The sequence below is a fragment of the Lepidochelys kempii genome, chromosome 10, assembly GCF_965140285.1.
Source record: "Lepidochelys kempii isolate rLepKem1 chromosome 10, rLepKem1.hap1, whole genome shotgun sequence".
Lineage (NCBI taxonomy): Eukaryota > Metazoa > Chordata > Testudines > Cheloniidae > Lepidochelys > Lepidochelys kempii.
In genome coordinates this window covers 14,958,531-15,030,619 of record NC_136389.1, presented here as the reverse complement: position 1 = coordinate 15,030,619, position 72,089 = coordinate 14,958,531, and positions in this window count along the sequence as shown.

Sequence of the window (72,089 nt, the reverse complement as noted above, 5' to 3'; positions counted from 1 at the left end):
ATTGACCAAAGGAAGTGGGCAGCAGGATATACGCAGTTGTTTTCCCCCTCTGCCTATCCAGACATGTTTTGACTTGCATGTGTGTTTTTAGATAATTAAGTTACAGAGTGTTCAGTTCTCTGTACACCTACTTTTGCAGCTGCTGCATGCATTCTGCTTCTTTATTCCGCCCCCCTCCTCCAGTTCCTGTGGCCTATGTACTGCTAACAAAAGCGTTGCCTGAGATTTCTTTTTAAGCTTAAAGGTGGGCTGCCCCATGGAGACTGATTTTCCTGTTTCTCTTTATAAAGCTTCTCTGAAAGTGTTAGTCTGTTCCTGTGCCACAGAGCAGATAGGTACCTCAGAGTGTACATCACACTTGGACTCTTTGAGGGCCAGATTCTGCCTGAGCTGCTCACACTGGGTAGTGCCCAACTTTTCAAGTAGGTTCTACTCAGTGTAAGTGTGGCAGAATAATGCTGGAGATTAAGAGTTATGTATTTCAACAATACTGTGTATGGTTATAAGTCTCCCACTTTATCTTTTGGGTAGGGCCATTCCAGTTCCTTAGAAATCACATACATCTCCAGTTACACAAGCCAGCTTCTGTTCAGATGACCCCTTCCTCAGGCACAGAGAGAGAAATAAATCCATTGGGGGAAATTGTTAGTGTAGATCTGGTAGAGCAAATCACATATGATGAGCACTAAGAATTTAATAATATGAGAAAGTTGGATTAAAGGATCAAGTCAGAGCTTTCTGAAAACCCCAGTGTTTGCGAGTTCAGTCCTGATAGTGGATATTCTAACGTGACTCATTACACAGGAGTAAATTAGAGCAAATTGTTGTTGATAAAAGTCAGACACCAGATTACTAAATTTTATTAATTTCCAGAAAAATAAATAAACCCAGTAAATGTGTTATGCAGAACATGACTGACACAGAGGCAATCTCAGATCATTTTGATTTTTCTTTCAGTGCATATGCTCTCAGTTAAACCATGCCATTTCATTACTAATATGCTATAATATGATGATTTTATCTGCACCTTTCAGTGATGATGAGCTACAGCACTAAGGTTTCGAAAGGTGGAGTTGAGGGCTTTCTCATCTTTTCTGTTTGTTAGAAAAGTTGATGGATGAGTGAGCCCCTCGCACAAGACAAACACCAGCAAGGAAGGTAGTTTGCAAATTCAGATTGACTGGTTCTTTAGATTCAGTTTGCTGCCTCATCTTAGGTTCAGAAAGACATGTGCACCCACAAGGTAAGTATATTCTTAGTGGACTTTTGGTCCCTTGGGGATGTTTTGGTTACTGTGTAGATCTCCAAGTTGGAAGAGCAGCTCACACAAGGGTCCTGCAGACAACAGTTTGTCTTGCAACATTTACAGTTTCCGTTCCATTAGATAGAGCTATTGAGTGAGCACAGAGCCCCATCTCAGACAGATCAGGGCCCCCTGGAAACATTACAAAATGTACATGTGAAAAAAGCAATGGCTTAGAAAAGTATATATTCTTATGTTGTTTATCCGAGGAACAGTAAATTAGAGCTGATTGGCAACAGGAATCTGTTCCGTGGGAGTTTCTGACATTTTGGAAAAATATTTAATTCTGAATCAGAACAAAAGTCAAAATTTCCTGCAAAATAAAAACATTCTGAAAAATGTTGATCCAGGAGTATTGCAACATTTCATTTCAATAATGTTCAATCATTTCATTTTGATGTCAAAACATTTCATTTCGATAAGGTAGAAACTTCATGTTCGACTTTATCATGTCAATTAATCTCATTTGGACTTTCATTGTATATTAAAATATTAATACAATGTACATACATATATAACATGAATAGCATCACTAATAATATAAAACTTGTGATATTATTGAAATGAAACAACAAAGTTGAAATAAACAGTCTGCAATTTACATTCAACTCACTGCTTTTATCCCAAGGAGAACTAATTCGACAAAGCTCCCTATCTACACAGAGAACATGAGCAGTGTGGAAAGCTGATATGTACCTCAATCTTGATCTGGATTGAACCATTTCAACACATGAGGCAGCTCATTCTCCAGATACATTTACTAACCAGAGTCAATAAAACACTTCAGCACATGCATAAGTACCACTAAAGTCAATGGGACTTAAATATGCTGAAAGTTAGGCATGTGCATTTACTTTGCTGAATAGGGAGGTTTTGCTGAATTGGGGCCTTAATCCTTGTCCTACCCTGAGATTACATAGATACCAATTGCGTGATGCTGGTTCTCTCTTGTCCACCATTGGCTCCCTCTGTGGTACCCCAAATATTGTAACTCAGGTGGGAGGCTTTTCAGAAAGCTATGGGCATACTTTAAGCTATGAAGGCTTATTACATCCATGGAACCTACATTTCCCTCAAGTCATTATGCCCCTAAATGAAACATTTGACATTCTAGTGAAAATTGTCCTTCCTTTTCCTCATCTTGGTAGTTTTATCTGTTTTTTCTAGTTGATTGTTCCACCAATTTCTCTTTAGCTTTCAAGGAATTGCCTTTAAGCTTTCTTTCCCCAATAATAAATCTCCCCGTGGTTTTGAAGACTGGGAATGAGGTAGCATCCAAGACAGCCAGGACCTCTAGAGTGATCCCCTGTCGGATTTTATCACAGGTAATTTCTCTCTGGCATAAGCCTCCCTCTGTTGGCTATTCCTTTGTTGTTCCAAGTGGAAAAACACATAAACAAGTTAGAGAGAGGCGGTAGATAGCGCAAAGGTTTGGGGTTACTAACCTTTCATCCACTGTAGGTTCAAATTCCGGCTAAGTGGGACACACAAAACTAGCTTTGATGGTTTCACCCTGGTGGGTAATAGAAGTAATGTAGCGGTAATTAGGCCCTGAATGTTTTGTTTTTCAGTTTACTGCTATTTCTTCAATACACTTGATAAAACTCCAACTTGATGTCATCTGCAAAGTCAACACCATATTATCTAAATGCCAAGATTTTATAAACAGCTGCCATAGATTAATCAGAAACCAACAGGACAGGAAATCATGGAATGAAAATGGAGATGACTGATACACATGGAGGAAAGAAATGAACAACATAACAAGACAGGCATTGGACTGGATCCCCAGGGCATCAGGCGATGGGGTAGACCAAAAACAACTTGGAAACGCACAACAGAAGTGGAAAATGACATGAGAAGAAGCTAAGACTGCAGCAAGAGACTGCCAAAGATGGAAGGGTAGTGGTAAAGGCCCTCTATTATGCATGAAATAAAGAGGCATAAGTCAAGTCCTACTCTCACACATCTCCCCATCTCTACCATACCATACCATACCATACCATACCTGAGGCTCATATAACTGAAATCAGCCACGACTAGCCTCCTTTTCAACACCTATTGTTTCAGAATTTTTGAAGACTAGATCTTCCACCAGGGAACTGGTTACTTTCCTGGGTTTTGACAAGTTGCACTTACATATTCAAGACACTTCAGTATTGAGTTTTTAACAAAATTTCATCATCCATTTCTGAGGACAAACTGATGGAGTGAAATTGTGCTCTGTTAAGCCACTCAATTCTATGGGATTTCAGCAGAATTTGGTCCTTGATTGCTATCTCTCCTTAGTCTTTGCTTTATTATCAGAGTCACAATTTGATGGTTCTTCACCAGGCTGCTTCTAATGTCAATGGTAGTTTTGTATTTAGTTCACCTGTTTTGTTACATTGCTCTCTTGAAGAGTTGTAACTTTCTACCTGCCATGCTACAACCACAATGGAAAGTAACAGAGCAGAGGTCACCTCTATCACCCAATTTCTACCAGAACTCATTTATTTAATGGCATTGCCGACTGTTCTTTATGACACATAATCCACTGGATAATAGCAGGCTGCAAAATAGATAGGGGCTGGTATTGTTCTGTGTGGTGGCAGATTGTATTCCAACTGAAAAAGCATATCCTTCTAATCTGATTTTTATTAGCGCTCTGAGCAGGATACCTGCAATACATCTTGTGTCCAGTGAAACTGTTCATCGAAGGCTGTGATCATAAATCAGTAATTATCAGCAGGATCTCTGGAGTTTTCGGTCTTGGGGAAGGTGTACGATGTTTTAAGGCTGATGAAAGCAATCCTCCACATACTTGTCGGAAGACAAAGGGGCTTCTCTCAGACTGTGGTTGTTGCCAGACCAAAATCTATCAGCTGTTATGTTTATAAATTGTTTAATCCTGTTATCTGCATTGTTTACTCTGTGCAGTTTAGAACAAAATCCTGACATTTTTCATGATGGAAAAATGTTTTTGATAAATGCGGTCGTTCAAGGGATGTGGCATCTGGCATGTTTATGAAGACAAGGGAAAATCACATTTACTTGGCTGTTGGCCTGTGTAAAACATATGTACATCCTGGGCCTGGGTTACCAGTTACATTTATGTTCTTGGCGGAGGAGAAAGCAGTAACTTCCCAGCTGTGTAAGAGCTTGCTTGGGCCACTTGCAATATAACCCTAATATGAAGCAGCTGCCTATCCACACTTGGGAGAGGAGGAATTCAATCTTACAAACAACCCACTTGGTGACTAAGTTCTAGTTTAGTAAAGGTGAACCAGAAAGTTTCCCTCCATGGTTTTCTCCATCTCCTTGTTCTTGTTTTTTAGTCTGAGGAACCTCTGAGTCACCCTCTTGCTTATACATATTGTTTCCAGCTAAAATGGAGCTGATATTTCCTGAAATAAGTATCAAGGAATTACTCCATCCAGAAAACTGTCTGAAGATAGCAATGGTACTATTGTACTCTTTATAAGGTAGGGCAGTATTTCATAATAACAGTCCAAAACACTACAGTAGTAACCTTAGTGCAAGGATAGTGAGTCGTGGCCAGGATTTTAAAAGACTGAGTACCTAAAGTTAGGCATCTAGGTCAGTGGCTTGACTTTCAAAAGCCATGAGCACCCAGCAGCTCCCATTGCCTTTAATTTCCTTACTTCAGCTTTCCCATATGTCACATGAGTATGGTACTTCCTTAGCACAGTGGGATGCGGTGTAGACTGATTTTTAAATATTTTTTTAACAAAGGAAGGATGGTCTCTTGGTTCAAGCACTGGACTGGAACTTGGGACATCTGGATTTAGTTCTTGGTTCTGCCATGGACTTCCTATGTGACCTTAGGCAAGTCAATTGATCTTCCTGATCCTTAGTTCCCCATCCGTAAAATAAGGCTAATAATACTTTCTTTCTCGTACTCTTTTTTTCTGTCTGCCTCTATTCAGTTTGTAAGCGCTCCAGGGCACGAACTGTCTTTTACTATGTGTATGTACAACACTTAGTATGACGGGTTCCTGACCTCACTTGGAGCCTGTTGTGTTAATTATTTAAGACAAAAGGCCTCTAGGTGCTACTGTAATACAAATAATAAATAATTATATTAGTTTTAAAGCACTTTGAGCTAGATCCACCACTCACTTAAATCAATGGTAATTTTTACAGTGAAGTTGGATCAGGTACTATGGGTGCCATGATGGAAGGCACCAGAGAAGTGAAAACTATGAGCAATGTGCTCACTGCAATTTACACATGAAATCCCCTCTCTGGCATCCCAAATTGACTAGTATTAGGTCTCCCTGGCCTCTCCTGAACTAGTTTCTGTTGCTGTACTAAAGCTCTTCTACTTTTTTTTTAGTTATTATTTCTGACTGCTAGGCTTTTCTCGAGTTCAGAATGTTCCGTTTAATTGAATTAGGCTCACATGCCTGCTGATGACCATGACAAGTGTGTTGAGTTGAAAAGACCAGCTTGTTTGCCAGGCAATGGCTGCATGACTTATTCCAAACTCAATTTTCATATTTTCCACGGCTATATTTTATTTACAGATGGCACATAAATAAGTTGCTTTGCTTTGACATTTTCCAGCTATCTAGAATAAAGCCTCTCCTTGATATTAGTTCAGTGGGCACCTTTGGCTTCCCATACTTGCTCTTCCTGCTTGTATGGTTTATGCTGATACTTTGGGTATTCAGAATGTTTTTTCCAAGTTAAGAGAGAGAATCACTTATTGACCTGACTTTTATTGCTGCTATGAGCCAAACATCTCCAATAAATGTAACATCCTCTAACTTTTATCTGAATGAAATGCTGTAAATTTTATTAAACATTTTTTGTCTCTCTCTTTTCTGCAAGAATATTAAAGTGCCATCTGACGTCAAAAGAACGGTTCCATCCTTTTATTAAATACTCTGGCCCAGTTCTTCATATCAAGCCATATTTTAAGTGAGTTTAGTTGAATAAAATAGATAGTTATGGCAGCTGGCCTTGCACAGTGGTTTAATGCACTAGCCTTCGGCCTCTGGAGACCTGGGGGCCTTCCGCTCAGACATTAAGTCGCATAAAAGTACCCTTCGGCCAAACTTTGCTGTGGGCCATTGGCAGAATCATAGCACAGGGATACTACAGAGGCTCCGATGACACCCTTTTCCCAATTCCTGAATATGAGTATGACTGGTGTCCTGACACCTTGGAGACACCCAGCTGGGTCTGGTGTGATGCCCAGAAGCTTCAGAATCAAGAAGGCAAATGGCTTAATTTTATCTTTGGACAGGCCTCCCAAGTTGTGCCAGAGGCACAAAGGTGGTCTGACCTCAAAATCTGAACCTTGAATTCAAATCCTGCTTCAGATATCAAGCAATATATGGTTAGAGTCACCTTACCGCGTAATGGACGTTGCCCACATCACAAAAACACTGCCCAATGAGACATACTTAGGCATAACTGACAGTCTCAGCCCAGGACTGTAATATAGGGGAGTGATGGAAGTGTGAAGTGCACCGGGGGGGTTATTTGGAGAAGCAGGTAATGCCACCAGCTTCTTTCTTAGCTTTGCTCCACTCAGTATTAATCCCTCACTTTCATGAGCATCAAATTCATATAAAGGTCTAGATTTTCGAACAAATGTTTGGTCTGATCCAGCTCCAATTGAATGTATTGGGAATCTTTCCCTTGGCTTTAATGGGTGCTGGATCACACTGCAAGTTTGTATGTACAATGAATATGCAGTTGTGGGCACATTCACATGCATGTTGGGTAAGTGCATGCATCAGTATGTCCATTTGCATGCAACAAATCAAGGGGCTGCAAGGACAGTTGAACTAATCAACCTTGCTTGATAATCTGGCCTTACAAATATGTTGTTTATAATAAAGTACAACTGTTTCCTAAATGAGATATAATGAGGGAATCATTTGGATAAGATGGGGTAGAGGGAGTGGAAAATCTGATGCAGAACTATACTTGTGAAAGTATTAGTTTGCCAAGAAAAATAATCCTACACTGTAATTGTCGGGGATGAGTAAAATGATTGATAATGTTGGATTCCACTGTACTGCGATAAGTGAATCTGGATTCCACAGGGGAAGGGAAGGCTGGCGATACTGCATCAGAGAAATGCTTTGACATTCATACATTTGGCTGCTGCTATGGCGATCCTAGTATATCTAACATTTTTAGAAACCTTGTCAAAATGTGGCAGCTTATGAACCAAGTTTCCTGGGCCTAGCCTTTATTGTAAAAAGACTTTCAATATTTTCCTTGCTTTCCAAAACCAAGGGGAAAAATGACTTGCCCAGGGTGAGCAGAATTTTGTAAGGCTGGCATAAAGGGGTGGGAAATAAAGTAACAACATTTCTGCCGTGCTGGTACCGCAGCATGTCACTGTGCTGTCAAAGATTTGAGGAACCCCAGATCTGAAGACCTCCAAACTTTAGAAGAGTTCAGATCTGGCTCTGGTCTTCAGCCCCAGTCCTTCTACTTGTTGCATGTGGTTAGATCCCAGTGCATGTGTGGAGCCCTATAGATTTCAACAGAGTTGTTTGTAGGCACAGGGATCTGCTCATGCAACGTCACTTACAGGCTCAGGGCCTGTGTGGTCAATCTCTGACTTGAATTAAAAAAAAATCCTTCCAATTATAGAATAGTCTTGAAGAACCTCCCAGTTGTCATCAGAGTAACCTCTATCACATTATGTTTGAAATTTCATTATGCTTTTGTTGAGCACTATTTCAACTAGACAGCAATAAGAGTATTAAGATTTACTTCTCAAGCAGTTTTAGTAATAAAATGTTTCCTGTCTTTGTCTGGAGAGCTTTATAGAATTAAAGGGGGGGGGCAAATGGAGATGATGAGGGCTTCATGATGCGATGAACGTTGCATGATTTTTGCACATCGTCTGTTTTGCAATTTGTATCAGATTTCGTAGATAGAAGGCTAATTTTGTTACTTTTTTGGATTGATTTGTTTTGTCTGCTCCGTGCAACTAGGTGATTTAAATGGCCCGCAAGTGAGCAATACCTTGGGGACAAAACTTAGTTTTATGCTGCAAATTATTCAGACTGTAAAGCTCAAAGTAATTGAATCTCTGTTCCTAGCAACGAAGATTGAGTATTTTGATTTTAAATTTAAGTGTCTATATAAACATGATGCCTCAGGGCTTTGCTGATTTATAATATATATGATTTGCAGGGTCCCTTAGTGGCTTCAGCTGAACCCTTTTCATTATGTTATTCTTTGGGAAAAAGTATGCAGCCAATAATTCTTCCCTTTCCTATAGTTTAATATTGCTAATGCTCTTTTCTGTCACAATCCGGTATAATGCTATTAGCTAAGCAGCTGTTCTATACCTCAAACACATTACAAAACACCTCAGAATATCGGCACTTCTGGGTTCTAACAATAATTCTCTGTACAACTCTTTCTTTTGTGTTCTTCTCTCTCCTCCCCCAGACCCCCACCCCTCCTCTCTGTTAGGGTTCTTCAGCCCAATGCCCATAATGATAGAGGAGACGCTGGTTCTAAAGCTCCGTCACGCCAGGCTGCTGTTCTGCCGATGTCCGCATCATATTATTGTAAACAGTAAGATGGCTATCTCTAGATCTGAACAGGTTGTTTTGAAGGTATGCATGTGGGCAAAGTCTTAGGCATATGCACAGTCCCATTGACTTCAGTGGGGCTCCTCCCGGGCCTAAGGTTCTGCATGGATGCTTTTGCAGGATCGGAGCCCTTTCTCTGTAGGTACCGCTCAGCTCTGAAATGAGCTGCCTTTTGCCAGAGCTCAAGTGTCCTGATTTTAGGCAAAGCAAGATGAAAGTGTTCACGCACTCTCTCTCTCTCTCCCCCCCTCCCCCGCTTGCTGTAGTCCTGTAGCCATGGATACTTAGTCTGTCACCCATGGGTAGAGATGGCAGTGTCAGGGGTGGGTTTGCTCTTTGCCTGTTGCTGGAAGATATTAGGATTAATCTGTGTCCTATGTTTCCAGACGCTATGAGTACCATATACCTTCTTTTTAAATTAAAAAACCCTGACAGTGCCTGAGAGAGGTGCAATTGTGGAGATGCCCTGCTAGGGACCAAACGCCTTTTAAAAAATAATCTAGCCCATCTATTTATTTTAGATGAAAAGGTTGAAGGCTGTGCAATTCTCTGATGATATTTAGCAGTTATAATGCAAGTGCAAGTTAAGATTGTTTACATTATTAGGATTCTATGGTCTAAATAATCTTTACTGGATATTGATGTGTGGCATGTGTGTTTCTTAACTAGAGATCTTCCCCAAAGCGGCATAAGTCTGATTCCTGCATGTTAACCATGAAAATAAAACACCTTAAATATGTGACTGCATCTTGACATTTGGGTAGGGGTTGACCTACCAGATATTTACATAGTAATTTGAACTATGGACAAATATATTTAGACACCTAAAGACACAGATAGGTTAGATGCCTAACTCATTTAGGCACAAAAGTAAATCCTACTAGGCGTCAATCAGGATCTTTAGATGCTTTGTAAGTTTGGCCTAGGATACTTTTTTTAAAAAAAAATCTTGATGTTCATTTTCAGAAATGCAGCGTTGTATGGTATCCATCAACCAGAGAGAAGCATAGGTTGGTTTCATGGTGTTGGAAACTAACTTGATACGCTCTCACCATATTGCTCTCTCCGGATGCTGAGGCTTCTCATGCATCTGCCTTTCCTCCTTCTGTCGTTGGTCCTTTGGTGCACCCATGGATGATAGCGAGAGAAACTTAATTCATTAAGCCTGCAGAGCTCAAGTGCCTTCTGTGCTGAGTTCTAACACAATCAATTGCTATAGCACCGGAGTCTTGAAGGAGAAGTCTACAGCAAATTTCTGTACTTATATTTAACAACCCAGGAACAAATGTGAACTCTGGATCACTTTAACTGTCTTACCAAGGAGTCATAGACAGACTAGCAAGCCCAAGGGGACTATCTTGCCATCCAGGCAAGCTAGACTTAGAGATAAATAGTCACTTACACCAAAAATCACAAAATATTCAGATTGCTCCAAGTCCCAACAGACCAGTCACTTATTCCTCATCAATTTATACCTTGGATCTCACAGCAAAGACACTGCCTGTAGCCAGGCCTGTAATAAAATAGTTCAAGTTTAATTAACTAGGAAAAAGAAATAAGTTATTTACAGGTTAAAGCAGGCAACATATATGAGTTTAAAATGAGTTTCAAAAATGAGTTTGTCTGTGATTTGAAAGGTGCCAGAGATGTAGTAATCAGTCAGCATTGAATGTCTTAAAAAAAAGAACAGAAATACTTGTGGCACCTTAGAGACTAACAAATTTATTTGAGCATAAGCTTTCATGAGCTACAGCCCACTTCATTAGATGCATAGAATGGAACATATAGTAAGAAAATATATATACATACAGAGAACATGAAAAGGTGGAAGTTTCCATACCAACTCTAAGAGGCTAATTAATTAAGATGAATGATTATCAGCAGGAGAAAAAAAAAACTTTTGTAGTGATAATCAACAACAGACTGGACTTCTACAAAGATTGCTTTCTTCGACGAGCACAGGCTGAAATTGTGGAAAAGCAGCATCATTTGCCCCATAACCTCAGCAGTGCTGAACACAACGCCATCAACAGCCTCAGGAACAACTCTGACATCATAATCAAAGAGGCTGACAAAGGAGGTGCTGTCGTCACCATGAATATGTTGGAATATGAACAAGAGGCTGCTAGGCAGCTCTCTAACTCCACATTTTACAGGCCATTATCCTCTGATCCCACTGAGGATTACCAAAAGAAACTACACCATCTGCTCAAGAAACTCCCTGAAAAAGCACAGGAACAGATCTGTGTACACACACTCCTAGAGCCCCGACCAAGGGTATTCTATTTGCTACGCAAGATCCATAAACCTGGAAATCCTGGATGCCCCATCATCTCAGGCATTGGCTCCCTAACAGCAGGATTGTCTGGCTATGTGGACTCTCTCCTCAGGCCCTACGCTACCAGCACTCCCAACTATCTTTGAGACACCACTGACTTCCTGAGGAAACTAAAGTCCATCGTGATCTTCCAGAAAACACCATCCTGGCCACTATGGATGTAGAAGCCCTCTACACCAATATTCCACACAAAGATGGACTCCAAGCTGTCAGGAACAGTATCCCCGATAATGTCACGGCAAACCTGGTGGCTAAACTTTGTGACTTTGTCCTCACCCGCAACTATTTCACATTTGGGGACAATACATACCTTCAAGTCAGCGGCACTGCTATGGGTACCTGCATGGCCCCACAGTATGCCAATATTTTTATGGCTGACTTAGATCAACGCTTCCTCAGCTCGCGCCCCCTAATGCCCCTACTCTACTTGCGCTACATTGATGACATCTTCATCATCTGGACCCGTGGAAAAGAAGCCCTTGAAGAATTCCACCATGATTTCAACAATTTCCATCCCACCATCAACCTCAGCCTGGACCAATCCACACAAGCGATCCATTTCCTGGACACTACTGTGCTCATAAGCGATGGTCACATAAACACCTCCATATACTGGAAACCTACTGACTGCTATACTTACCTACATGTCTCAAGCTTCCATCCAGGACACACCACACAATCCATTCTCTACAGCCAAGCTCTACGATACAACCACATTTGCTCCAACCCCTCAGACAGAGACAAACACCTACAAGATCTCTATCAAGCATTCTTACAACTACAATACCCACCTGCTGAAGTGAAAAAACAGATTGACAGAGTCAGAAGAGTACCCAGAAGTCACCTACTACAGGACAGGCCCAACAAAGAAAATAACAGAACGCCACTAGCCGTCACCTTCAGCCCCCAACTAAAGCCTCTCCAGCGCATCATCAAAGATCTACAACGTATCCTGAAAGATGATCCCTCACTCTGACAGATCTTGGGAGACAGACCAGTCCTCGCTTACAGACAGCCCCCCCAACCTGAAGCAAATACTCACCAGCATCGACACACCACATAACAAAAACACTAACCCAGGAACCTAATCTTGCAACAAAGCCCGATGCCAACTCTGTCCACGTATCTATTCAAGTGACACCATCATAGGACCTAATCACATCAGCCATGCTATCAGGGGCTCGTTTACCTGCACATGTACCAATGCGATATATGCCATCATATGCCAGCAATGCCCCTCTGCCATGTACATTGGCCAAACTGGACAATCTCTATGCAAAAGAATAAATGGACACAAATCTGACATCAGGAATCATAACATTCAAAACCAGTAGGAGAACACTTCAGCATCTCTGGTCACTCAGTAACAGACTTAAAGGTGGCAATTTTGCAACAGAAAAGCTTCAAAAACAGACACCAATGAGAAACTGCTCAATTGGAATTAATTTGCAAACTAGATACTGTTAATTTGGGCTTGAATAGAGACTGGGAGTGGCTGGGTCATTACACAATTTGCATCTATTTCCCTATGTTAAGTATCCTCACTCCTTCTTGTCAACTGTCTGAAATGGGCCATCTTGATTATCACTACATAAGTTTTTTTTCTCCTGCAGATAATAGCTCCTCCTAATTAATTAGCCTCTTAGAGTTGGTATGGCAACTTCCACCTTTTCATGTTCACTGTATGTATATATACCTTCTTACCTTATGTTCCATTCTATGCATCTGATGAAGTGGGCTGTAGCCCATGAAAGCTTATACTCAAATAAATTTGTTAGTCTCTAAGGTGCCACAAGTACTCCTGTTCTTTTTGCGGATACAGACTAACACGGCTGCTACTCTGAAAATTGAATGTCTTGTTAGGGCTTAATCCAGGTCAACCCTGGGGATCTCTGCTTTTTGTGTCTGAGATCCAGCCCTTGTGAGATTCCAAACAGAAAATAGAAGAAAAATCTTTGTTAGCTATTTTTATATCCCTCTTCTAGCATTCAAACCAATGTGACGAGGCCTCCTGCAGGTACTTCTTCATGGGCGGATGGGAGAATTAACAAAGCTTTTGTCCTGTGGTGGCCCACTTAATTTTGATAGTCCACTCTTCCCCTCTGAGTTCACAAGTTCAGAGAAGGCATTTTTGCAATTATAAAACAAACTTATATTTTACCTTGCAGTATGGAATGCAGACATTGCAGTTAAGATTAATCCCTGCAGCGGCTTACGTGCATTTTAAAGAGTCTAACCACATCCTTAAAAGTCTAACACCTATCTTTTGAACAACATTAACACATAGATGAGCCGGTCTGGTTTCCAGTTAGGAATTTGTCAGTGCTCAACTGATGCCTACAGACTTGGCAAGATCTGGCACCTGGTTTACCAGCATCACACCCTACTTGGGGTTAAGGTGAGAGACATAAAGGGGAGCTCAAACATAAAAGGAATATGGGCTGTTATTTGTACCTGGCCCCAGTGGATAGGTTTGCACAGTAAAATATAGATGATGCTAGAAGACATGTACATTGCACAGTAATCTCATGATCAGACCATGGCATTGCTCATAGAACTGTATTGTCTTTCATGCAGATCAGCAGTAAATTTGCTACAGGGTCAGTTCACCTTTTTGGTGACATATACCACATGCCTCATGTTGATGTAAAGTGGGTTTGGGACTTAGACATGGGATAACATGGCCAAGAAGTCACTTTCTGATTGGAGGTTATTTTTGTCATGCTAGCAAGGTCAGTGCTTTCATTCATCATCTGCCACGTTGGGTAAAGCACCTTCCTCCTTCTCTTTTTCACATCGATTGCAGCAACGTGCTAGGCATGAGTTAATATTTCGTCTTGGCTGGATTCTTCCCCTTTTGTAACCTGTTCCTGGCCACGGAGATATGAACACACTCCCCTCAGTGCTTAGACTGCGAGTGGCACAGCAGGAATTCCATGCTTTTTAAAAAAACAATATACTCCCTTTGTATGAGCTATGTAGGTGAACATTCATTCTGTATAGAACTGACATGAAAATTGGTCTTAAATTGCTCATATTATTTGAGAATAGGGTCTTCATTGTTGGTACTTGATATCACAGTAATTGGTACCTTAGAAAAAAGAAAAGGAGTACTTGTGGCACCTTAGAGACTAACCAATTTATTTGAGCTTAGAAAATCTCAAGATAGAGAGACTTAGCTGTAGATAGGATAGTATTAATGCTTCCACTGTCACTCTTTGATGCACATTCTAAATCCCCTATGTTCAAAGGAGCAGCAATTTTGCATATTTTCAGATAAACTTTTAGCTAGGCCTTGTCCCAGGCTCCCAGTGGTGCACATGTGATGATAGGCCTGGGTATGTGCTTGTGCCTTCTCTTTGCTGGTGGAAACACCTATGTATGTGCTTTAAGTAATTGTGTGTTTATGCACACTGGTTTTAGGATTTGCATGTGTGGAACTTGTTGGGGCATCAGTTTTTCAGGTGTAAAGTCTAATACCAGACTACGCCCAGTACATGCACAAGTGCTAGAGCCTGTAGGTGTTTGCACCTTCAAAGTGCAGGAGCAAATGTATTTATAAGCAATTTTTCAGGTGCACAGAAAGGCTGGCATTTGAAAGTTGAGGCCTTTAAAACTGCATTTCTCATTCTCCAGTTTCCCACTCAGACTATTTCTATCCCTGGGCTTTACTCATCTTTTTACCTTTCCATGATGACATACTCTCCCTAAATACCCTCTGTCAAACTGCCTGGAGTGGCTCAGGAGCATGAGTTCCAATCTCAAGTCTGACTGTTACAAACCAGGGCACAAACCCCACCTTGGTTGTGAGTTCTATGCTTAGATTTCACCAAGCAAGTATCAAGTGTGAACTCCTCAAGCACTATTACAGCTTTGACATGGAGTCACAGACAGTCCCCTTGGGTACTTTGGTTTATCTTACCATGCAGGCAAGCTTGCCTTTGTGGTAGATGGTGTCTTACACGAACAATCACAACGATATTCGGGTTACTCCAGTCCCAAAGGACCAATCACTTACCCCAGGTCAATTGCACCTTAGATCCTCTACCAAAGACAACGCTTGTAGCCAATCCTATAATATATTAACTAAAGATTTATTAACTAAGAAGAACAAATGTTAGTTACAAGGTTAAAGTAGGAAAACGCGCACACACAAATGAGTTACAGTGTAATGGTTCAAAGGTGATAGACGCTGCTGTAATATGCAACTCTGTATGTCCTCTAGGGTTAACCCAGGCTAAGCAGCTGGGGATCTCTTGCTTATGTTTAGAAATCTTGCCCTCTCAAAGTCCAACCAGCATAGAGAAATACAGTTTCTTCCTGTCAGAGATTTTTATTCCCTTCCCCCAAAGTTCAAGCTGATGGGATGAATCCACCTGGATGTCTTCTCTTCATGGTGTGGGGGAAGCAATCAACTAAGTCTGTTATCCTCTGCTGTTTTATAATGGCTTGCCTGGTGTCTATAGGCCTTCTTTGGTTGGGCAAGAGATGACACCTCTTGTGGGAGACTAGTATTTCACACTTGGTAATGTGTCTTTCCTAACTATGGGGGTTTACGGTTTCAGAGAAAACACTTAAATGCTACCTTATAACATGCGATACAGATATTGTAAGGGAGATTTTTGCATGGGGCAACTCACAACATTTCATAAAGTCTAAACACTAAGCACGTTTTTATAAATCTAATACCAAGTTTAACAATACTAACACCTGGGTGAGCCAGACTGCTTTCCAGCTCTGCATTTGTCAGCGTCCAGTGAGACCTAGGGGCCTTGGCATGAGCTGGCACCTGATCTGCCAGTGTCACACAGTGCCTTCATCCCTCTCTTTTCATTCCTATTTGATTTCATTGTATTATTTCCCTTCTCATTGTTTTACTTTTCATATTTCCTTAGGAACCATAGAGAGACCGTTAAAGCACAGTTCATACTTGCAATAGTTTATTCAGTTTATCAATTGCATCCTTTCTTCTAGAAACCAAACATTTTACGTACTGTTTCCAGGAGCAAAATCTTTTCCACTATGAACAAATGCAATATCTCATAACAGAAACATTTCCCTTGTGCCCCACTAAGCAAAACTGATTAAAATACAGCAGCAGTAGTTTGTAGTGCTCCTGGCAGCTATTTGGGCAGCCAGTTAGCTCTGCTATTCCCTATTATGCCAAGTCTCTGCGTGGAAGGAAAGAAAGGAACCAGTATAAATCAAGGAAATAACTGTGATGCTTGGAACATTGCAGGGCCACAAGATGAGGCAAGAAATTTAAGCACCAACATTTTGCAATTACTGTATTCAAAAAGAAAAAGAATCAGTTCAGGTTCCAGCTGAAGTCTTGTAAACTGAAAGGCTAATTCAGAAGGAAAGAAACACCAGGCCTTTTCACTGATTTTGCTTATGACAGGAGAGTAAAATAAGTTAATACAATCAGTAAGCAAAATCCAAATCTCTTCATCTTGGAAGTTCAGCGCTATAATCCTTAGGTTAGGAGCCCCTCCTTACAGGGTGTACTCCCCAGCTGTGGTCTATTCTAGTCTATTCAGGTTCTTACCTTACCCTTATCACTGTGGTACATGAGCGCCTTCTGGCAGTGCATTAAGGGATGTGACTATCATCTGCCATGTGAGGTTTGTTCTTTCTCTTGCTCTCTTCCGAGGGGGAGAACTGTGCATTCACTGTGAGTCCTACTTGGATATTGGGCTTTGGCTCCACCCTACTGAGGCTCCCCCAGCCTTACTCTTTCTTTTCCTGTCAGCTGTACAGAGGTTTGGAAGAGAGTGTGGTATGTGCATCTGGGCCCACCTGTTGAACCCCAAACATGGGAGAACTTTTGTTTCAGACTTTGGTTACACACTGAAGAAGGAAGGATCTTGTTTTGGGTAGTTTACATCTAGGGACACTTCCTTAAGACCGCCTTTCCCCTCTGTCCTGCAAGCAGCCATTCTTATGGCTCGTTCCTATTCTTCTTTGTATTCCAGCTGACATTGGGGGCCAGTTGTGCTAGGGACTGTGCATACACATAATAAGAAACAGTCCCCATCCCAAACAGGTTACAATCTGTATATACGAGATGGAAGTAAGTAAGTAGTAGTATCCACTTTAACAGAGTGAGAACTGAGTCCAAGAAAGGTTTAAGTGACTTGCCCAAGGTCTCTCACAAAATCTGTGCGGCAGAACTGGGACCAGAACCCAGGTGTCCAATCCAAGCCCATTGACTCAACAACTCACACCCTGGGTATCTGTACAAGAAGAGGGGGAAGTTGAGTTGAGTTTAATCCCTTGTTCTCTGAGTCCAAGTAGCACCCCCTGCAGACTGTCATAATCATTGAGCAAGATATCTGAGCAACTCTCTTGCCTTGAGGCAGTTATTCTTGGGGCGATTGTTTCTGCTCTCCATCCTGTGACCAGGTTCTAACTGGATGGGGCTTGATCTCAGTTTGGGGAATTACCTCCTTCCCATGTCATCTGTACTCAAGGCTTGACATGTTGGGCTCTATCAATGTATTTCTATCCCATGCTTGTGTTTATATGGCCCCCATATGAGTGCCTCATGTCGTTAATGTATTTATTCTCACAACACATCTGAGAGGTAGGGCAGTGCTATGATCTCCATTGTACAGATGGGGAACGGAGGCCCAGAAAGACTAGGTGACTTGTCCAAGGTGTCACAAAAAGTCTGTGGCAGAGCAGAGAATTTAACTTGGATCTCCTGAGCTTTAGGGTGGCACCCTAACCACTTCCTTCAACCATTCTGCCTCCCTTTTTATCAGCTCTTCCTTCTGGTTTGTTATCCTTTTTCTTTCTTTCTTGGCTTACTTTGTTTGGCAGATTGGCAGCATTCAAGATACCCTGTGACAGGCATCTGAGGAATGAATAAAAATAAATTAATACAGTGGAAAAAGCAGTCATTTTTAAAGATTGCAATAATAAAAGATGCCAAACTGGAAAAAAAAATGACACCCCAAGCCTCTTTTATAATAAAAACATCAGTATGATTGAGTTTTGACTCAACTTGGCTTTTTTACATTTGTTTTTAATGATCTCTTTGAGGAAGCAAGAAAATTGGATCAGAACTGAAATTTCAAATGGCAAGTGTTTCGTGGTTTATTGGGTCCAGCTAGGAAATGTGAATATACCTCTTTAGGGCCAGCTCCTGAGCTGATGTAAATGGGCACTGCTCTGTTGACTTCACTGAAGCTGCCCCCATTTACACCAGCTGGGTATCTGGCCCTTTATTCACACAAGATGTTGAGACAACAGCACTTGCTGCATCTGTTTACAAAAGCTAGTGAAGAAGGTAAACATGCTACTTTCTCATTAGTTTAGGGGCCAATTAGATGTCCTCTGTCACAGGGCGGTTCCCAGCGCTGACATGCTTTCCTGGTATAAGATGATGCCAAGATGAAAATAGAGCTGCTGGAAAGTACCAACGTTCATCCCACATCTGGCCAAACTGTAGAAAACAAGGTAATTACAGAGATGTGGGGGTTGCTGAACTTTCTGAACTTGGCCATTTGCTCTGTAAACACGCAGCCACCAAGAGACGCCCAAGCTCGTGGCTGAAAGTAAACACTGAGAACTCAGTGCAGAGGGGCATGTCTGTGGCTTATTCTTAACATGTTGCGAAGGAGGCAATAGCTCACAATAGGGTGTGTGTTCCTCAGCTAAAGCAAGCACACTTTGGCCATGCTGAGGTGCGGGGTTAAAGTGAGGGCGTCAGCTCCACCAGAGGCGTGCCTGCGTTGGCTGGTGAACGAACACCATGATATATGTTGTACTTAGAAATGTGCTCGTGTGTGGTTGCATGTGTGTGTAGGAAAAACAGTGTGTACACATTTCAACTGAATACATTTTATTACCTCAGTTGGCACTAGAGTTGCCAACTTTCTAATCACACAAAACCAAACACCCTAGCCCCGCCCCTTTCCTTAGGCCCCACCCCCACTCACTACATTCTCCCTTCCTCAGTGGCTCACTCTCCCCCACCCTCACTCACTTTCACTGGGCTGGGGCATGGGGTTGGGCTGCAGGAGGGGGTGAGGGCTCTGGCTGTGGGTGCAGGCTCTGGGGTACAGGAGGGGGCTCTAGTCTGCGGGGTGGGGCCAAGGGATTTGGAATGTGGAAGGGGGCTGTGGGTTGAGGCAGGGGATTGGGGCATGGGAGGGGGTATGGGCTCTGGGCTGGGGGTGCGGGCTTTGGCGTGGGGCTGGGTCTGAGGGATTCGGAGTGTGGGCTGGGGTAGGGGGTTGGGATGCAGGAGAGGGTGAGAGTGAGGGCTCTGGCTTGGGGTGCGGGCTTTGATGTGGGGGCTGGGGCTGAGAGGTTTGGAGTTGAGGAGGGGGCTCTGGAATGGGGCAGGGGGTTGGGGTTCAGGGGGGTGAGGGCTCTGGTCTGGGGGGTGCGGGTTCTGGGGTGGGGTTGGGGATGAGGGATTTGGGATGCAGGAGGGGGCTCCCAGTTTGGGGGGGGGCTCAGGGCAGGGGTTGGGGCTCAAGGGCGGGCTCACCTTAGGCGGCTCCCAGTCAGCGGTGCAGAGGGACTAAGGCAGGCTGCCTGCCTGTCCTGGCACTGCACTGCACTCTGGAAGCAGCCAGTGGGTCTGGCCCCTAGGTGGAGGGGACAGATGGCTCCACGCATTGCTCTCGCCTGCAGGCACCACCCCCCACCCCCAGCTCCCATGGTCAGATTGTGGTGGGGGCAGAATCTGGAGCCTGGTAGCCCCCCCACCTAGGAGCCAGACCTGCTGGCTGCTTCTGGAGCACAGCACGGTGCCAGGACAGGTAGGGACTAGCCTGCTTTAGTCCTGCAGCACTGCTGAACGGACTGTTAATGGCCTGGTTGGCGGTGCTGACTGGAACTGCCAGGGTCCCTTTTGACCAGGTTTTCTGCTTGAAAACTGGATACCTGGTCTCCCTAGACTTGGCACCAACTGCAACCCTCACTGAGAGGGCAGAGAAAGAATGGCTTTTGAACATGAACTACTTCTCTCCTCTCCAAGAGCTGGTCTGTCCACCTCAGGTTAGGGCAAAGAAGAGGGTAAGGATTGGGAAGATTGCATTGCTGTTCCCCTTGCTGAACCTGTTCTGTGGATAAAAGAAGGATGCCAGCTCCCGGGGCTGTCACTTTGACACCTTTCCCTAATCGTAACGTCACTAGTTGAAGTATACAGCAAATACCAAGGAAAACAGTTCAGTTGTAGCTAGGGCTAGAGTTGGGCAAAATATTTCACCTTTTAATTGGAAAATACATTCAATGACCCCAAAATATTTCATAAATATGTGTCAGTTTTGCCGAATTGAATGCACAAAACAGCGACAACAATAAAAAACCCAAACCCACATAGACACCAATTTAGAAAAAGCCCAAATGTTTCATTTTTGACATTTTCAAAACTAAATGTTTGGTTTTTCTTAATTCCAAACAACTTTTGGTTTTGAAATTTCTTGATTTTATTTATTTATTTATTTTTAAAGGTTCAAAATCACAATGAAACATTTGATTTTGGCCTGAACTAAACATTGCATTTGATCCAATCCATTTTTTTTCAATTTTCTGAAAAAATCATATTTGGATCAACGCAAAAAAACAAATAATAAAAATTGGGGGTATTGATGAGGGGAAAAAGCATGTGGCTTTATTCGCTCAATTTCACATATTGCCTAGGTTGATCCCTTTATCTACCTCTCATGTGAATGGCAGGATGCTGGCAGGGCCTGAACCTCTTTTGAATATTTCCCTCTTTTACACACATTCATAGATTCATTCATACATTGTAAGGTCAGGAGGGATGATCCTGATATTCTAATTTGACCTCCAGCATAACACAGGCCAAACAACCTTACCTAATCATTTCTGCATCCAGACCATAGATTCTTTTGAGTGATAGAGTATATTTTAGAAAGATATCCAGTCTTGACTTAGCGGTTACAAGTAATGGAGATTTAGTCATGTCCTTATATACCTTGTTCTCATAGTCAGTACCCTCACTGTTTAAAAAATTGTTCCCTATTTCTAGTCTGAATTTGTCTAGCTTCAACTTTCAAGTACTGGATCTTGTTATGCCTTTCCCTGCTAGATGAAAGACCTCTCTACTATCAGCAATCTGTTCCCCATGTAGATACTCGTAGACTTCATCCAATCACTGTAATCTTGTATTCGATAAAGTAAATCATTTGAGCTTCTTCAGTGTCTCATTAAAGGCATGATTTGCAGGCCTTGAATCATTTTTCTAGCTCTTTTTTGAACTCCTTCCAATTTTTCAACCTTTTTTCATCTGTAGAGGGAAGATATTTAATGGTGCTGACAGAATATCTCAACAATTCTTCATCAATATTTACTTGAATAAAAATGCTGACTCTACTTTGGTTGTATTGGTGCCCCATATGTATTCAATTTACATGATCATCCTGGTGATCATGTTTGTGACAGGTTGGAGTGAATCTGTCAGCAAATCACATCTGATAGAGAGTAAAAATAATGTTATGAGAGAATGATAAGGAGGTGAGCTATGTCTCTTTAAACTCAAATTGCAAGACAACCAGTTGGATTCAGGTTAACACTGCCGGGCAGGATAATTAACATGCAAGAAGCATGGTTGTTGGGCTAGAATAAAGAACAGACAGCTCTGGGTGTGGCTGATCCTTATGTGGAAATAATATGGGGAAATGCAGCAGGGAGATACCTTGGAAAGAAGTTTAAATGTAAAAATGGTACAGGAAGGTAACTGGAAGCCATTTATCCAGTGCAATGAACGCAATCCTGAATGTATATTGGGTACAGACAGCGGATTTTTCATGAAGATCTGTCATCTCCTCCAGGAAGAGTAAATACCTTAGGAGGTGATGCCATAGAGGGAAGATCAAAGTATACTGAAAGGTAAATCAGAGGAGGATGAATGACAATTGAGTGTCCAGCCACTACATGTCTGACATCCTGCCTGCCAGGGAGTCAGATAGAAGGAAAGGATACCTGCCCTAGAAAGGTGAGAGAGGGCTGGCTTTCTGGCAGCAACATCATGGGGACTTGATTTGGATAGATTTGTAGAGTTTGACTGGATACGTTAAACAGACCCTTCATTTTCTTTTAATCCAATTTTGCTCTCAGTATTGTTACTAAATCTGGTGTTGTTGGAAAGCAGCTGGCTTTTAGCTCCTGGAGATTTCCCACAGACTGTGAAATGACTAGAGCTGATCAAAACACTATAAAATTTTTCCATGAACAATTTTGAAGGTAATAAACATGGAATTTTGATGAGAAACCGATTTTTTTGTGAGAACAAAGATTTTCTCACCAACCCATTTGTTTTGTTGAAAAGTCATTTATTGTCCATGCGTTGTTAAAAACTTTTTAACCAACAACAGCAGTAGACTTGAACCTCTAAGGAAAGGTAATGTGAAGCTTTGTTCCATTTAGGTGTTAGTCAATAGGGCACAAACTAAGGAGGCCTCTCCCATAGACTATGCTGCTTGCAGGGCTGCCCTCCTTCAGGGGCAAGAAGAATGCCCTCTTACCACGAACAAGAAGTGAGTTCCAGGGGCCAAAGGTCATAAGAATCTCCAACAGAAACGTGAGACGGAGAGGAAGTGGTATGGGGAGGAAGAGGAGTCCAGGAGTCCCTTCCTCCTGAGGCTGAAGGACAAGACATTGCTAAGCTGAGAAGGGGACTCCAACCCTGCTGTCTGGTTGCCAGCAGATCTTGGTGATGGCAGCTTCTTACTTGTGCTGTGGCTCCTGGTCCCTCAGCAGCTGCCTGAGACTGGGGTTCATACCCCTGCTAGGTAAATTGGAGTTCTGAATTTGGCAACATGGTGGCATTAATCTGGGCAGTACATGGGGGGGAATAGAGTACAGCCTTGGGGAGGTGGGCTGTGCTTTATACCTGGAGGCCCCAAACCTTAATTTGAGCCCTGCCTCCAGTAAGTAACGTAACATGTTTCATTTAAATGAGGAAGATTGTGTGACAGGAGTTAGTGATGTGAGAGGTGAAGAGTTGTAACCATGATGCTTGCATTCCTGGAAGACATTTGTATGAAGTGATGAAAGCCTCTTGTCCCAGGCAGATCTGGGCTTCCATCTCTGCCCATTTGCAACATATAGGATCTCATTGGTTTTCTATTGATGGGCACTTCTTAAAGAAGCATCAGTGTCAACTTGCACTAAAGAGACTTTTGTCATCTAGTGCTCACATGTGCACAAGTGAAAGAGCTGATTTTACAGGTATTGCATACCCATATATTCAGGTGCAGGAACAAGTCCTAAATGTATCCTGCCCTTTCCATTTTTGTCTTCAAAGACAAATCTATTTCTGTAGTGAAAGGAGTTTGCTTTTAGTGACTCATTTTGGGACATTTGCTTTGCAAATGGGAGTTTTGCTATTGACTTCAAGAGAACCAGAATTTTGATCCCCACTTCTTTTTCTTACACAATGCTTTCTAGGATCTCTTTCTGCTAACATAGTTTTCTTAATCTAATATATTTGAGTATTTGAGGAAGCCACTTTCCTTGCTGTGGTTATACAAGCTGTGGACTTTAGTTCTTTTATTGACTGTGGTTCCTAGTTTCATTCATTACATTCTTGCCCTTGGTTAAAGGGCAGGACTAAAAGATGGCTAAGTCGATAATGTAGGGTTCTCTGGGCATTGTGGTTAGAAGAAGGATAACTAATGTATGGAGAAGTGCTGGTGTATTTGGAATAACCACAAAGGAGTGAATTTAGTACAGCTATTGTGGGGTAGTCTCTGTCTCTAGAAGCTTGTTTGGCTGCAATAAGATCCTTTGTTTCACTTTTTTGACAATTGACAGAAATAGCCTAACATTATTGCTAACCCTGATCCATTTGCCTGGCTCCCTTTCCATGTTAGAATTGATTGCCTTGGGCTTTCAGCTGTCCCTGGCACATTGCAAGTTCCCACATGTCTAGGTTTGTTGAATGTATATCAATGCATGGCACCAACGGGGGCAGAGGGGGTGCAAGACGGGAGACAGGAAGTACTAGGAAGGCAGCTGCAAGGAGTAGAAAAGCATTGGCATAGTGGAGGAGGCCCAGAAATGTGGCCTGACAAGAATTATTCTGGCCTCTTGACAAGTCCTACTGTTGAGAGGTAATGGTATTGAGATTGTTGATATTTGAAGGGCTAGAGAATGATTACCTTCTCTTTGGGATTAACCCCCCCCCCGGGACTGTGAACTTTGTGATAAAGTCTTGTCTGAGAGATGGTGCATGTATAAAATAATGTTTTCTTCCTGTTTTATTCCCTTTATTTTTTAAAGTGTGTATTGTGTAGGTCCCATGAGGCAAGGAGGAAACACCTGAACACGTTTAATTCACCTTTCCCAACATGTATCAAATTAGGCCTGTTTCTGGAACTCAACGCTATCCGGGCGAGGCCTGCTCTGAGACTGCGTGGCTGTAATTGAGGGAAAAGGGTGTCCCATAGCAAATCAACAGTCAGGATGAAATATAGCCAGATGTGTAGAGCCCACCACACAACTGCTATGGAATTGTGCGTTGCATGAGTGTGTGGAGTAGCTGCGCAAGGCAGACTCTGAAACCTCAGGGTGCAGGGGAGGGAGACTCCGCACTGACTCTGTACTAGGGAGATACCACAGGATGCGCACTTATCGTACATGTATCCCATGGTCCCAAAACTCTGCGTAGCTGTCATGGTAAAGCAGTGACTGCTATTAGAGCCCCTGCGGACTGCAGCCCCCTGCTCTGTCTGTATGTACAGGAAAGAGAGGGGAAATTACTAACTCTGTGCTTAGTTCTCTGCACAAAGCCTGATGACTTGGGTTCTGTGAGGGGAGAGGTGAATATTGCCCTAAGATATGTGCATGTAAACGCATAGTTTTGATCCTCAGAGCTATACTGCACTCTTGAACTCCAAATGCAGCTCCTCTTGATGATCTGGCCTTTACATACATATAGTCATAGATTTTTTTTTTAAGAGCAGAAGGAGTCATTATGACTATCTAGTATGAGCTGCCACACACCAAATCGATGTTTTGCACTTCACTCTTGTGAGGCTGTATGGAATCTGGGGGACACTTGAGGATATTGTGAATATTAATATTGTAAAATTGTAATGACTTATGCCAGATATGCCATGTAAGGCATCTGCAAAAATGTTATAACTTGCCAGATATGATGAGCTCATATATGTATTTGATTAACCTTTGTTTTATGAGTTATAGATATGTATGTCAAACTTCTGCTATGCTTCTGGGTGTCACCCCCAGACAATTTGGGTATCAGCTCTGCCTAGCCTGCTTGATGGCCCATTCAGGACCATCAGCTATACAACTGACCCATCGAGAGAAGGCAGATACACCTTATGACTCAGGGGCATGCCTATGGACAGAACTCTAAGGCCTCCAAGCCATGTGCTGGGTAGCTTTTTGTTTGAAATAAAGGCTGCATTGCAAAAGACTATAAAAGGCAGCTGTATCTTCTCCATTTGGTCTTCAATCCTGCTTCTTACCTCTGGAGGAACTTTGCTACAAACTGAAGCTCTGAACAAAGGATTGAATGACCCATCCAAGCTGCGGATGTGTTCCAGAGGGACTTTCAAGCCATCAAACTCACCAATACTACTAGGAACCTGATATATGGACTTTGAAGTCTTTGTAGGTATGTGACTGCTTTACCGTTTAACATCTCTCTTCTTGTTCTTTCTTTTTTCTTTATAATAAACCTTTAGCTTTAAACACTAAAGGATTGGTTGGCAGCGTGGTATTTTGGGTAAGATCCAAACCTATACTGATCTGGTAATGTGGCTTACCCTTTGGGGTTAGAAGAACATTTTGTATATGTGAGCAGAGTTTTTTAAATAACTTTTCACTGTACTAGACCTAGGTGCTGTCTAGGAGCCAGAGGACTAGAATGCAATAAAGGGGGCTGTGTGATTTTTTTTTTTCTGCTTGAAAATCAACGAGGGGGATCAGAAGCACAGTTTGTGACTGGTTCAGGAGAATAACTTCAGTGTTACCCACCAATCTTGGAAGAATCTGCTCTTCCTTTTGCAGCCTGCCCTGCCCTTGGCATTTCCAGTGGGGTCTGCCCTAGGCACCACGGGTCATATTGGTGTAGTCAACAGGATCCACAGAACCAGATCATTTGGGTTTTGGATCAGAACCCCACGCTATTCCAAATTTGAAATTTAAAACTGAGTGTTAAAGATTAAACTTAGTCACAATGCGTGACCCACAATCAAAACTGCAAACCCTGAGAGAGAGCCAGCGTCTTCAGCATGAGAAGGAGATAGCAGAACTTCAGATGCAAGAGAAGCACAGTTTGTGACTGGTTGAGGAGAATAACTTCAGTGTAACCTACCAGTCTTGGGAGTATCTGCTCTCTTTTGCAGCCTGCCCTGACCTTGGCATTTCCAGTGAGGGCTGCCCCGGTACCCATAGGTCACAACTCTGATAAGAGAATTCTAATTTCTATTCACCTCACCCCACTTTAGAAAATAAAAAAGCCACTTCTTCTGTTTTTAGCATCAAAACAGCATAATTCTTCTGCTTTTGCATGATAGCACTTGCCTGGGTCATATAGATGCAAGGCTCTAATTCTGATGAACATGCTATGCTGACTAAAATTAAATGATACCACCCAGTAATTTCACATCAAGCACAGATAAAATAAAACAAGGAAAGTTTGTTAGTGAGTGATTTTTTGAGGAATACAGCCTTTTGGGCAAATTTTGTAAGCCAGTTTCCACCTCACTCAGCTTAAGAGGCTATAAATTCTGGATACTTGCAATGATGCTTTCCATAATTATCCTCCAAAGTTCTATGGTTATTTTGCATGTTTTGTGATAAAATTATTTTCTATTCAACTCCAAAAGAGTTAATTTAACTTAGACAAATTAGGAGAAATGAAAACACAGAGTGTGACTATGACCTTAATTACTTTCTTTTTATACAGACCCTAATACCATAAGGAAAATCTGTGGGATATGCAATTAGCTCCACATAGAGTAGAGACCTTGAAATAAGATGCTGTATAACTTACTCATCACTTTTGTCACTTCATGCTCAAGCTGTGCGGTGTGAAAGCATTCTCTGGAGCTTTAGATAGTGGTAAACATCATCTTTGTACAGCTGCTCACTATGGAGCCATGTCTGACAGAAGATCATGCCAAGATTTGCCTGCAGAGCTATGCAGGAAATCATTTATCTGGAAAACTTTCTGAATTTCTATCTCTTGACTCATCTTTATTTACTTTATTGCATCTTGAATTTTAGGGTTTGGGGGAAGTGAAATTACTTCCAGAAATGTCTCTGCTGGCTGGTGTCTGTTTGTTCTGTAGCTATAATAATGTTGGAGGATCTGGGATGTTTAACTCTCAACCTTTTCAAAGCATAGTTTCATTTTGTAGTGTAGTTGAGAAATAACCATTTTTTCCAGTCCTTGCTAAAGTTGTCGACTCTCCAAGGCTTTAGCACCATCAGTGTCCCTCACCACCACTTGAAGTCGCATAAACCCTTTTGGACCCATGCAATTAACCTTCAACAATGCAACTTCAACCCTGATGGAGCTTGGAAAGCCGGAAGGAGTTCACAAGAAGTCATAAATAAACACCTTCTGAAAGACCCAATGCAGAAGATCCCTGGCTTTGATCTCCCACGAAGCTCATGGGCAACCCTAACCCATATCCGCACAAACCATAGCAGATGCGGATACTTACTGCACAAATGGAAAATTAAAGACTCTCCATTGTGTGACTGTAGTCACCCAGAACAAACTAGGGAACATATAACAACTCAGTGCCTGATTCCCAAATACGAAGGAGGCATTACAGCAATATATTCTGCTAATCCAGACACAATTATTGTTGTTGCTCTACATTTACATCAGCCATATGAAGAGAAAGCAGCACCAATTAGGGACACGATAAACACTAGAAGATGGACAAATCTGATGAATCGGTTGTTCCATCTTTTAAGGTTTGTCAATAATGAGAAAATACATTGTGTTGTAAAATATGTTAACTAAATGGATATTAAACATGACTTTTTCCTTAGTGTGGACAAAGGTGGATCTGTTTGAAAACGTATTAGGTGGCCATGGTTCATAAATCACACTTTCTTGTTTCCTATATGCCTTCTGCCCATGAGTCTATTTGGTTGTTTCTTTATCGAGGAACATCACTCAAGGTTCATCACTGCTTTATTTTCTCCACAGTTTGCTCTAACAGTATCATGAATAACCCAACAGTTTTACTTTAAAGGCCATTCCACCAATTCATGATGTTTCGAATCAGGAGGTGAACAAACAAACAACATAATCCGCCAAGCAAAGAATCCTTTCTCCCAGTGTCTGCTCCCATCTTCTTAAAGTTCATTTTCCATTTGTGCACATTTGTCCCATTGTTTGTGTGTGGATGAGACTATAACAAAGATCGACCATATCACTGTCGCTTGGCGTTTGTTCAATGAATACAAACCACTATTTCTCCCTTAGACTGTGCAGTTCTGGGCTTGCAGCCTGTACTAAGAGCTTAATACCTTAAGATGTAGATCCTGAGACGAACACTGGAGCTAGCTACTTCATGCTTTTTACCTCTAAGAAAATTCATTTTCCTTGTCTTAGTCCAGCATTGAAGTAAACATGCTTTTGCCTTTGTAGAAACACACTGCCAATTTTGTGTGTGTGTTGTGGGGGCACTTATTTTGTGTCCTTACATTTAACTGGGTTAATGCTAATTCAGAGGCGATGAAGTGAGCTGTAGCTCACGAAAGCTCATGCTCAAATAAATTGGTTAGTCTCTAAGGTGCCACAAGTACTCCTTTTCTTTTTAAAAAATATAGTCCTAGAAACAGAAGGGGTCTGATTAACATTTCCTGGGAGAATGCAAATGGATGTGTTCCTGCCTCGAGATGGGTGGTGAGAAATATAGATATACCAAAGTCCAGGGAGGTGACATGCAGAAAATGATTTAGACACCAGTGTTTTATACCTACCTTAGTGCATTGCATGTACAGTTCTAAATGACGTTACTCTGCTTTGTTGGGTCAGATTGTACTAGAGGGAGATCAATTTTTTAGATGTATTTCCAAAATATCTACTCTAGTTTGAACACAAATTATTGGGCTCTAGGAATGAAGGGGTGGAATTAACTGGCTTGTCATGCAGGAGGTCAGACTAGATGATCACAGTGGTCCCTTTTGATATATGAATCTCAGAAGTAACCCATCTGAACATGTCTGCTAGCCACAAAAAATGGTTTCAGCCCTAACTGATTATGAGGTAGTTAACAAAGTTATGGTTTCAATGTGCGCTGCAGTCCAAAGTGGGAAACACCCCATTTAATTTATCTTTGTGTGCTTCTGGCCCAATTCTTTGCTAAATCTGACTAGGAATAATTATAGTGTGACACAAAGTCTTCTAACAAATGGTCTGTTGCTTTTTCAGATGTCATCAGCTCATCATCTGTATTAAGTCAGTGGGTTTTTTTTCTAAAGTATCCCCCCAAAATCCAATTAAATAGTCCCCTACGCACTGACATTTGTCTTATTGATTTATGAGCTCCTCAAGCAAGTTAAAAAGACACCCACGTACATCTCTTCTGCCATATTTTCCCACTGATGATAATTCTGAGTGCTCATATAACAGTGCTATTCTTCAAATCTCTTTACAGATTTAGGGCCTGATCCAAAGCCACAGAAGTCAATGGGAATCTTTCCATTGACTTCAAAGTGGGTTGGGTCACGCCCATCTGGCCCACAGACTCGACGTGTAGCTATTATATGTAACCTTGTGCTCCTGTTGCTGTCCCCCTTCCCCTTCACTGCCCCATTGTGCTCCACACCTACCTGTTATGTCTTCTGTTTAGATTGCAAATTATTGGGGACAAATTGTTTTCTATCTTATGCTTGTCCAGCACCTGTCATGATGGAGCTGTGACTCTGGTTGCATGCCCATTTCTGATCATAGTTGTTCAGAATATGGCCAGAACTGGCGTATAAATATCGCTCCTTTTTAACCTCTCGCCTATGGGATATTTTAAATGATCTTTTTGCATGTTTCCGATCAGCTGCTAAAGGGATTTCTATTTTGGTAAGAAAATTTAGCTCCCTCTTTGTGGAAATTCACCTGGGTTTAGAGAAGGTTGCATGATCTAATTTCTCTCCCCCTCATTGGAAAGCTGCCTTCTTTGTTCCACCTATTGGCTTCTCTTTTCAGCAAAATCCATCTGATTTCATTCAGTTGTTGAGTGCTGTAATTTTGATTCTGAGTAGACTGGTTGGCGAAATTTTTTGACTGAATTTCAGAAATTGTGACTGAAATTTTTGATTCTGAGTAGAGCTTGGTGACATTTTTTGACTGAAATTTTTGTTAGCTAAACATGCTGATGTGGTGACACCGAAACATTTTGCAAAATTGTGTCAGTTTTGCTGAATTATTTTGGTTTAAAAAAAACCCCAACCAAAGGAAAACAATCTGAAAAAGTCTAAACATTTCACTCTGACATTTTGAAAATTAAATCTTTTTGTTTTTTTCAATCTGCAATCACTTTTCAGTTAGAAATTATCTTTAATTACATGGAAAAAAATTAAAACATTAAAAAATGCTCAAAATCAAAATGAAATGTTTTGTTCAGCACAAGATTTTATTTTTTCCATCATTTTGATTCACCAAAAATTTCACTTTCAGTTTGACTCAGAAGAACTTTTTTTGATATTTCAGAATTGCCAGTGACCCGAAAAATCTGTTATTCACACAGCTATAACCATAAGGCCATTTTGGATGGTGGCTACACACAGCATTGTAAATGTTTTGTTGTATGGGAGGACATTTAGGGAACATTCAGATAATAGATCATCCATTTTGCCACCAGCTGTAACCTCCCATTATTTGTTTTTCCCTTAGGTTGAATCTTGCTTGAAATTAGATCCCAACCCTGCTTACTTATGTGCTTAGCTTTATGGACCTCCTCCACTCATACTTTCAATTACTCTTGTATCCTTTTGAACCACATTATCATTTAGGTTTTGCACAGTGCGGCTCTTGAAACTTTTCTCATTTTTGCCATTGCAGTTAGACAACATTACTGCCCAATTCCCTCTATTGAATTTGAGAAAAATTAGCTAATCAAGGCTCTGTCAAGGATGCTGGACTACCCCGCTCTCATGTGCATTTTTCCCGTGAATATCTATTGCACATTCTCCTATGCCCCCCACTCCTCCACCTTATACTTCACCTTCCCTGAACTGATTGTTTAAACCTTGTTCTTCCTTTACATCCCTTCTGAAGTGCCATGAAGCCAGTGAGCTTCCAGAATGGGGTCCTGGTCCACGACTGGGACTCTTAAGTGCTACTGCAATACAAATAATATTAATTAATTAAGGAAAAAGCAAACATGTATCTGGACATACTGTTTTTGCAACTATTTGGGTGTAGATCTCTCCCCTATTCTTCATCTGCTGTTTTCTCCTGAGGTCATCAGCTCTTTGGGGCAGTCTGTGTCTACCAATATATCTATACAGTATCTAGCACATTTGGTCCAGAATCCCTAAAGCCTTTGGTTAAATGGAAGAATAGGGAGTGCATCATGGTTTTATGAAGATAAACTTCTACCCAGCATGTAACAAAATGATTTTGGAAGAAAAATAGTTTAAGGCCACTTTTGAAGCTATGAAAATCATACTATTGAGTGCAGCATTATAGACTCCTGTGCATTACTCAAATCACCACAATCTCAAATCCTTTCCTTAAGTCCTAGCATCAGTATCATTTATATGTATTGCATGTTCAACTTTTATTCTGGCAGCAACAAGCACTGTGCGTCAAATTTGCATTTCATGGCTGGAACCAACACCACCCTACACAGATGTGATAAAACATCAAAAGAACAATGAAATGCCTCAGCACATAAATGCATTTGCTAAGACTGCATAAAATAATGACTTCGGGGGTATAAAACTCAACCTTCCACTTTAAAGATTTGTTTACAACAACTCTTACTCTTATTTGTTAAGGAGAGGGAGCACATTGCATGGGGAGACTGAGTTGCTTTAGATACTTGGGAATAGGATAACAGGGCCTTTTGCATCTGGGTCATGGTAACATCTAGTTGCTGTTCTTTGGCCTTTGGGTTAGGAGCTGGGCATCTCCAGTCAGTTCTTAGGGGACAGATGTCCACATGAAAATAATGCAAGCAGCAATGATTGGTACAATTGTTGAGGGACTTAGCAGAGAGACTGAAGTTTAACTGATCACAGAAATTAGAGGTAGAAACGATCTCTGAGGTCCTCCAACTCATACTGCTTTGCTGCTTTACCTGTGTCTTGCCTAAATCCAAGCAATAAGGCTTTGTGATGGGGTGTTCCAGGCAAGTTTCAATCATAACAGTACAAATAAATTTTTATTTTAAATAAAAAAATCATTCAAACATTAAGAAGTCACCTGTGTATTCCAAATATTTATTTGTAAATAATAATGTTGGCAGAATCATCTTTTTCTTTCTGCAGTTTACATGGCAGTCCCGGTATTGACTCCTTGTGTTTCAAAAAGCCAGAGCTGCGTTTAAAAGCTCCTGTACGTGAATTCAGGCAGCAGTCATTCTCGGTCCCTTAGACTTGAGGACCTAGATCCACAAGGGAGAGTTAGGCTTGGTGTTGCAAAGCCAAGCCTTTTAGGTGCCCTGCTGCCTAGTGCAATGCAGAGCCCTTTGATAGGAGCCCATGCTCCCAATCCAATGCACGGGGAGAATTAGACAGCTAAGAATAGGACTGACAAAAGCTGCATGCTGAGCCTAAGCTAGTCAATAGGAAATACCAAGGAGAGGAGTGTATGCGAAAACCCTCCATTCAAAAGGATTTAAGTGCCAGTGGGAGGCACCTGTCTCCCCATGGGCTTCACAGCCATGAACCCTCTTAAGCCACGTCAGCCCTTGCTCACAAAAAACCTTCCCTGCCCTGTAGCCAGCACACCCACCCAGGATGTGAGAGACCCAGATTCAAATCCCAGTTCTTTCTGATGTGGAGCAGAGACCTGAACCCAGGTTTCCTGCCTTCTAGGTGACTGCCCAAGCCATTGGGCTAGGGTATGTTCTGGGGTGGGTCTTTCTCCATCTTATCTGTTGAAGCTGGACCCCTCTGTATCAAATAGTTTACTATTCAGCCTGGGAGCGAGAATGTTTAAAGTGTCTCATACAATGTGGATCAGCTTCAATAGGGAGTCTGAAAAACCCACCCCAGAATATTCCATAGCCCAGTGTTTTGAGTGCTCCCCTGAGAAAGATAGGTTCAAGTCCCTGTTCCACATCAGGTAGATTTGAACCTGCTGCCTTCATAGCATGGGTGAAAGGCCACCTCCTCCTCTGTTTTGTGTGGGGCCCAATCCAATATACTTGCTCTAATGTAGCCTCTGAGTATGCCCAGTGGCTCAAGACCTGCAAGCAAAATAGGTGGGGGTGATACCTCATTGGTGAATCATGTGAGGGCTTAGATGTGAGCTAGGTGACAGGTGTTAGGACTTAGGTGGCTGCGTGCATTCCACAGAAAGAAATGTTGGGGACTTTATTGGTGGGAATTTATTGACTTAGGCACCTAGGTAATTTATGCATCTACCTGGTTAGAAGGCAACTGAGCATGAGTTTTGAGGATCTAAATTTTGGACTTAAGCATTTAAATCCCTTTGTGGCTCTAGCCCTAGAAATGTAAGGTGGTCAAGCTTAGCTGTCTTGGCCCCATTTCTGCTGCTTTACACCATTCAAGGGGCACAAAACAACTGAAAACACACCAGATCCAGCCCTCTGGGCTTCCCCTTGTGCAGAGGGAATCCTGTGGTGATGTACGGTCATCGTCACAGCCCTACACAACCTCCCCCGGCAGTGTAGGGGCGTGTCTGAAGTGGGGTTACTGGCACCTACCATCCTTTAGCAATCCCTGACGGCTGGAATAGCCCCGTCAGGTGGTGGCCATAAGTTAGAGCAGCGCTGGAACTGTTTTCCGTGATGCAAGGGGTCAACCCTGCCTTTAGAAAGCCCCACAACTGAGGAGATACCTTTTGCTCAGAGCAACCTCTGCACTGATCGCAGCTTGCCTGCATTGAGGATCAGTCTCAACTGGCATAGGAAGAGTCCATCTTCTACTACTACTTGTTATTCCTATTTTATTGATGGGGAAACTGAGACACAGAGTGGTAAAGTGGCTTGCAGTCAGTAGCAATGCTGGGTTTACTTGTTCATAGCAGGAGCCTTGGCTCTGTGATCTGTGTTGAAGCTTCTTGCTGGTCACAGCAGGAAGAAGGGATACATGGTGTGCCAAGCTTAATTTATGTTCTTACAGAATGGGCCATAGCATGGTAAGTGCCTCCTGAGGTCAATAGTTTCACTGCTCTGTACTAATTAAATCTTGGAAGTAAACTATCAACTCAGTAATCACCATAATAATCACAAAACCGGCTCCAGTGAGGGGAGAGGGTCTGTTAGACAACAATTAACCAACATCAAATCTGGGATTACACTGATTTAAGAGGCAGAGAGTCCTGTGACACCTTGTAGACTGACAGACTTATTGGAGCATAAGCTTTCGTGGGTGAATACCCACTTCGTCGGATGCATGTAGTGGAATTTTCCAGAGGCAGCTACAAATATGCAATCAAGTTCAGGCTAGGGATAATGAGGTTAGTTCAATCAGGGAGGAGGAGGCCCGTTTCTAGCAGCTGAGGTGTGAACACCAAGGGAGGAGAAACTGCTTTTGCAGTTGGCGAGCCAGTCACAGTCTTTGTTTAATCCTGAGCTGATGGTGTCAAATTTGCAAATGAACTGAAGCTCAGCAGTTTCTCTTTGAAGTCTGGTCCTGAAGTTTTTTTGCTGCAGGGTGGCTACCTTTAAATCTGCTTGTGTGTGTCCAGGGATGTTGAAGTGTTTTCCTACAGGTTTTTGTATATTGCCATTCCTAATATCTGATTTGTGTCCTGTGATTTTAGTAACTTCATCCTGAATACCACTCTTCTTGGGGGAAACAAATGCATCTGCTTGTTAGGGGCAAGTTATAGGCCAATTCTTCTATGAGGACTCGTGTGTGTGTGTATATACATATATATATCCAAAGGATCAGCTTTTCTTTGTCTCTTCTGAAATTGTAATTGACCTTTCATTTAAAAGCATCCCAGACAGAATTCCGAAGCCGCCTTAGCATTTAAGTAGATCAGTGACTACATGTCAGCGTGGGACATGATTTTCCTCTTATTTCAGCAGGAATTATTTGTACCACCTCGCAGTGAGTTAAGAGAAAGTGTGTAATCTGTGCTTCCCAGGAGTAGCCTCAGGAAGCATTGTAAATACACTCTGAGTCACCTGCTCCCTCTTTCCTTTGGGGGGCATGGTTAGTAATTGACTTAAACCAGCAACAAAAGATGGATGTGCCTTCGCACTGGCTTAGCTGCTCTAGGTAATGAGCAGGAGTGGAACCAAGACCCCTTCTTTCCCCTGCCCATCTCCACTGGGGAAAGAGCGAGCAGGTGTGTAGCCCATGCAGGAGTTCAAAGGGAGGATCTTGCTAGCTCTCATTCCCCTGTGCAGGCACATCGTTTCCAACCCTACAATCTAGCCCATATATATTACAACAAAGATTGAAAGTCATAAGCACAGATAAATCATTTGGGACCTTGTTCATGACAGAGCTGAATGCTGATAAGATGATCCTTGGTCCCAGTGTTTGGATGAATGATGACGGAGTACCCAATACTGATTGAGTGAGCACCACTTATTTCAGTTCAGGCCCATCTCCATGCTGCATTTGCTTATTTCTTAGCCATTAGACCATCTGTGCTTATGTTTGCCTAGGATGAAAAGACAATTTTTTAAAATCAAAATGCTGGGAGCGTGCTTTAGTCATTTACAGTGAGATAGCTGCCTGTGCCTGCAATGGTCTCCAGAGCTGGAAAGTGTTATTGCTCTTTGAACTGAATAGAAGGAGTAATTGATACGTTAATTTTTTGTTTAGCAATGTATGGCAGGTAAAATTAAAACTGTACAAATCCTTGCAGTTACACTCTGGGCTAATAATGGGTCACAGGTGGTTGTTCAACACTTTAAACTAAATGGTACTCTGTGTTGGACACATGAGCCCAGTTTTACTGACATCTTTGGAGTTGCACAGAAGTTACCTCTGACTGCATTTGACAGGATGGCTCTTGGCCATGGGCTCTGGTTCGGAAGCTGAACATTTCCAAAGTGTGAAGGTATTTGTCTGGTTTGGGCCCATTTCCAAGCTCAACTAAGGTGAGTGAACAGACTGAGCATTGTCTTTTGCTGACTATTCTTGTGATCCATTATTTTATTTTGGTTATTTCACTCTTTGACAATATTTAATCAACATTACAATGTGCTTGATTGTGAAATAAAAAAGGCATATCTTGTCACATATTTCTTAGTTCATTGAGGATGGCCCTTCACTTTACTTCTGGCTTTACCAGGAGCGTAGTACTTCATCAGAAATTCTTATCACATCACTTGACATGTGATTTTGTGGGGGTCACATATGATGCAAACCCAAGAAATTCACCTGACCTCATTTGATGTATAAGACACAAGTCATAAAAATTGCTCCTTTTCTGCTGCTGGTACAATCACATTGAGGGTGCATTACCTGCATTGCCCATGAACCAGCAGTTTAGCCTGTTCACTGACAATACACATTACTTTTGAGGGTTTAAGCACATTTCTAGATTCTACTGTATTTTAGTGAACTTAAAGGACTCTTGTGGGTAAATTTTTAGAGCGATTCCTGGGGATTTAGCTGCACAAGTATTGCTGCAAATGGGAGCCATGTTAATATTGCCCCATTCATCCCACTGAAAGTGGGCCACCCCAGCCATACAGTCCTATATATGTTCCGAGTAAACTTGAAGCTCCTTAAAAATTAGAAGGAAAATAGGCAAAAAATGAATCTTGACTTTCAAATCAACGGTGGGGCTCATTCAGATACTCATTTTAAAACTATTTTTGTTTGTTTTCTGTAGTCTTGTAGCTGTGTTGGAACCAGGATATTAGAGAGACAAGGTAGGTGAGGTTACAGTAGTCAAAACAATATTTAATAAAGTTTTTGCAAGAAAGACATGAATGCAATCTCGGCCACCCATAATATACTTACAAACTCTCTTATAGTACAAATAAAAAAACACTTGTACATGAAATATTGTTCTGTGCTCAATGGATCTTTAGTAACAATAGCAATTTCTAATTTAATGGGGAATTCTCGGATACCCACTTCTTATGGCTCCTCCCCAAAAATACTTTTTACTATACAACTTAGATTGTAAACTCTTTGGAACTGGGTCCATCTTTTTGTTCTGTATCTGTACATTGCCTAGCACAACCAGGTCCTGGGTACTATCACAATGCAAATTGAATACCATAAATAATGTTAATAGAAAACATGAAAAAATATTCATTGCACTGTCATACTTTTCTGTTTGTTACCAGCACTTGTAAGGAGGAAATTTTGTTAACCCAGTAACATGCCTAAACCACTGCCTGCAGCTTGAATACCAGTTGTTATGCTCATTGCTGAAAGCAGCTAGAAAGGCCACTTCTGAAACTTTAGCACAACTAACAGACCAGGAGAGGAGGAGGACGTGAGTGACCACGAGTAATAAACGTGACCCTGTACCCTCCTGACTTGAGCTTTTTCTGAGGCATGCAGTTTTGCAAGGTGGAAAGTCTGGCAATAGTTAACTATTGCTATGTGAAATACAGCTGGTTAACTAATGGAAAACTATAGGCTGGAAAACTCCACACTTAACTTAGCTTCTGCTCAGGAGTTTTTTTGATGAACAAGTTATATAATACTAACCAATTGGGAATCAAAAGAGGAAGAAATCTGGGCTCAGTGGACACTTGAGCACTTGGACCCCTTTCAAGTTCCCCTGCAGATGGAAAGCTGGCCACTGGCCGTCTATATTTATCCACTCGAGACCTCCACAAGACCTTTGGTAAATATGAATCTGGGGTGCACTGCTGACCTGTTGTGGATGTGTGTAAGACTAAATAAAGTAGAAGCTTTGAGTGAAAGCACTTTTGTTTGCCTGCTTGCATCAACTATCTATTGGCCGGACGGCCATGTCCCCATTGATTTATTTCCTGCCACCACCTCACCAAGAGTAAAGTTACCAAGAACTTTGGATTCAGCAAAACTGTGGGTACTACACTGACTACATCTAAGAGCTGTGAGAGTCAAGAGTATATTCATAACTCATTCAGGATTATGATGTGCAAATCTGAGTGTCACAAACCTGACATGAATTCAACTATCAACCCAGCTCCCTTTGAAAATAGGGCCAAGTTTGCTCATATGATCTTGAGCTTTCAATCAACCCAGGCTGAATTATGACTTTGCAGAAAAAACATCAATCCAGACAAGCTTCAGGAGCATTTTAGTTTCCTGTGAACATTTTACTTGGCTCAAAACCTGATGAGATGGAGTTTACTTCAGTAGCAAGTAAATTTTTCCTTCTGAAGTTTCTAATGAAATTTATCTATGTGGGGCCAGAGAGATAAAAGAATGTAGGCACCTAACTCCTTTTGATTTCTGATGGTTAATATATGGTAATTTTCCTTTATCATTGCTGAACTCTCACCCATCACACAACCACAGAGGCATCATATTGCCAGGACAGCCCCAGAATTGGGGATGGTGCCCCAGGCATGATTACATGTCCTGTATTTTAAAGTCAAATGGAAAAAATGTGGTGCAGCATTCCCTGTAGCAGCAACTTTGTAATGCTATTTTGAGGGACTGTGTAAGTAGAAAAGCAGGCCAATTCCTTCATGTTTTAACAGTTTAATTATGTCTATGATTACAGACAAATTAAAGGGGGCTTGTGATGAGTCATAATTAAATGACCCACTCTCATGGATTGTGTCAGCACAATACAGTGACTCCACATAAAATCTTGGCTGATGAATTTCAGCTACACTGCTCATTGCAGCAATTTTGCCTTCTCCCGCTATTGAGCCTGTGGTGGCGGTCAGTAAAATACCAGAAGCAGAAACTCTGCAATGCTCCTATTTTATGCAGCACGTGTGAGTGTGGAGGAAATGCCTCTATTGAAAGAGAAATGTGAGCTCTGTGATTGTATATTTATTTGTAAATTTGCTTTTGGCAAATAAGGTCCTCATTTAAAAATGGGAACTTCGTTTTGGCCACAAAATGATTGTATTTTAACAGCTCAAATTTATGCACGCCCATTCCCATCTCAATGACCAAATGGGCACTAAAACATATCGGTAGAGAAACCTGAGCACCTCCTAAATCTGAGATTTACCGACCTTTTATCTCTGCATGCCTGAAATCTCTTTTCTTCTTAATTGCAAATGTACAATTGGTTCTTGTTCTATGGTACATTGCTGGGTAGGTTTCTTTTAATAATGAGCTCTCTCTTTGAGAGATAGTTTATGTATCCCATAACAGGATGCTTCTTTTGAACTTAGCTTTAATTGAATACCAGTGTCTTACAAATCCAATATGAATGTCTGGAATCTGTATCAGAAATGACCCTAGGCAATAGTCTTTGAAATACCCATACTTTGAAATGTATAATAATATATCCCTCTTTTGCGCTAAGTCCACCCCTCTCTCTTGATTTGTCAGTACCCAGGAGGTGAATAAAGGTGCAGTATGGGGTGGATGAATAAAGATTTAATGAACAGGAGAAAAGTAGATGATACTTACCATTTTTGTCTTTTTTTTATAGCAAAATCCATGGAAACCATATGCAAATAAAGCAACTATTCTGTTGAATAGACTTCTTTGTGTTAACTGCAAAATAGGACAAAGCTGATGTTTGTGTCTTTAAGGGGAAATTCTATGAAACAATGCTCCCTTTCGTAAGGGAATGTACAGTAATCCTAGGCAGGGGCTTGGAAGATCAAAACAATTTACAATAGGAAAATCAGTAGGGCTTTTCTCAGTGTAAACACTATTTTACAATAAACTTTGTAGCCTTAGCAACTGATTGCTACAGTGCTCTCGAGTGGTGCTCTATAATTGTCTCCATTAATACTTTGATCTTTGGTTCTGTGCATGAAAAACATTTAAAATGACCGCCTGCCCAATATGTTACTGAACATATTTTATATTCTTTTATATTCTTCTTGCCCTTTCAGTAGCATTCAGTTTCCTATGAAGTTTCTTTTTATGTAAATTTTCCAGCAGAATATTTACCATATAAACCTAATGACAATAACCATCTTTTTTGGATCTGATAAATTATTAATGTGGCAGCTTTAGAAATCCAGTTGCTTGTGAAATATAATTCTAGGTTGTTATTAAAAGAAGGATTTGAGCAGCGCGGTTGTGCAGTTCTGAGATATAATGGATCATCGTTTTGGAGCTCCGGTTCAGAGAGAGAAGAGGTTCATACCAAATTCAAAGTTGATGATTTACTGGAAATCAAAGAACATTGTTTTAAACTGGGATTTGGAGAGCTCTGAATTTGTGAACATGTGCTAAATCCCTTGAGCCAAAATCAGCTGTGTAGTGAATTCTATGACTTCAGCAGGAAGCAATAACTGTAGTCAAGTGTTTTGCATAGGGGTTATATTAATTACTTCAGAAACATTAATCCGAAATTAAGAAAGCTTATGTGTGGCAAATGTCTTGTCCACACTGAAGAGGGCAAACATTTTCGTGACCCAACAAAATTAGGGAGTTTGAAAGTGATATGTTATCAATAGAAATGGAATGGAGAAACAAGATCTATGTTTCCTGCCAATGTGTATTCATATGCCATATGTCCTGCTACAAAGACATAAAGTGCTACAGTATTTTCCTTTATGCTGAAGTACACATTGAAGCATGTCATTGAAGTTGATGAGACTTAAATACATGATTCCCCAAATAAGGATGGACTTAAACATGTTCTGAAATGATCTCTTGAATCGGGACTGTATCTAATATATTAGAAAAGATGGGGATCATTTGCAAGTTGTTTGTTTGCATTACCGTAGGGCCAAACCAAGACCAGGGCCCCATTGTGGAAACACATGGTAAGAAACAGCTCCTACCTCAAATTGCTTCTATTCTAAATAGACAGGATAAAAGGTGGAAGGGTAAGAGAGGCACAAATAGGTGAAGTGACTTGCCCAAGGTCACTTCTCTCTTGCACTCTTTTTTTCCTCCTTGTTCTGTTTTATTGAAAATAAAAGTGCACTTATTTCTGTTCAGTGAATGAACTTGGACTTCTGCAAATATTCTTCCACTCATTACAAGTATTCTGGGGAGAGTTCTTATCTTATGGTTTCAGCAGTTGCGGGAGGTATGCTGTTGCTTCTTTTTGGAGAGAACATTTTCCTTAACTCACAACAACTCACGTAAAATACTGATACAGACTAACACGGCTACCACTCTTAACATACTGTAACATTAACAATAAAACCCCATCACAGAACAATTACAAGAGACCAGAGTATCTAAAACCCCATATACAGGTCCCATTTTAAAAATCTCTCTTTCTGTATCCATCTTAAAACATTCTACATTATATAGCAGTTAGGTGTGTTATGTGCAGGCCAACCTTAACGCAGAACTGCAAAAAACCAACAGCCCCCAAACAAAAAAATAATACTACTAAGGGAAAACTATTTTGCTACACTCAGGGAGACACACCACAACACTAGAAGAACCCCACCATACATCTACTAGAACAAACACCAGACGCCACAGACAGTGCACCACAACCATAACGTTACTCCAGGGAGGCTGCTAGCCTTCCCCAAACACCCACCATTATCATCACAACTCACCCAAACCTGCCTGCCTGCCATCCTTTCCGCACAGTTCTGGAAAAGCACATTCAGTCATATTTGGGGAGGAGTATTGCTAGGGAAGCCACCAAAAAAAAAATAAAGGGTTCAAGATGGCAAGCTTTTAAGGACCTATTTTAATTAGTGATAGCTCAAAAACTGATTGGCAGATTTACTTGAAAATCTACAAAAAAAATCAATTGTTACTCACAGATTTTATGTTCTAAATTTGGGGACAATAGAGTGTAGCCTCCATACAGGTTGTTTCCCTGTTTTAAGTGCAAACTGGAACCCTGCCTTAGATATGGCATCCCTACTGCTCCTCCATAATCTTTCTATCCTAGTACATAACCGCATCTTCAGTTCAGTGGAAGAAGCTGATTAAAAAACCTTTCTCTTGAATTTTCAGTAGAGGCAGAAGATATGTGTTTACTTCTTCTGACTCCAAAAGTATTCTTGTTGGACACTACCATCAGCTTGACTGGAAACTGCAAGAAAGCTCTTGAAATGTATGGGAGTGGAAGAATTCTTTGGTGTCTGTGTGCACTACCCATGCTTACATCTGGGAACATATAAATGCTGTGATTCACAAAGCTGCCTGGGGGATTTGGGCACCCAGTTCCCATTAATCTGGGTGTCTCATTAGTTTTGTTGTCCAATCTGTGCCACAAGTTCTAATGCTTTTGCTTGTCTTTGTCTTGGAAGTGAAGCAATTTTTCAGTGTTGGCCCTCAGAAGGGCTGCAAGAAAGTGGCTTAGGCTGTGATGCTTCGTGGGATCTCAAATACTATTGAGGAAGAAAAGGCTACTTCTCCTGTAAGGTCTGTAAACATCATCACGAAGAAAATTAGCATACTGCGCACTTCTGTCAATCAAAACGATGCTGGAGGAGTACAGTGTGCTTTTTCCCCAAAGTCCTCTGCTGTTTCTGGGGTTGAGCCAATCCTCAGTGAAGTCAGTGGGAGTGACTAATCCCATTGACTTCACTGGGAGCTGGAATAAATTCTGTATGACAACCTGTGATGGTATGGACTAGGCCCCGAGGCCTCCTGCAGGAGGTCTCAAGGTCCGGCCACACCTGGCCCAGGAAAGTAGCAGTGGAGCTAAGTCCTCCAAGTGGCCTAGAGAAGTTTCTAAGGGCTAGCCAATCAGAGAAGCTGCAGGGAGCAACCAATCAGGGCCCAGGAGGGCCATATAAAAAGGAGCTGCAGAGTCAGAGACAGGCAGTTCCTTGCTGTAGCCAGAAGAGTGCAGAGGATGCTCCTGGCTGGCCAAAGGGATTGCAGCACCTCAGGCAGCTCAGTGCTGGCAGGGAGCAGGAGAGCGAGAAAGAGCTCCTGGCTGGCTGCTGGGCCTGAACACAGAAGAGCCCTGAGTGAAGGGTGAAGTTCTGGTGAAGACTGGGACTGCGGGGAAGTGGCTCAGGGAATTGAAGGCAGCTTCATTAAAGGGCATGGCAGTGCATGGCTTCTATTCTTTGGATCCCTGGGCTGGGACCCGGAGTAGTGGGTGTGTGGGCCTGGGTCCCCTTCTCCCCCACTCCCCCAATAAACCAACTGGGGAAGTGGCCTACAATTGGACAGTGATAAACCCTGAGAAGCGGATCTGAACTGCTTAGTGGCCCAGGTGGGGCTTGAAGGGCCCAGACAGGGTGACACCATTGCCTCCAGGAAGGATGCCCTGGGAGTACAGCCCGATACTAGGGCCAGGACTGTTTAAAGACTGCAGACATACTTGACCAGAAGTGAGCGCTCACGAGAGGTGGGTGCCACACTGTTCCACAACCACTACCCATACTGTGTCCCCGTCTTGCATGTCCTTTCCCACCAAAGCAATTCTGTCCTCCATTGTCTTGGAAAGTGTTTGGAGTCCAATTTCTGAATGGAAGCCTTGACTTATGTCACAATTTGTGGTGTGCTAGATTCCACTCTTTGACCAGGGCCATGGCCATGTTTTTCTGATCCCTGGTTGCAACCTTATTGCTGATAAGACTTCTTCTGTACCTTTCTAATGATTGACCTAACCTTACAGAGGAAGAGGGTGGTTCCCAGCGGGACCTTCCTGGGTGAAACTATTCAGATAGTCACAGCAAAACAGCTTGTACAAAATGAAATTTAAAAGGGCCCTAGAACCTTTTTCTGGCCTTGTGCCCGAGGTAAATTTCACATAGGATAAGTCTCCAAGTTCCTTTGCAGGGCTACAGACTACACAGCAGCCTTTCAAAGAGCAGTTTAAAAAAGAAGGTGACCAGTCTATTATGAATAAGCTAGTTTCCACCTGGCTGAAGCTAACTTTTATCTCTGTGTAAGAGTCAATTACCCAGGAATCTGCTGTTGGGCAAAAGTTCCTCTTGATTTAATGAGAGGAATCAATTAGAAAGGCAGCTGAAAGTATCATTGTGTGTCAGATTAATTTAAAGTTTGTTTTCTGCTGTTGAAAACTTTATTTTCCACTTTCTCCTCCGTGTCCTGGATGCACAAAATTATTACACTTAATTGGGTTCTCTGGACACTACTCATTTCTCAAGATTTACTGCAATTACACAATACCCATAGCTCTTTTTTTTGTTTCCTTGTGATTAAAATTTAAAATACTGAAACACTTCCTTTTCACCACTAATCCTTTTCTCCCCTCATCTTCTAGGCAGATTCTTTAGTCATGAATCATTAAAGCAGTGAAATAAACAGGCAGCCTTAACTGACAGTTCATTATGGAAAAACCAAGGCACAGGTTAGAAATCTTGAAGCATTTTTAATAGCTGTAAAAAAAATCACATATGTTTTTCTTGACAATGAAACGGTTCCCTAGATGTTTTCTCTACCATCAAAAGAAAAATCAAGTTTTTACACAGGAAAGGATCATAGCAGCTACAGCCAGGAAAGACTTTTGTGCACCAGGGACATGGAGCAGCTGATCTAATAAGAGGTGATAAATGATTTTTTTCTCCGTGGGCTAGACCTTGATTTGGATTGTGCTTCCATTCAAAGGAATAAGAATACCCCTTATATCCTGTACCCTGGGTGAGGGCTGCCCACACATTAGATGCAACTGTGAGTAAGTAGGCAGAGATACTCACTTGCATATTCCTTCCCTGGAGGAAGTAGGTGAGGAGGGATAGGGAATGGGTGTAGCCTTTGCTCCACCCCTCTACTTGCTGGCCAGAATAACTGAACCTGTGTAAGTTGTGAGTGGTGGCCAGTAATGTACTGATGGTGCAGGCCAACAACAGATGACTAATTGCCTCCTCCACCTAGTTTCTGCAGCAAAGAGGAAGCAGGGGAGGAGGGATGTGTCTAGTCACAACAGCCCAAATCCTCTAAGGTATTTAGGTGCCTGTCTGCCAGGAGAGTTAGGCACCTAAATGCCTTTGGGGATCTCAGCCAATGCCTCTGGGGGGCACAATGGTTTATGCTCAGGGCTATGTCTAAAGTCACAATCCATCCCCATCTTTTGGCTCCTTTTGAAATAGTTACAAACCTTCATTCTTCTAAAGCCAAAGTGCAGGAATCAAACAATAAATCACATACAAGGCCGCCTCTTATTGTAGCAGTTTTTAATAAAATGTGTGCATTTTTAAAATGAGTTAGTTCAACCAAGGCAAAGCCCTATGTGCATACTTTTAAACTGATTTTCAGACCTGGGATATATCTATCGATTTTTCTTTAAGGTATTGTCTAGACTGGGAAAGAAGATGTGATATTATCTATCATGTGTTAGCTAACATGTTCTAAAAGTCCTAGGTGAAATGCTGACTCCATTTGACGTGAATAGAAGTTTTGCCACTCACTTAAATGGAGCAAGGATTTCACCCCTAAAGTAGACAAGGCAGTGTATGCTTTGATGTGTGCTAAACTGGCGAAGTTAAAGCAAGATTCACCTGTAGACTTTAACTCAACCAATTTAGCACACAGTAAAGACGGTTGTGTCTTCTGTACTTTTAGACCCTTGAATTGTGTTAGTTAGTGTATGTTAACTAACCTATGCTTAGCAGCACATCTTTAAATCTTAGCCTAGACAAGGCCTTAAACTGAATCAATATAAGACAGATGCAAATTGACTGAAGAGTGTTCATACCGGACTGTGTCCCACTTCAACTAAACTGGTTAAAAACAGAATCTACTTAAAGTTGTGGAACTTGTAATATATAGTCAAGGGCTAAGAGAAGAAAACAAAATAGTTAATCAAATATTGCTAGGAAGAGCTACACAAATGAATATAACAACAATGACTAAATGTAACAAAACTATTGAGCTTCTTTTAGTGATAATATAAAATTAATGTAACTTAGTAATTTTTGGTTTAAAAGAATCACCTAGATAGAAATAGTTTATAAAAATACATGAACACAAGGTGGCATTCATATATTATCACTCCCTGAATATCAAAGATTAAAACATCTGAATCCAGTTCTTCACTAAGATGAAATGAGTTCTGTTTTTTAATTAAGGTGAAACTGTAACAAGTGTTTCGTGTTATCACTGCAAAAATAAGACTTATCTTTAGTAAAAACAAAACTTGGTGGGAAATGATATTGAGGTTTGGAGACTCTGAGGAGAGAATGTAGATGATAAAGGTAATACTTTTTCTGTGTTGATTTGAAGTTATTTTAGAGATATAAGGGAAGAAAAGTGTTTTTGGTATTAAATGATGTATTACCTTTTCATTCCCAGACCTTGCACATTAGCTGATCATTGTATGGCCAAGAAGACTGTAATATCTGTAGATACTGAAATAGTATTTAGCAAAAGAAACATTTTTTTTTAAGGGTATACGATACACTTTCTGTGGGTTTTTAAAATTATTATTTTATTAAAGGAGAACCGGTGGCCCTAATGAAAAGAGAGAGATGAAATGTGAACTAATTCTCAATACCAATAGATTCAGGAATATTTTAAAAAGTGCAATATTTGTGGAATACCATAATGTGTAGATTCTGGGGAGTAAGCACATTGGGGCAGAGTCTCTGAACCTACTCAGCTAGCTGCCTTTGTGCTACTTGAGTGGAGACTAAAGGGCATGTCTACATTTAACGGGGATCAACGCTGCTGCTTCTCTAACTTGTGCCTGATGGGTTCCCTCCTTTTTGCAGCACTTAGTAGACACAACAGAGAACCTGGGCCATTATCTTTGACAAGTGCTTCAGTTAAAGCTTGAGTGCTATCATTCTGTACAGAGAAATCCTTAACCTTGCCATCTGTCTCACTAATTTTTGTCGAATACCTGTAGTTGCTTTTTCTAAATTTACTATTCTGTTTTAAACAGTGTTTTTCATTCCCCAATTTACAATCTAGTGTCCTCAGGATTTCCCATGGTTATTTCCACTTACTCAGAAAGATTTTCATAAAGCGTTTTCACTGTTACAGAAATGAGAATGCAGTTTGTGAATAATGACTTTAGGGCACAATCCAGCAAACTATCCATGTACCTAACTGACTGTGATATTTTTATTAACCGTGTTATAAATATAGAGCTTCTAATGATGCTTGCTTTGTGTTGCCTTGCATGAGATAGATGGACTCCTTTGATTCGCAAGTCATTAGTTGTGGTGGCTCTTGGAAAGGCATTATTTATCTTGACTCTAGTTCAAGAAGGCATCTCCTTTCAGAAGAGAGAACTCAGCACATTTTTAAGTGCTTTCCTGAATTAGTATCCTGGGTTGATTTGTCTGTCTCACACTTTCTCTCACCTTCTCATCTCTCAACATATTTATTTATATACTCTGTCAAAAGATATTTTAATTCCTCTCTGCTGAACTAAGCCACCTATCCCCAGAGGGGAGAATACCACCAGTGCAACAAGCTGTTAGATTTTTTCATGGTATGAACTGGAGACAATGCACTAGAACTGTCAGAAAATGGACAGTATTTATTTCTGATGATGTGGTCTCTGATAACATGCAGATTGGCTAGTGTTGTTTTCTTCCTTCCTCTGAAAACATCCACTCAATGTGCAGCAACAGTCAAAAAAGCTAATTGAATGTTGGGAATCATTAAGAAAGGGATAGATAATAAGACAGAAAATATCATATTGCCTCTATATAAATCCATGGTACACCCACAGCTTGAATACTGAGTGCAGATGTGGTCGCCCCAACTCAAAAAAGGTTCAGAAAAGGGCAGCAAAAATTATTAGGGGTATGGAACGGCTTCTATATACAGAGAGATTAATAAGATTGGGACTTTTCAGCTTAGAAAATATGGGGGAATATGATAGAGGTCTATAAAATCATGACTGGTGTGGAGAAAGTAAATAAGGAAGTGTTGTTTACTCCTTCTCATAACACAAGAACTAGGGGGTCACCATATGAAATTAATAGGCAGCAAGTTTAAAACAAACAAAAGGAAGTATTTCTTCACCCAATAGTCAGTCAACCTGTGGAACTCTTTGCCAGAGGATGTTGTGAAAGACAAGACTATAATAGGGTTAAAAAAAGAACTAGATATATTCATGGAGGATAGGTCCATCGATGGCTATTAGCCAACATGGGCAGGGATTGTGTCCCTAGCCTCTGTTTGCCAGAAGCTGGGAATGGGCGACAGGATGGATCACTTGATGATTACCTGTTCTGTTCATTCCCTCTGAAGCACCTGGCATTGGCCACTGTCAGAAGACAGGATACTGGGCTAAATGGACCTCTGGTCTGATCCAGTATGGCTGTTCTTATGTTCATTAATCCCATCAAATAGGGTCTGCTCTATGAATCCTCTTCCTCCAAAGTGCTCTGTTCAATGCCATATACTCTATCACACCACATGCTAACAAGTCTTCCTTTATGATATCCCACCCCTTCTTGAACTGGCCTCTCTGTCTTTTTCCTTCAGTCTTGATCTGCTGGACTTTCCCCACATAGTTGTCAGGACTGCACTTTCCCTGAGCAAATGGTCTGAGCCAGCACTCCCTCATTTTGTCATTTATCTATGTTACTTTAAGCATGTCTCTAACATACACATTCCTCACATGATCTTTCTTGCATACTCCACTCATCCATCTCAACATTTGCATTTCTGTTGAAGAGACCATTTGATCATGTTTCTTATTTTTTGCCCGACATTCAGCACTGTACATTAAAATTGGATGAACCACCATTTTATAGACTTTCCCTTTTAATCTTACTGGTATCGTTCTATCACATGCTACCCCACTTCTCTCTCTCCATTTGAGCCAGGCATTTATTATCCTAGCTTTAATTTCATTCTCCATTTTTCTCGGATTCTGGAACCCATGGGCTTGAAATGTCGCATCTTCAATATTATCTGCCCATCTAGTTTCAATGATAATTCTTAAGTGTTCAAGTTATTAAAATTACATACCACACTCCGTTTTTCCTCTGCTTATTTTAACTCCATGTCTCTCCAACACATCTCTCCATTTATGAAGATCCTCTTCTAGACTAGCTTTCTCCTCAGTGCACTGATGCACTCCCACCATTACCAATAGTTTATCTGCTTCACCACTAGAAGTTCTGACTATTGACACTGCACCTACACACATGGCCTGAACAAGCCTCACATAAAGTTCCAATACCATTTTCTTCCTCATACGCCATCAGATGACTTCACTTGGAACTCGGTCAAAGATGTTTTCCAGATCAATGAACATCATGTGAATATTTTTCCTTTTCTCTCTAAATTTTTCCACTAGCTGCCTCCATGCAAAAATAGTTGGCCTTTCTGGCATGAAGCCATATTGATTTGCTCTAATATCCACTTCACTTCTTAGTCTTTTATTGATGACTCTCTCCCACAGTTTCATTGTATGACTCATCAGCTTTATACCTCTGTAGTTTGCACAGTTGCCCACGTCACCTTTTCCCTTGTATGTCAGCACCAAGATACTTTTTCCTCCATACATTTGGTTCTTTTACCATCTCATGACTGAATTGAACAGGGGTGTCAGCAGATATCAGACTTCAGTTCCAACCTTTTCCCATGCCTCAGTAGGGCTTCTGTCTGGACCTTATTGTTTTTCATTTCTTATACAATGTTTGCCACTGCATCTGGTGTAATAGGCTCCACTACACCAAAATTCATCATTTTGAAGTTGCATTGCTCTCTTGGGTTTTCTTCATTCAAAAGCTGTTCAGAATACTTTTTCCATTGATCCTTTATGCAACTGTCATCAGCTAACATCCTACCAGTTTAATCTTTGATACACCTTACTTCCTTTATATATATATCTCTGATACTTCTGTCCCATGCTTTCGCCAGTCTATGTGCTTCTTTCCTCCCTTTCTTTGTCCAAGTCTTGCAGAAATTTCCTCCAACACCTTTGCTTTTGCAGCTACATTCCTGGCCAATTTCTTTGCATCCTTGTATTCCTCCAGGTCTTGTTTGCTTCGACTCCTTTGCCAAAGTTTAAGCTTTTTTCTCTTATCTTTTATCACTATGCTTCACCACTATCAGGAACCTACAGAGCATCCAGTCTGGAAGCAGGGCCCTCAGCACAGCTAGTTTCTAGGCAACCTAACAAGTGCACCTGGCCTGTAGTAGGCTGCCTGATTGACTACACTGCCTGATTGGTTGGAAGAGTCAGCAGACTGGTTCTTAAGCCCCGCAGCAGCAGTTCAGTGGCTGCTCAAAGCATTTTCCCATGGCTGCAATAGCTCCTGCTTGTTGTCCGCCTTGTTTCAGTTCTGCTCCTGTTTTGCCTCACTCCAGGTAACCTAGTTCTGCTCCTCAGCTCTGATTCCTGACCTCTGACTTTGACCCTGACACTTGGCTCTTGTATCTCACCTCTGACTCTGGTTCTGAACTGAGCTTCAAATCCTGACTCCGGCTCTGACCCTTGGCTCTGCATCTGAGTCCAGTTGTGACCCTGTGCTCTGATTCCTGGTTACTGACTCCTGTTCTAACCACTAGGCTTGACTCCAGCTCGAACCTCTATGCATGACCACCCATGTCCCAGTCATATCACAACCACCAGGTTTCTTTTGAAGAAGGGCTTTCCCTTTTGATTCACCCACAACTTCATATTTATCACTATAAAATTCCCCAGTGTATCCTCTCCTTCCTTGTGGGGTGCTGACCTCATCTTTTCCTTAACCAGCTCCCTAAAGTTAGCCTTACCCTATAATTTTTGCCACCTTACTTTTGGTATTACCCTCTCTGATTTTCTCTGTACCTTCATTCTAAGAAACATATCTAAGATGAGTGGACTATGTTGATCAGTAAGACTCTCTTTCACAATCACCTTGCAGTTTTTTATATCTTTCTTTTCTGCCAGGAAACAAGGAAGTCATCAATCTGTAGTCTAGTTTCTTCCACTCTTCTAAGTAATAACATGGCAGATTGGCTAATATATACATTAATATTAGGTGATGGTACTCAGATGACTAACACTCCAATTACCAAGCACTTCAAAGTATGCCCTTACTCACAGCTGCACTTATTTCAGTGTTCAGTTAACAGTCAACTAGTAAGAGACATCCTAATTAGTCATATGAAGTGGAAAAATTTAATGGTTTCTGTTTCCCATGCTGGTGAGGATACTGCTAAAATAAATTTGCCTTTGTACGGTGTCCATTAGTAGTGTAAAAAGTTGGATACAGGATGACATGCAGTCAACCACCCTCATTTCTGCTTGGTCCAAATTCTACATGAACAGCTAAAAACATGAATGTGGGACGGAGAGGCAGGAATTCCAAACCCAGCTCTGCTGCTAACTTGTGGTGTGGCTTTAGGTAAGCCACTTAACTTTGGGTCTCAGATTCCTCATTTTTAAAATAAGTAAGTATTGCTATCTTTAGCACAGGAACAATCTTTTAATTTTACTCTCCCTAATTTTAAAAAACATTAAAGCCTCTAAATGTGTATTCAGTTTTATACACAATCATTTGTATACATCAAGAGCAGGATTTACTTTTCCAGAAAACATGGATTTGCAAAGGTACCTTGAGGAGTTCCCCTTCAGCACCTTTGACAGTTTCACATTTTATCATCCAACCTTGACTTTATATAAAGGGATAAATTTCTCTAAACAATTGTATAAAATGTTCATTTTAGCAGATGATAAACTAGAGCCTCTCTCCACTTGGACAACAGGAATACAAGAGTAGAACTGGATGAATAATTGCTTGTAAACCAAAAAATCAGTTCGGGGGGGAGGGGGAAAATGGTTTGGGTCCAACCAAAATCGTATTTTTAATTTTTTTTTAAACAAATTGAGAAAAATCTGAAAACGTTTGTTTCTGGTCAAACAAAATGTGTTTTGATTTCAGGCATTTTTAACACACTTTTTTCTGAATAAATTTTTTGTCTACACAATTTCATCCAGCTCTGTTCAGGAGTGTTATTCCTTCTACCTATGAAAAAGATGAGAACATAATGGTTTGGTGCCTAATTTTTGGTATATGTCTCAAAGGTGATGTCTGTAGGAAACTAGAACTGGACTATAAAAAGGTTGAAGGGGGGGAGACAGATGTTGAAATTGACAGTAAAGACAAGGAATCATGCGGGTGGAGGCTGTTTATTGTGGATATTTAACTTTTTTTGTTTGATCACTTTGTGACTGATCACAGTACATTGTGTGCTAAGATGCTGCCTTGTCAAAGTAGTACTTGAGTGACTGAGAGGGAAGAGGGAATAGCTAATACTGTTACACTTGGTGCTTTTAGCATTGGTTATAAGTAACTGACACAAATATTTTGGCAGGGAGTCAAATGTTTTCTCAGTTAAGTGTTCACATGTTCAGTGCACAGCAGAATGTAATGCATCTGGTTGATTAAAAGGTATCTCTTTCTAAGAATGAAGGCAGGTATGTAAGTTCAGTTGGTGAACTGCTAGCAAATCACTTATTGTCTTTCCCAGCTGAAATAACAGCAGAGGAATGCAAAGCAAATATTTACAATGGGTGAACTCCCTCTAGCAGTTCATGAAGTGAGCACAAACACTGGGAGGTTGGCCTATTTCCAGAAAAGAGGACTTAGGTTTTCTGTGTCATCCTATCTCCATTTGAGCTGAAGGAACTGGGAAGGTGCATCTGGTAAATAAACTTGTATTTGAAAGTGAACCAATCTCTCAGTTTACCAGTCTCCTGAACCCAGGTGAACTCTACTAACACCAATAAAGCGCTGGGATGTGCAAGTGTGGGGCTTAGAGGCATTTTGGAGAGATCATAGAATCACAGAATATCAGAGTTGGAAGGGACCTCTGGAGATCATCTAGTCCAACCCCCTGCCCAGAGCAGGACCAATCCCAACTAAATCATCCCAGCCAGGGCTTTGTCAAGCCTGACCTTAAAAACTTCTAAGGAAGGGATTCCACCACCTTTCTAGGTAATGCATTCCAGTGTTTCACCACCCTCCTACTGAAAAAGTTTTTCCTAATATCCAACCTAAATCTCCCTCACTGCAACTTGAGACCATTATTCCTTGTCCTGTCATCTGCTATCACTGAGAATGGTCTAGATCCATCCTCTTTGGATCCACCTTTCAGGTAGTTAAAAGCAGCTATCAAATCCCCCCTCATTCTTCTCTTCCGCAGACTAAACAATCCCAGTTCCCTCAGCCTTTCCTCATAAGTCATGTGTTCCAGACCCCTAATCATTTTTGTTGCCCTTCGCTGAACTCTCTCCAGTTTGTTCACATCCTTCTTGTAGTGTGGGGCCCAAAACTGGACACAGTACTCCAGATGAGGCCTCACCAATGTTGAATAGAGGGGAATGATCACGTCCCTCGATCTGCTGGCAATGCCCCTACTTATACACCCCAAAATGCCATTGGCCTTCTTGGCAACAAGGGCACTCTGTTGACTCATATCCAGCTTCTCATCCACTGTCACCCCTAGGTCCTTCTCTGCAGAACTGCTGCCTAGCCATTCGGTCCCTAGTCTGTAGCGGTGCATTGGATTCTTCCGTCCTAAGTGCAGGACTCTGCACTTGTCCTTGTTGAACCTCATCAGATTTCTTTTGGCCCAATCCTCCAATTTGTCTAGGTCCCTCTGTATCCTATCCCTACCCTCCAGCGTATCTACCACTCCTCCCAGTTTAGTGTCATCCGCAAACTTGCTGAGGGTGCAATCCACACCATCCTCCAGATCATTAATGAAGATATTGAACAAAACCGGCCCCAAGACCGACCCTTGGGGCACTCCGCTAGATACTGGCTGCCAACTAGACATGGAGCCATTGATCACTACGCGCTGAGCCTGACAATCTAGCCAACTTTCTACCCACCTAATAGTGCATCCATCCAGCCCATACTTCTTTAACTTGCTGACAAGAATACTGTGGGAGACCGTGTCAAAAGCTTTGCTAAAGTCGAGGAATAACACGTCCACTGCTTTCCCTTCATCCACAGAACCAGTTATCTCATCATAGAAGGCAATTAGGTTAGTCAGGCATAAGTTTCCCTTGGTGAATCCATGCTGACTGTTCCTGATCACTTTCCTCTCGTCTAAGTGCTTCAGAATTGATTCCTTGAGGACATGCTGCATGATTTTTCCAGGGACTGAGGTGAAGCTGACTGGCCTGTAGTTTCCAGGATCCTCCTTCTTCCCTTTTTTAAAGATTGGCACTACATTAGCCTTTTTCCAGTTGTCTGGGACTTCCCCCAATCACCATGAATTTTCAAAGATAATGGCCAATGGCTCCGCAATCACATCCGCCAATTCCTTTAGCACTCTCGGATGCAACACATCCGGCCCCATGGACTTGTGCACGTCCAGTTTTTCTAAATAGTCCCAAACCACTTCTTCCTTCACAGAGGGCTGGCCACCTCCTCCCCATGCTGTGCTGCCCAGTGCAGTAGTCTGGGAGCTGACCTTGTTCGTGAAGACAGAGGCAAAAAAAGCATTGAGTACCTTAGCTTTTTCCACATCCTCTGTCACTAGGTTGCCTCCCTCATTCAGTAAGGGACCCACACTTTCCTTGGCTTTCTTCTTGTTGCCAACATACCTGAAGAAACCCTTCCTGTTACTCTTAACATCCCTCGCTAGCTGCAACTCCAGGTGTGATTTAGCCTTCCTGATTTCATTCCTACATGCCCGAGCAATATTTATATACTCATCCCTGGTCATTTGTCCAGTCTTCCACTTCTTGTAAGCCTCTTTTTTGTTTTTAAGATCAGCAAGGATTTCACTGTTAAGCCAAGCTGGTCGCCTGCCATATTTTCTATTCTTTCTACATATCGGGATGGTTTGTCCCTGTAACCACAATAAGGATTCTTTAAAATACAGCCAGCTCTCCTGGACTCCTTTCCCCCTCATGTTATTCTCCCAGGGGATCCTGCCCATCAGTTCCCGGAGGGATTCAAAGTCTGCTTTTCTGAAGTCCAGGGTCCGTATTCTGCTGCTTTCCTTTCTTCCTTGTGTCAGGATCCTGAACTCGACCATCTCATGGTCACTGATTCCCAGGTTCCCATCCACTTTTGCTTCCCCTACTAATTCTTCCCAGTTTGTGAGCAGCAGGTCAAGAAGAGCTCCGCCCCTAGTTGGTTCCTCCAGCACTTGCACCAGGAAATTGTCCCCTACATTTTCCAAAAACTTCCTGGATTGTCTGTGCACTGCTCTACTGCTCTCCCAGCAGATATCAGGATGATTGAAGTCGCCCATGAGAACCAGGGCGTGTGATCTAGTAGCTTCTGTGAGTTGCCAGAAGAAAGCCTCGACCACCTCATCCCCCTAGTCCGGTGGTCTATAGGAGACTCCCACCACGACATTACCCTTGTTGCTCACGCTTCTAAACTTAATCCAGAGACTCTCAGGTTTTTCTGCAGTTTCATACTTGAGCTCTGAGCAGTCATACTGCTCCCTTACATACAGTACAACTCCCCCACCTTTTCTGGCCTCCCTGTCCTTCCTGAACAGTTTATACCCATCCATGACAGTACTCCAGTCATGTGAGTTATCCCACCAAGTCTCTGTTATTCCAATCACATCATAATTCCCTGACTTTGCCAGCACCTCCAGTTCTCCTGCTTGTTTCCCAGGCTTTGTGCATTTGTATATAGGCACTTGAGATAACCCGCTGATCGCCCCTCATTCTCAGTATGAGGAAGGAGCCCTCCCCTCTCACACGCTCCTGCTCGTGCTTCCTCCCGGTATCCCGCTTCCCCACCTACCTCAGGGCTTTGGTCTCCTTCCCCCGGTGAACCTAGTTTAAAGCCCTCCTCACTAGGTTAGCCAGCCTGCTCGCAAAGATGCTCTTCCCTCTCTTCGTTAGGTGGAGCCCGTCTCTGCCTAGTACTCCTCCTTCTTGGAACACCATTCCATGGTCGAAGAATCCAAAGCTTTCTCTCCAACACCACCTGTGTAGCCATTCATTGACTTCCACGATTTGATGATCCCTACCCCGGCCTTTTCCTTCCATGGGGACCATGGATGAGAACACCACTTGCACCTCATACTCCTTTATCCTCCTTCCCAGAGCCACGTAGTCTGCAGTGATCCGCTCAAGGTCATTCTTGGCAGTATCATTGGTGTCCACGTGGAAAAGCAGGAAGGGGTAGCGGTCCAAGGGCTTGATGAGTCTCAGCAGACTCTCCGTCACACCGCGAATCTTAGCCCATAGCAAGCAGCAGACTTCTCTGTTTTCTCAGTCAGGGCGGCAGATAGATGACTCAGTCCCCCTGAGGAGAGAGTCCCCGACCACCACCACCCGCCTCCTTCTCTTGGGAGTGGTGGTCGTGGAACCTCCAACCTTAGGACAGTGCATCTCGTGCCTTTCAACTGGTGGAGTCTCTTTCTGCTCCCTTCCCGTAGACGTATCATCTGGGCCACTCCCAGCAATGGTACCTGTGGAGAGAACATGAAAACGGTTACTTACCTGTATCTGCGTTGCTGGTACATGGACGTTCCCCCTTCTTCTTCTGGAGGTCACATGTTGTCAAATTTCATCACCGTCCTCCTGTCCCCGCTGCGCAGCCTGCTCTGAATCTTCAGAACCTTGTGCCCGTAGAAGCATATCCTGACGTCTGTCCAGGAAATCTTCAGTTTCTCTTATGTAACGCAGGGTCGATACCTGTTGCTCCAGACCTTGAACCTTCTCTTCCAATATGGAGACCAGCTTGCACTTTGTACACACAAAATCGCTTCTGTCCTGTGGAAGAAAGACAAACATGGCACATCCAGTCGACGAGATGGTATGAAATGCTCAGTTCATGGTGGTTGTGGAACTAGTTTGTAGATGTAGATGAGCCCTCAGTACATTCCTTTCTTCTCTTTCTGAAAGCTTCTGGGAATGCACTGTCTCCTCTCTTTCTTATAGCCATCTCTTCCATAGTCAAACAATTAATTTGGCTCGGGATCTCAGTTCATGCTTCCCTTTCTTTTCTGCTTGTCTCCATGGTAAAGAATGAGTCAAAGCCAAGGCAAATTAAAGCTATCTTTGTGTGAATTTTAGGAGTGGCCTTATTTGGAAGAGTTGAGTTTCTGGTGGAAAGCTTGTTGCAGTACTTTTCAGGCTGGATCCAGCTCATGCTGAAACACTACTATTGGCTTTAATGGGAATTGAGTCAGGCCTCTTCTATGTTCTGAATCACTTTGGCTTTGTCATATGGTATTTCTTTGAGTGAATGAAAAGAATAATAAATATATGCGTTCTATGTGAGGAATTCAGAGCGCTTTATAGAGCGTGTGGCTTTAGCTTCACAACATCCCTCTGACACTGGTACGTATTTTTCCAGAGTTATAGACAGGCATGGAGTAGCCATTTTACTTGCCATATGCCAAGTCAGTGGGGGCACTAGACTTGTGCCGTCTTTCTCCCCATCTTTCTCCCTATCTATACAAGGACTTTGTCAGTAAGTCAGAGTTTTCTCTTTATGAGGCGTATTACAAAACAACTAAGCAATAAGTGGTGTCCTCAAACATAACTTGGCCTGACCTGTACAGACTGCAGCTCTGCATGGCTTTCAGTTTCTGTCAGTGATTGTTACAAGCCAAGGTGATCTTTTGTGCTGTGAGGCACAATTTGTTGGAAGGAAATAAAACATGTGGATTTCAATGATTTAAGCCCTGTGTTACTGGAAACCCCACAACCTCTCCAAATTCCAGGTCCTTACTACACTAACTTGTTCTATGATCTGCCTAGAAAGCTAGCATAGATATAGTTCACAAGCCAACTGTTGCTGAGAGCCCTCATTAAGAGAATGGTAAATTGGGTTTGTCGTACTGAATCTCATGAGCTGAATTGCCTTTGAAAAGCAGCAGCCATCAGATTATACTGGTATTTTGTGAAGGCTTTTGCAGACCAATGCTGTTTCAAAATAAAAATATAATCCTCTTGAGATAAAATCAAACCAGCCAAATCCAACATCCTTTAGATTTAACATGTTTGTTTGTTTTGTGTTTAATTGACTATTAAATCTTGCAATGTTTTTTACACGCCTTCCTCTCCCCAAGTCTTCTCTTAAATTACAAATTGAAACTAATATCTTGTCCTCCAGAGGGTATATGAAGTCATCTAAAAATGCAAGGAAATAAATGACTTCCAGAGAGGTAGCTTATCAGTTATGCATGACTCCAGTTCTGATGTCATTCACAAAGCAAGCTCTGCTGTCCGGGCCATTTCATGATTTTATTGAAATCACTAGCAAAGATCTCACTGATTTGAATGCAATCCAGATATGGCCCTGGAACAGTGGCTTGAGGCTAACCAACCCCCATTAGTTAAGAGACACACGTGAGCGAGATTAGCTGTTTTTCACTATAAAGGGTTTCAGGAAGTTGTGGGGAGGGGAAATTAGGAAATTGCAGTTAGTGAGAAAGGCCTCTCCAGTGAAGACCTTGATACCAGGGGCGTTTGGGAACAGAGCCCAAGGAACAGAAGGGGAAGTTGGGGAGACCCTGATTGGGTTTGGGCCTGGAAGCTGAAGCCAGGCAGAACTCTAGCTAGGGAGAGCAGTGGGGACAGGCTGTGAGAAAAGTTTGGGACAGAAAAAGAGCTCTGGTGATGAGAGAGGCCGTGAGCTAAGTATGAACTTTTGTGTAGCGATGGACTTTATTTTGGGACCCCGAGGATTGTTTAGAACAGTTTCTGTTATTAAACCAGGCCCAGATCAGTGGGGGGTTAACCCAGAAGTCTGTGTGCAGTTCTCAAGGGGCCCTAAAGTGGGGAGAAACAGAGGTGGGGTGCTGCAGAGTGATCTCTGGCCACGAAGGGGAGCTCAGGAGGCCATTGGCCTGTGTCAGGCCCATTAGGAACATCTGACTGAGAACCTGAATGTTTAGATTGGGAGCCTGCTATTGAAACTGCCGTGGTTCCCTGCAGCATTTTGAAAGGGTGACTACTCAGAGAGCCGCTGTTCATATTGTCTTATGCAAATTTGTTCCAGGGAATAATGAGGCTAATAGACCTAAAAACTGCTTTTCCATTTCATGACTGTTAAGAGTTTCTCTCCGAGCTGGTTTTGAGCACCACTTCCTGATGACCTCAAAGGAAGAGTCTTAAATGTATTCTGTACTAGAGCTGGTCAGAAAAATTCCAACAAAACATTGTTTTGTCAGAGTCTGGTGGGGATGGAGTGTTTCATGGTGATAGATGGATTTTGCTGAAGTACAGAGAGAATCCAGACAGGTGCCTGATCTTCCTGCCAGCTTGCCTATCTGGCCCCTTGGTTAACCCGAACTTCCCTGGCCCCAAAGCAGCCAGCCTTGGGGGCAGCCCCAGGGTTTCTAGGGTTTATTCCCTTTCATGGAGAACTTAAAAATATTTTAGTTTTTGTTCCAAATTAGAATGAAACCACACTTTGAAATATTGAAATTCTCTGTGAAATGCAATTAGCTGGCTTAGCACAGCTGTATTCTGCACAAAGCGGCAAAAGAAATCTCCATTTTCAAAGTAAAGGAGGTGAGGTCACCGGGGAGAGAAATGTAACTTTACAAGATGGCCAGTTCAATTAAAAATGGATGAAAAATGAAACACCTGATTGTGAGACCTGAAGCTTTTGGCTGCCTGAATGTAAAACGTAGAATCAAATAATAAGAGATTAACTGCTGCTCAGAGTGGCCCGTGGGAATCTACACTAATCAATTTTTTTTTGTCAAGCTAGTGGGGGATGGTCCTCATCAGTCGCTTCATTAGGATTTAAACCTTCTATTCCATAATCTCAGCTTTGTGTGTGTGCGTGCCCATGTGTTTTAAGGCATTCTGGCCCCATTTCAGCGAAGCCTTTATACAAGTGCTTAAATCCCATTGGAATCAATGGGATTTTTATGCACATGCTTAGTGTTAAGAATGTGCTAGAGGTCCTGATTCAGCAAAACATCCTTATTAAGGACCATACTTCAACACATAGAATCATAGACTATCAGGGCTGGAAGGGACCTCAGGAGGTCATCTAGTCCAACCCCCTGCTCAAAGCAGGACCAATCCCCAATTTTTGCCCCAGATCCCTAAATGGCCCCCTCAAGAATTGAACTCACAACCCTGGGTTTAGCAGGCTAATGCTCAAACCACTGAGCTATCCCTCCCCCTATGCTTAACTTTAAACATGAGCCTAAATCCCATGGACTTCAATGGGATTTAAGCATATTCTTATTTTTCAGCATATGAATAAGTGTTGTCCTGAATAAGGATGGATTTAAGCACATGCTGAAATGCCTTCTAGAATTGGGGCCCAAGGCAGTGACCCTGCAAAAACTTTAAACACGGGCTGAACTTTGCATATCGTGAGTAGTACTTTTGAAATCAATGGTACTAATCAAATGCGTAAAGATAAGCATGTGGCTAAGTCTTTGGAGCATGGGGACATTTTGCCAGTGAGGGGAGGGGTGCTGAACTGGGGCCTGTACTATATAAGGAAAAGCATATGCCATAATAGACAGATGAAACAAACCAATATCCACGAAAGACAACAGTCTGCAATAGCCAGTAAATTCACACTGGTAGTTTAACAGTTCTCATTGCAATGTTCTGATGCAGATTATCCTTCATTGTCTACTGTTCAGCTGCCTACAAACATGCTGATAAATGAAGCTGAAGGTTGTCTGGGTTTCACTGTAGCTTCTATAAGTAGCTCTGTATGCTTTGCTGAAATGACAGTTTATGGAACTCATTACAGAATCACAGCAGCGATCGCTCTACCTGTTACAGCACTATGGGTTTATTTTTCCTTTTCTTTAGCTCTGGAAGAACATCACTGTCACAAGTCTAATAAAATCCTCAGTTGGTGTAAACTGACATAGTTCAAAGTGGCCAAATTGGCTTATACTAGTGGAGGATCTGGCCCTACATGTTGCCACTAATCCTTTTCTATGATGATACAAGTCCTATACTAGAATTACTATCATGCCTACAAAGGACAACTGAGAAATGGGAAGTGCAAGAAAAAAAGGGGCTGATGTCAGATGCAAAAAGGGCTTGTTATGAAAATCCGGGAAAAGGAACATATACAGACTTCTGCAACACTATGGCAGCAGCAACTGGGCATGGAGAGGTCATAGGTGATGTATCTTCATGATTCATTTAACCTCTACAAAAAATGTAAGTGCTTCATCCAAGATCCTGGTTAATTCTACAAATGTCTACTGCTTGAGTGTAAGGGCTTTCAGCACCATGATCAGAAACGCCCATTTAAACTTTGGATCAGCATCCCCTATTCTAGAAGTAACTTTGTATTACAAAGCTTTATTCTTTTTCCTGGCTTCTGAAGCAATGCATTTTCCTCTGTCCACATACAGTTACCAATGCAGGATGGAAGTACATTTGCAGCCATGCTTGAAATCAAGGCACACAGCTTCCATTAAAATGATGGGAAATGCAAGTCTGACTAATGTCCATATTATCTATAGGTCTGATCCAAGACCCATTGACATCACTGCGAGTCTCTCTATTGACCCCAGTGGGCTTGACCTCACTGGGGTGCATGTGTGCTGTTCCAAGAAGGACGACAACTCCGTTCACTGTGAAACTGCACCAAGAAGCTAAGAAAGTCAAATTTGGTTTTCTCAGAAGTCCAATTTATGACTACAAGAATTACCAAACTGATATCCTTCCCCTTTATGTAGCTGTTTATTTGCAAATGACCATCAGTGTAGGCAAAGAGTGAAGGTATGTGAAAGGGTTACATAAATGGCAAATATGGAAATCTTAGTTTTGCTGGTTTCTACAGTACCAAAAAAAAAAAAAAAATGCGGCGACTCCCACCACAGTTCCATAATGTCTACACTCAAATTGACTTTCAAGCCGGGAAAGCTGTCTCTTGCATTGAGGGAATGAGTATGTGCATCACGGCACAGGGGGGAGCTGAAGGATAATGGGCAAAGTTAATTTCACTCACTGTAATATGTAAAGGAGGACTTGTGGTACCTTAGAGACTAACACATTTATTAGAGCATAAGCTTTCATGAGCTACAGCTCAAATATGTCTCTGAACCTAATCTCACTGAGTCAGAGTTCGCTCTCTCTCCCTCTCTCTCAGAAGTGAAAAGAAACTTGCATGGATAACAGGAGTATAATCTTTGAGGAATATATGTTACCTTAACATGTGTGAAGGAGGCTAAATGGGCCCAAATTAGGATTATATCTTTTTTTTAAACCCTCTACTTGATTCACTGCTCTGCTACTACAGTTGTACATGTATGTAGGCTCATGTAAATCAATGGAGTTACTCTAATGTAAAACTGGAGAAACACAATGGTGAATTGGGTCTGACTTTTTTTATTGTTACTTTGCTGCTCAGAAACAGAGGGAAAGGTAGAGAAAGATGCTCGGGTTTTTTTTCTTCTTGTTTTGAAGAAATCTTCCACTTACTACCTTGAATACCCAGAACGCACAAATTGGAGAAAAGGAACAACCTAGAGATGATTCAGTAAAGGAACTCGAGCAAACTTCTAACCACACCTCTTAATTTTAAATACCCACTATATTCAAAGTCTGATCCACACTGAGGTTATACAGCAAGATGTGTTGTAGCAGGGAGCTGAGTAAATATAGGAATTTCCTGGTTAGGGAGTTTTTTTAGTTGCTGCTTAAAGTCTTTGTGTTTATGACCTCACACTACACTCACGCATACTAGGAAATTGATTGATTGTGGCAATATTGATCAGAGATGGAGCTCTGCTGCTGACTTGGTACTGAAAATAGTTTAAGTGCAAGTGTATTTGGGATTAAACTGTCCTAAACATGTGATCAAGACTTGAAGTCTTGGTGTGGCTGCCACACACTAGTGTCCTATGTACAGTATACTTAGTGTGTGTATTCTTTCATTGGATGTTTTCTCTCTGACGTGCTCTGCTCCTTATCCCCTTCCCCTCTAGTCTTTCTTCAGCCAATTGTAAACTCAGATGCTCTTTCTGAATCTCTGTGTGAATTAGTCAAAATTTAAGCAGCTCAAATTTTCCCATCCCCTAGTGCAATGGAATTTGGTTTTAGTGATTGCTGCTTATAGGGCCAAATCCTGAGTCTTAGCCCAGGTTTTACTCATGGAGTTTGTTCCATTCAGGTTCATATACTTCCCTCATCACCACAATATCTGAGTGCCTTCTGGTAATGCATTAAATTTTTGGCTCTGGTTTCTATTGTTGGACAAATAAATTCTGGTCATTCTGCTAAACTGATCAAAAACCATTTTCCAAACTCTGTTTCCATGTATTACCAATATGTTTGCCCTTTTCTTATGCTATCAAAACGTTCAGATATAGGGATTAGGCTGGAAGCGATTTTTCGCCTTTTCTCTGGTTTTCCAGGTGGGAATGAACATCACACCTTTGAGGTCCATTCTGCTGCAGATTAATAAAGATACAGACAATGGGAGTACTGGAGATGATTTTAAGCTGATTGATCTGCTTTGACATTAAAATGCCTATTAGAACTTGCTCTGCCTTATCTGTTTACCCAGTCTATTTTTGTGAGGGACATTGTTTGATGGGTTTGGATTAGGGATTTTTTGATATGTTAGTGTGACGTTCTAGGGTGCAATCCAGACCAGTAATTGTGTCACTGCCTCCCTGTAACTCTGGATGCCTTAAATGCTCTGCTGCTGTGGTTCACAGCCCGGACACCAACAGTCAGCAGACAAGCATGCAGTCCCATGCGTGTCTCTGTGCCTTGCAGCTCTGGTTCAGCACTCTGACCCCAGCAGCCTGCCTACAACACAACAGCCCCGCTCTAGTGTCTGTCACCCAGTTACCTTATGCAGGGGTGACTCCAAACACACTCCAGTCCCAGATTCTCCAAAACAATCTGCCCTGAAGTGTCCAACCCTCTCCTCGGAGACTTAGAGAAGTTATTAATTTCACTCTTCCCTTTAAATAAAGAGTACATCATCAGTTTACCATCTTACTGGCATTCACAAACTTTGTGTTAATCAAAGCACTGCACTGGTTTATAGAAAACGTAACACAAGTTTATTTAACAAAAGCCATAGGTTAAGTGATACCAAGTAGAAGTAATAAGGGTTAGAAGGGTAGGAAACAAAGTAGGAATACCCTTCTGAGACTAAAACTTAATCTCAGCCAGTAACAATATTTGCCTGTGCAGGTTTCTCAACTATAATCCAGAGACTTCAGGCCTTGGCTGAAGGACCCATCTTTCTGAAACCTCAAATGATGGATAACGTAGAAGTTTTCTGCCCCTCTGTCAAAGTTCGTTGACCCCTGTTTCAAGGGGCTAGAAGGCTTCTTGAGGATGCAATCTTCATCCCCCATCAAGATTAAGTGGTCCTCTTTCCCCACTTGTTCCTCTGGTGGCTGTGTTTACCTTGCATGTAAATATGCCTTTGTTGTCGCTGCCTGATGACCAGCCCAGTCAGATAGCAAATACAGTTTTTTCTGATGTGGACGTGCTGACTCCCCAACTATCTTGTGAATTTTGATGGTTCTTGTGACCGGTTGGATCATGGAAAACCCCTTGGGAACTGCCAACTGATGTGATGAGACTACCCCTCACCCTGTTTCCCCTGGCTGCTTAGGACTTCAGTGTCCTGTCTGGTTTGAGCCAGACATGCTAGCCTGCTACAAACACAGACCCAGGTCTGAACTTTGTCCCACAAACTGCAGGCTTAAGTGAAAACAGCTTAAGAAGTGTTCCTGTCTCCAACACTCAGATGCCCAACTCCCAGTGAGGTCGAAACCTCAAATAAATCCATTTTACTTTGCATAAAACTTGTGCAGGGTAAAATCATAAATGGTTTGCCCTCTATAGCACTGACAGAGAGAGATGCACAGCTATTTGCCCCCATTCCCCCGATATTAATACATACTCTGGTTTAATTAATAAGTAAAAAGTGATTTTATTAAATAAAAAAGTAGGATTTAAGTGGTTCCAAGTAATAACAGACAGAACAAAGTCAATTACCAAATAAAATAAAATAAACTTGCAAGTCTATGCCTAATACAGTAAGAAAGTGATTACAGATGAAATCTCACCCTCAGAGATGTTCCAGTAAGCTTCTTTTACAGACTAGCCTCCTTCTAATCTGGGTCCAGCAATCACTCCAACTCCTGTGTTTATTGTCCTTTGTTCCTGTCTCTTTCAGGTAACCTTTGATCAGAGGGGTGGAGGGGCTATCTCTTGAGCCAGCTGAAGACAAAATGGAGGGGTCTCCCAGGGGCTTAAATAGACTTTCTCATGTGGGTGGAAACCCCCTCCTCTCTCCTATCCAGAATTTAGCTCCAAGATGGAGTTTTGGAGTCACATGGGCAAGTCACATGTCCATGCATGACCAAGTTCCTTACCAGCCAGGCCACATTCGTGGGAAAGCTCAGATGTGGATTGGTGTCTCCACGTTCATTGTTAGCTTAAGTATTTCTTGATTGGGCACTTACTGAGAATAATCTTTTCTCAGGAAGCTGACCAACTGCTTCACTGAGGCTATTTAAAATTAAGCAAGTATGTAGCCAATATTCATAACTTCAAATACAAAAATGATGCATGCATACAAATAGGATGAATATGTTCAGGAGATCATAACCTTTACAGAGATATGTTATATGGCATACGTAGCATAAAACATATTCCAGTTATGTCATATATATATATTCATAAGCATATTTCCATAAAGCATTATGGGGTGCAATGTCACAGTTCTCTTTACCATATATGTAAATGGCAATCCCCTTGTTGCTGGTCAGCCATGTTTCATTTGTATACAAGACGGGAAGACCTGTTTTCAAATACAGGCTTTAAAATATAGTATCAGAGAACATTCATAATTCCACACATAGTATTAATATTTACATTTCACAACTATATTAATCACTCATGTGTCATTAGAATTCCAATGATGTTGCCTTTTAGATACTGACCATGACAGCAACGAGTTGGGGTACACTGGTCAGGCCAGCTGATACCAGGGATCCCCGTCCCCTTGGGGTGCTGTTAGTGTAACAGTTAATTATCATTTTAAAGAGTTGGTGGTGGTTTTGTTTTTTAAGTACATCTAGTTGTTGATGGCAAGGAGACTATGCATTGTTCTGCTGAGGGGGGATTGATCAGTCTGTTTGATGTATTCTCAAAGGTGTTGGAGGCCTGGCCTATTATTTATAAAAAAACTAAATATTTAAATGTTCTATTTCACCTGTATTTAATACATTGGTGTCCTTGGATTGATTTGGGAAACCTCCAGTTTGACTGACTGTCTGACCAATCACAATATTCCAGATCCATAAAAGATTTGACTTCTCTAATCAATTGTCCTTTGAAGCAAAATCTTCCAAATGTAAGGAGAATTGGCAAAAGGTGCTGCTGATGTAAAGTAATTTTTTTTTAATAACTTTTGGTATTTGCTGGTCAGAGAAGGCAAAAATGAACAGTTCTCATTTAAACATCCCGTTCTATAAAGCTGGATGAAAAATAAAACTAATGTTGCAGAAATGTTAACAAACATTTTGTTTTGCTAATTAACTGAAATTCAAAATTTTAATGGAAAATGTCATGACATTTTCAACCTGCTTTAGTTATTTTAAGGACATGTTGTATGAATTCAATTTGCCATGTTAAACCATTCCCTGTGCCTTTCATAATCTTCCCCTTTTTGGCAATGCACATAGAAGAAAGACACACCTGCATATATATATATATATTTTTTAAAGAGACCTTTCTGCACATGGCAGCTGTCTTCTGACCTGAGCCCTTGCTTTAAATAGTTATTTGTCCCTCTTTTTTTGTCAGTATATTAGGGGATGAAGCAAGAATCTGAATAGGAGTCAGTGAGACTATTAGTCTGCTAATTTTTTTTAAGCACTGAAATATACTGATATATAATGAGCTCAGATAAAACTAATTGAGCAATGTGAGATGAAACACTAATGCCAACTATTTCTGACATTGACATTTGTCTTCTGAAACTCAGAGAAATCTTTGAAAATCTGTCCAAATCTTGTTAGATTGGTAATTTATGGCCACCTTCCTATTTAAGCTTTATGCATTTATTTTTAATTTTGAGAGAGAGGATGTACCGTTGATCAGTGGAATATTTTATTTCTCACTCTGGTAGCTATAGAGTTAGGCCTTTTGTTCTAATATAATTTGAATTTCTGTATAAAAATCACTTCCTCATAGATTTCAGAGTAGCAGCCATGTTAGTCTGTATTCGCAAAAAGAAAAGGAGTACTTGTGGCACCGTAGAGACTAACAAATTTATTTGAGCATAAGCTTTCGTGAGCTACAGCTCCGATGAAGTGAGCTGTAGCTCACGAAAGCTTATGCTCAGATAAATTTGTTAGTCTCTAAGGTGCCACAAGTACTCCTTTTCTTTTTCCTCATAGATGTCATTATCTCAAAAACTGGCAATGTTTGTTTAGATTACCTATAAACATCTTCCTTTTTGAACATACAGCACCTCCAATTAATGTTTTTGCCTTTAGGAAAACGTTCCTGAAGCAATTAACAGGTAATTATTGCTCAATTGGTGTAAATCTGGTAGTTCCATTACTGACATCAGATTAGTTTACACCAACTGAAAATCTGACCTGATGGTGCTCTATCTTAAAACTTTACACAGTGCTTTAAGTTCCTTGAACTGTCCACTCAAAGTCCATGCACAAGTTGCACCTTTGAGCAAGTCTGATACAAAAAGGACAGTATTAAGTAGTTTAGCAGCTATCTTTGATCTAGCATAAACCTGATGGTGAGTTCTGCTTAAAATCAATGGTACAATATAACTCGTTATAACCTGACATGAAATGTTTTCTGTATTTTTAACTGGTTTTGGTTTTAAATCTAGCACATCATTGCCAAGAAATTTAAACAAGGAAAGTAGCCTATGAAAAATCACAAAAAACAAATCTGTGGTGTGTTCCTTACCACACTAACAAATGTAGTTGGGGCTCTGCTAAATTCTGAAGATATCAGATTAGGAAGCTTTTGTGAATGAAGCCACAGCACTAGGAAATTATCACATGCAGTGCCCTTGGGCATGCTATATTAAGAAATGTCTTAAAAAACACAGTAGCATCCATGAAATTCATAACGATAGGCAGGGCAATGTTCCCATGATCAGGAGAACATGAACTTTGAGGACTTTTTTAGTTTTATCTTTGGCAATTAGGAACAACAGGGAATCCTTTGGGTACTAAAATAATCCTGCAGAGGTAACATTTTCTGTGCTTAATTATTTAAAGGAAGCTGTATAATGGGTTTCTGGAAGCATGTGACCCACAAATCACTTCATCCACATCTGCATAATGCATGTGTCATCAATCTTATTTCATTTCAAGATCACTTACAAAAAAAACTTGACAATCTGCTCATTGCTCCTTCGCAGCGCAAACACACACAGCTTGCAGTGTCATTTGCCGTCTGTGCTTCATAGGAGCCAGCTGCAAATGTTCCCCACAATTAGCGTTTTCTGTACATTTCTATCTTTGACTCAGATTTAAATGGAGTCTGTGACCTGCCTAGTTGGTAGCTGGTAGACATTAATGACCAGATCCGCACTGGGTGCAAGTTGGTGCAGCTCCAGGGACGTCAGCGGGGCTATGCCTGTACCAGCTGAGACTCTGGGCACAAATAGAAGTCCAGTCATACAAATGGCCTCATAAACTGAATTTTTTATTACTCTTCATTTGAGCCAATATCTCTTTGTTTGGGTAGTTGGCCTCTAAACCAGATGCTTTTGTATGAATTACATAGAAAGGGAAAATTTGCAAAAATGATACTGTACTCGGGGTCCATGTCATTTGCTTTCATAACCGCTTTTAATAGGGATTGAACCAAAGGCCATTGAAGCCTGTTTGGATCAGGCCCTTAAAGAGTGTAGTTTTTTTTAAGTGAAATGCATGCAGAAAATAATTAACCAATACAAGTATCTGGGTATCAGAAAAATATACAGGGTCAGATATTGGCCGAGGTATGTAGGGATATAAGGGGGTGGCCACTTCACACAAGGCAGAGCACATTAAATTAGGTTAATTAACCTAATAAACTGCACCTGGGGGAGAACCAGGGATTGAAAGGGTGGCTGTGATGGATCCCAGCTGAGAGGGAACAGGCAGGACTAGTACAAAGCCAGGAAGTTGGCACCAGAAGTGTCACAAAGGTGCCTGTAGCTACTCTCTGGATCCTAGAGAGTGAAGGAAGGAAGGAAAGCCGGGGGAGATGGAAGCCTCGAAGAAAGGGTTTAGCCAGATGGGCAGTAGAACAGAAGTCTGGGAGAAACATAGTAGGATGTGGCAGCAAGGTGGGACATTCTAGACCTAGGCTACTGGTTAGATGATCCCTGAGCTGGAACTCGGAACAGAGGGTAGGCCCAGGTTCCCTGCCAGCCACTGGGGACGTGGTGCAGTCTGGGTAGTGAGGGAGAAGACTGCCATTTTGGGTGGAGAGACGTAGCTAACCCCTTGAAGGGGAAACACACACATACTGACCTGGCTGGAGGACCAAGTCACAAAGAGGGAGCACAATGAGTCAGAGAAAGAGGGATGGCAGGCATGTGAATGAGGGACACAAGGGTGCATTGGACTTGGAAGGAGCTAATCCCCACGGTAACCTAGTGGTGAGTGAACCCCATTACAGGAGGAATATGACCACCTCCATTCTGCTGCATTGCCACTCTAGGCTCAGGGTGGGGGTTGCATGCCCTATACTCCATCACCATATAGGTGGGTGGAGGAGGGCCGGAAAAAGGTTTGGTTCCATCCACCCTATACACCAGTCAATGGCAGTAATCCAGTAGCAGATTATTTCTATTTGGGAGTCAGGTGGGAGCAGGGAAGGAATTGTGATATTTTGAGTCACAGTTCCTTGCCTGGGCTTCTCTTGGGGCAGCACACAGCATAGGGCTGTGCTTTAGGGACCGCCTTAGATAATACCACAAGCATATTATTGTGGATAGATTGAATGTCTTTGGACAGTAAACATGGGACAAAATGGTTAAAACTCAGGTAGGATCTAATCTCATGGCTAAGCCTGAGGCTATGAGAAAATGCTGCATGTTAAAAGTTTCATGTCAACCATGTTCCAAAAACTTACATCTTTGTGGCAAGACATTAATATAGTGGGCCCAGTACTAATCTTGCACTGGCAATAACCCTGTTTAATGTAAGGGAGTTACTCAGGTATGACTGACTAGAAACACAAGGATCAGATCAGAACTGGCCTCACTGAGTAATATACCTGAACTCTGATAAAGCAACTCTCCTCAAACAGCATCAAATATATATATAAGACCTTCCTGACCTGAGGATACCCACTGAAGCCAGTATCTGTTCAACAATGCTGAGGTTGCCAGCCTGACTTTGTGGACTTTTTGGGTCAAAGACTCTAGGGAACTTCTTTCAGTAGGAGCTATTTCATGCTATGGAATCAATGGTACAATATGGCCCTTGGATTTTCTGTTGATTTTCATAGTATTTGATTCTGCCTCTTACGAAACGCAGCCTTTTATTGCATGTTTTTTTGTTTATTATATGTCATGGTTATCAATGAGTATAGCATACATTGGCCTAATCAGTACATGTGGAGCCCGGTCCTTCAATGTACTGGGCATTCTGGCCTTCTAGCAAATTCACTCAAGCATGTGCTTAACTCATGGAACTACTTGTGCTTAAAGTTAAGCATGTATGTAAATACTCTCTCCTGAGAGAGGTCAGAATGCTTAGCACCTTGCAGGATCAAAACCTCTAATAAAGGGGGGAAAAAATCACAGTGGAGTAAACTTATTTAATGTACTGAGGTCTCATGTCTGTTTACATAGCAACTTTTATAAAATACCAGTAACTCTCTGCTGAGCCCCGATTATTTTAGCCAAATGCTATAAGATTTTCAATTATAAATCCAGGGTATTTTATGGACAATAATATGATTTGCAGTTAGGCAAGCTGACAATTAGAATTAATGCTGAGGATATAGTCTAATCACCACAGGGTCAGAGAGGAATTGTTTTTCTCTTTTGCACTTACAGTACTGTGCAACTGGTTAGGTGCGTTAGAGGGTTTTTTGTGGCCTTCCTCTGGGACATCACATATTGGTTAATGCCAGAGGCACAGTTCATTTCAGAGGTTTGTTTTTGAAAAAGTTAGCTTTTTGCAGAGGACTTTGCCCCTCCTGTGGACCATGCCCTATTGCTTTTTTGCAAAACAAATACAATAATACATAAAAGTGCCAAGAGGCTATGTTAGACAATTAGCCACTCAGCACATGCACTGTCTAATGGTTTTTCAAATTCTTTTTAAAGGAGCTGAATAATTTCTGCATGAGCCACGGATAATGTAGAATATCTTTTTTTTTTTTTTTGACATGTAGCAAAATCTTGTAACCCTCTTTCCATTGAACACGTTGAAACAGAAATATCAAAAAGCCAGAGATTTAGGGAATCTTCTACCTCCAGCTATTTTCTCTGCCTTGTTTTTTTTCTCCTCCTTATTTTCAAGTGGATAGTATTTGGAGGAAATTGTACCTCTTCTCTTGGTTTCCTTCAGCTATGTTTTAATAGAAAGGAAGCTTGTGCTGACAAGTTTGTGAACACTGCTGTGGCTGGATTGTGTAAACCTTGCACACCTCCAAATTTCTCGCGAAGTCAATGGGGAGTCTCCATTGTGCAAGGATTGTGGCATGAGGCCCCTGGTTTGGTAAAGTCTGCTTTTTTTATTGTGGCTTTGTACTGGAGTCATCTTTGAAATGATTAAAGCAAGTAGTGACTTGTGCATATGGCGCAAATACTGTCTGACTGGGTGTTGATGATAGGTTTTTAGTTGTACTGAGAGGCGGAAGAAGTTAGTTTTCTGGACCTGGGACACTGTT